Here is a 69,103-nt window from a genome sequence, read left to right as displayed (position 1 = left end):
GGACGGGGTTGTCACAAATTTCCTTAATGAAACAAACAAAACTGGACAGAAAATGGAACAGAAGAGTTAAAGAGTCAGCCAAGGTTATTATTGTATTGCATGCTTACAATATTATTTTTTTTTTTAATTAGGTTTTCAAATGTTGTTTTCCTTTCAATTTGTTTTAAGTCAATACATATATTTACATAGACAAATAATGCCTAAAATGATGTGTTTGTGTTTGTGTTTGTGGCAACATGCCCTACTCTGCTCCTGCCTTCCAAAGTCCTCATCCCTGAACATTTTCATGCCATTATGCAGCAGGAAGCTAAACAGGCTAAATGAACAAGCCAAGAACAAGCCAAGCCATTTAAATGGCATTACATGCTATTTTTAAAACAGAATAACAGTGTGAATCAAACTGCCTGTTTAAATCATCTTTTTGTGTCCTCTTTCTGTGCTGCAAATGCACAGGATTTTAGAACAGCTTACCTGTACCTCAAATGACCTCTCTCTCTCTCTCTCTCTTCCTCCCTGTTTGTTCATCTCACCAAAATAAGCACAAGAACAAGGAGAAGACACATAAATTCTGGCTTTTCTGAGGGACGACGATTGACAGTGCCTGTTAGAACCTAGTTAGACAAATATGTTATGAGAGGCAGCGTTTTTGGCATCAGAGTTTGATATGTTTTGTTTTCTTGTCTATCCCTGCCATATGGGTCTTTTTGTCTTGGCAGCGCTTGTCTCCCCCCCCCCCCCCCCCCCCCTTTTTTTATATTGCAGACACTTCTCGGAGGTATTGCTACTGATGCATTGTGTTCAAATAGTCATTCACCTGACAGTGATGTCACATGTCTTCCTCTGATATTTGTTGTTGAGTTCATATAATCGGTCATCTCACAAGAAACAGCATTCATTGTAATCACCACTTTTATTTCCACCATAAAAAGAGATATGTTTACTTTCAGTACGATTTAGTCATTCACAGGAAATTCTATCAGATTCATTTGCTAAACTGCATATACATGAACACATAAACAGGTAGATTTTGAGGTCTAAAAGATGTGTTGTCTGTAAAGTGCTATACAGTCCTTCTGAACATAGGATTAAAGGGATAATATTATGTTTTATTGAAAGAGGAAGGGCTTTTTGCAATGCCTTTTTCATTGCATGGTATTTCAGCTAAGTCATAGGGGGCATGTTGTGTGAACTGACAGAGTTCTGCAGAAATGAATGAGCCTCAACAGTTCTGTGTGAAACAAGAGGCAAGAGTCTTTGTACAGAGAGATGAATTTAGGAGCGAAAATGTCAATTTCTGTTGTGTGCTAGATTTGAAATGCACCCAAGATGTGAAGGTGAGGCTGAAGGTAATGGTTAAGCATGAAGAAGAAATAACGACCTTTCACTGCATTTTTGCAATGTTTGAGTCTTCTGGCAGTGTTTTGGAAAGAAAAACAGAGTCTTACTTGGATTTTTATTTTTGGACTTTTAATCCATCCATTTTCTTAGAGGTCTATCCAATCTAGGTTGATGGGGAGCCCTTCCCACCTGTCAGGCTGAGAGGCAACGTACACTCTGTATAGGTTGCCAGTGCATCACAAGGCTCTAAATCATCCATCCATCCATCCATTCGCTTCCGCTTATCCTTTTCAGGGTCGCGGGGGGGCGCTGGAGCCTATCCCAGCTGTCATAGGGCGAGAGGCAGGGTACACCCTGGACAGGTCAGCAGTCTGTCGCAGGGCCAACACACAGAGACAGAAAACCATTCGCACTCACATTCATTCACACATTCACACCTAGTGACAATTTGGATTATCCAATTAACCTATCCCCACAAATCAATTTAATGTAATAATTTTAAAAGCAATGTAAACAAATACCTAAAGTGTTTGGAGGATTTTTATATCTGCATAGAAATTTTTTTTAAAGATTATTGCAATTAGGCCTACAGTAAGTGCCATTTTGATGAAGTGGAAACCAAGTTATTTGTCTATACAGCTTGTTAGATAACAACAAATGAAATGCAGTGGATTTAGAAGATTATAATTCTAATCAATAAATTAATGCTGTTACTGCTAAAAAAAAAAAGGGGGGGGGGAGCTGCAAAAACATATTATGCTGAGCTTTGTACATTACTGTAAGCACTAGATAATGTTAAGCATATATTGACATGAACAGACAGATTTATTAATAGTTTGTGCGAGCCCAAAACTCTGTTTTAGTATTTAAAAAAAGACTGTCATCATTACCTAGCCGTGGGGTGTTATTTCAGTTTTGCGAATGAAATGTGTGGACACAATTTGAACTCTCTTAGGTAAGATTTCTTGAAATTTCTTTAAGTAGTCTTCAGAAATAGTTATTCATACTTCTTAAAGGCCATTCAAAGCTCTTCTTTGGATGGTGGCTGCCTTTTGTTCCATTCTCTGATGAGATTATTCCACACTGCTTCAATAATATTAAGGTCCCTGCTCCAGGGAGGCCGATCTGCAACTGATCTTTCATTGTGTGTCTATCCAGGTATGCTTTTACTTCATTGGCAGGGTGTTTGGGATCATTGCCAGGCTGAAAAATGAAGCTATTGTCAGTCAGATGCTGGATAAGTCTAGCACTTGACCTGAGCTGTCATTTTCATCCAGGGGACAGTTGTGTCAACCTATAGGACCACACAATTCACAGTGACTTCTAACAGGAGTTCACCTGTATAACAAAAACATATCGATTCTCCTTCAGCTGTCTCTAATCTATGTCAAATGCTATGTTGATTTCAAACAGAACCACAACCTTTTGGTACATACCTCTACCCCTTCATTAGGTCTGCTCATTTGTTACTCACTAATGTGCACTTCTCTTTGTGGAATGTGTTTGTGAATACACAAATAAATTGGCTGTGTCTTTGTTGATAGATTACTGCACTATAAGTAGATAGCCCGCAGAACTACTGTGCAACAGCGCAAATCTGGCCCAGAGTGTCTAAATATGCTTCTGTTCATTGTAACAGACATTCAAATGTTGCTTTTAATGTTAGAAGAAAGGAAAATTAATCTTGGGTTATTGCATCTATGCAAATTTCTCCCAGCTCTTCCACACCACTACAAGGAGCAGTAAGCTAATGAGCAAGCCTAGCATACAATTTGACAACAACAAACATGGCAAACTGCTCGAAATGACTATAAAAGATGTCAGTTAAGGTTTTTCCATGCTGATTAAAGCATGGGAAAATGGGAGGGGGGAGGGGGGGAGAACAGAAATTTATATATGTTCTGCGGGTATATAGATAGATTGGTGAATTTATTGATTTATGTGAACAAATGTTAGAATGATGATCATCTGGGACACCCCTGGTTTAATGTTTCTAAGCTTCCCCAGAATAAACATTGTCATATCTCATGTACTCCAGGCTTTCATATCATGGAAAAGTGGTTGCATAACATTAGTGATTATAAATGGTTGGTGTTCCTGAGCCTATCTGTTTGTCCATCAATGCATCCATTGAACAAGACTTCCAATATATCTCACTCTGTGCTGTGTCTGTTACATACCCAAAGGCATTCCATGTCTGCAGAGACCGATAGCAGGGAAATCGACTGAGCTTGGAAATCAGTTTTAATGAATCACTGTACACCCACACCCCTCCCTTCCACCTCCTTCATTTTTTCAGTCTCTTATACTTATAATGCTTTTCAAAAAATAAATGCAAGAGAGATGAGTTGTTTACCACCTTGTGCTGCTGCCTCCAAGTCTCCCTACCAACCATTCCTTCATCAAAACCACCTGATATGAAAGAAGAACCAGAAGCAACAACACCCACCCAGTATTCTTTTAATGATTTCAAGCGAATTGTAATAAGGCACCACACACTCTAAAACCTTTGTAAGTTTATTCTTTGATGTGCCATTGGCAGGCAGGCCCATATAAACAGATTGTGGAGAAAAAGTTTATTAAATGGATTGGTTTCTTTTGCCTCTGAGGCAGTTTGCATTATCACTCGCTGCTTTTGAGATAAAGGAAATTCAAATACCCTTTCATGTACTCTAACATGTGTTTATTACAAGTGGTGAAAGGAAAACAAATCAAGAGACAAATGAAATCCGGCAACCAAAAGAGAGCAAGGAAAATAACTCGGTGATGCTAGTGTAGATATGTGGTTTTCCCCAAGAGAATAAAAGGCTTTCAAGTCATGTTAAACTTCCATGTTGTTCATGGAAAATGTGCGTTTTGTTTATATCTTCACCATCAATTTGTAGAACCGGAAAGAGCTGCGTAATTCATCAAAAGAAAAAAAAACACTGACACAGTGCACTTCCACAGAAACCCTAAAACAGCATCAGAAAGTATTAGACAGATAAAACATATGTCCTTCCATTCAACTCACACATTACCCAGACATGCTCAGTGCACGTTTTCCCAAGGGGTGTGCTGTAGCACACTTTTTTATACATACAGGTTTGTGCTCAGAGGAACTATAAATAAATAAACGTGTCAACATTTATGCTGATACAGCAGGATAATTAGTGAAGTGTGTTTTATTAAGTTTTGTTCTTAATTTCTGGCCTGCTTTAACCAAGCATATGGAGGAAAGTTGCACTCTGTTCTCTGTCTCTAATGAGTGTGTGGTCTATTGGACGCTATGCCAATACGCCATCAAAGAGAATGATCATCAGTGGCGCACACTTCATTTACTTCCTCGTTTCTCTTTCTAATATTCTCTTTGTCTTCCTCTCCCCCTCACTTGCTCGTTTGCTGTTACCCTCAGCCTCTGGTTCACAGCTCCCTCTCCTCCTCTCTCATGAGTAACATACCTATCGTAGCTGCATTAGGACCACTCTAATCTGTGTGGTGGCGGGGTGGAATGGGATGTTCAGTGGCTTTTTCTCGTCTCCTGGCTGAGAGGACTGTGTAATGTGCTAATGGACTCTACGGCTGCTGTCTGACCTCCACGGTAGAGCATGCAGTCAGAGCTCACAGCTGTGACACCCACCATACCACTATCTCAGCCAAACAAATGCAGCCTCACTGAAATCTTTTTTAAAGTTGCATGAATGCTGGATGTCCACTTCGAAGGTCTCTGGAAAGCAGTGGTGGAAAGTGTTGTCTGACATGCTGGTCCAAAATCTCTCACAAGGGTAAAATTTAGTTGAGATCTTGGTGACTGTGGGGCTTTAGTACATGATTCAATTTTTCCTAGCTGAACCATTCAGTGAGTCTGTTTGCCCTATGGATGGTGATGCTAAGATCCAGGAAATGGCAAGATAGAAAAGTTTGATTTTAAAAAAGAGTTGTTCACTTTGCACTTCTTCCTTGTAAGAGGTAGGTCACAGTGGCACAACAGTACAGAAGACTGTTTCTTTTGGTGTCCGTGCCTTGATGAAGTAGCAGTGGAAAAGTTGTTTGACATGAGCTCAGGGTCTTCTTTTAAAGACTGTGAAAGTCCATATTAGGAGGTTGAAGGTGCAGTTAGGATTATTGATTGTTTTGTGGGGTTTTTTTGTTTTGTTTTGGGGTTTTTTTGGGTGGGGGGGGGGGATTTTCCCTTTTTACAAAGATGACCCTGTAGACCAAAAGACAATGCTTACCCATTGTTGTGGGATTCTTTCTCAAACTTCTTCAGCAACAGTTGGAAAAGACAATTACAAATATACAGAAGCCTTGAAGGTTCTCAGTCATCCAGGTCATCGTAGTCCAAGGAGCTTGGAAAGAAGCTCTCCAGTCTCCAGTCGCATGATAGGTGAGTCCTAGTAAATAATTTTCTAGTACGTGTACGTTACACATGCTATTTTTAAAAAATTATGATTATTATTTTGCTAGCTATCAAACTCGCTGGAGAAATGATTGAAATGCACTGAGTGTGATGCAGTATGGCAGCGCTATAATGGAATATGCTGTGAACTTGGCTAACATTACTTAGCAGTGATATGAGTTACTTTGCTCAAGTGAAAGCTTTAAACATTAGCCTGATACATAACTAGCTAACTTAAGTCTTTCTGGTTAACCCTCTGGGGTCGACGTCCTAGAGTCTCCATTTCAACTTGGGTCGAACGTGCGGACTTCAAACTATATACCAGTGTTTAAATTGTGTTGATAGGCCACGTAAAACCGATGTTTTTTGTTTTTAATAAAACAGTGGCGTTTACTCCGGGAAGAAACGGTAAAAATGGCGTTTTCTAAGGAGAGCGCTAGCAAATACGCTTTGCTTGTGAGTGAAAAACAACAGTCATTGGTGAAAAAAGAAAAACTCTCCTTCCCTATTGGTGGAAAAATGTACCAATCAAAAAAATGATATGGCAACATGTGGCATTTGGTTGTTTGGGAAGAGAGGGGAGTTTTAGGAGTGAGCGAAAGAGAGAGAGAGACGGTTTTGATACATGAGAAATTTGTGACGTTTACCGTGTTTGGAGTCTCAAGTTAGTGTGTTGTCTTTTGACGGGCGATCGTGGCTCAAGAGTTGGGCGTTCGCCTTGTAATCGGAAGGTTGCCGGTTCGAGCCCCGGCTTGGACAGTCTTGGTCGTTGTGTCCTTGGGCAAGACACTTCACCCGTTGCCTACTGGTGGTGGTCAGAGGGCCCGGTGGCGCCAGTGTCCGGCAGCCTCGCCTCTGTCAGTGCGCCCCAGGGTGGCTGTGGCTACAATGTAGCTTGCCATCACCAGTGTGTGAATGTGTGTGTGAATGGGTGGATGACTGGATATGTAAAGCGCTTTGGGGTCCTTAGGGACTAGTAAAGCGCTATATAAATACAGGCCATTTACCATTTTGTAGTTAGTGTGTAGTCGTTGTTTTGTTTTGTGTGTCAGTTCTACTAGTGAATGTGACAGTTGCTGCAAAAAAGCCACCTAAGGCAGATTGCAGTGTAAACGCTGAGTGACACAGCTGTTTGTGACACAACAAGTTTTGCAAAGCTGTCAGACCTGCAAATCCTGCAGGTCTGACAGCTTTGCAAAACTTGTGCATATTTTTAAAAAATGTACAATTTCTTTTTGCATTTCAAGTTATGAAAATGCCCGTGGTTTTTACAGTCAAAAATATCACTTTCTACTCATATTTTAAATTTTGTCTGAATTTAGATCAATTGTGCTGATACGGTATGTCAAAATGAGTAAATAACAGATAAACAGTTTTTAAAGGTGAAATATAGAGGCCAAATCAAAAGTAGTCAAAAACGGCCAATTATACCCTGGACCCCAGCTTTTTGGAGTATTTGAAATAATGGTAATATGAGTGATCCATATGGTCACAAAGAATAGCCACTTGTTTCTGTGCTACCAAAGTTCCCCGGCTTTCATTCAAAATGTGTTTATCTTCAGTACCTGCACATTAAACTACTTAAAACTCATAAATGTCTTCAAGCTCACACTGAGACCTGTGGGGCACAATCAGCCGCTCAGACAGTACACACATTTATATGTGTATTTGTATATGAATATTTCATACTTTAAGGCTTCCTGTTTATTTAAGGGAGATGAACAAAATACATTGGAATTGTACATAATAATATCACAGATGATAAATTAAATAGATGTGCTGGAGAAGCTTGAAAAGGGACCTTGAAAGTGCTTAAAAGGTGCTTGAATTTGACCCTGAAAAAGGCGTATGAACCCTGTTAATATATTATCATGCTGTTTACAACTACATGAATGTGATTTATTACTATTACTGAAGGTCCGCGGCTCCGAACCGTAGTAAAGGGAGGACCTTTGGCTAATACGTCGGGTTCCGTGTCGGGCTGGTAGCCGAAAAATAGCTTTACTTTGTTGTCTGGGTCAAGTTTGCTAGCGAGAGACAGAGAGAGGCGTTGAAAGGCTGCTCCAACGGAACTTATTGTTTCGGAGGAAAACACGAACACTGTGTACAGTCGAGTTTTAATAGCTTACTTACTCGTCAGGCACTCTTCTTGGCTGCAGTGGTTATTATTATATTTACATGCTTCCAGCTCCCGTTTCTGCTCGATGACAACTCGTAGTTTTCCACTCTCCTTTTTCTCCCCGAGTGTTGCCAACTCCTCAGTAAGGAAAATCGCTATTGGTTGTCCTAAAAGTCGCTAGAAGTCGCTAAATGATGTCATCGCCTAATTTGCACAATTGGTCATGCTAATCTAATTGTAACCTATGTTGTTGGAGAGAGAAATAACATCGTGGAAGAGACATAAAGTGAGTAAAAAACGTCCTAAATGCATTTAGAGTTTATTTAGAACTACAAATTAAATTTCTTTTAGCAATTATTGTTTTTTCTTAATGTCACAATTCCAACCTTGATCCTTTATCCGGGCTTGGACCAGCAAAAGTGACCCGAAATAGGCACTCTGGTGGACTTATTTTGTGTGTGTGTGTGTGTGTGTGTGTGTGTGTGTGTGTGTGTGTGTGTGTGTGTGTGTGTGTGTGTGTGTTTATAAGTAGTTTTAAACCTCGTGATCTACAAAACAGCATAACAGTGAAATAAGAATTGACTGTGTTACAGTGCGGGAGCAGCGGCTTCGTTCATGCGCGATTCATTTGCAGTTCGGACATAGGTGTGAACATCTTCTGCCCTGATAGCAGCTGGGGGAGGACTATCTTCAAAAAAACATAACATAGCTGTCAAACAAAACCCAAACAATCCTGACCCGCGACAACATGAAACAGGAAAATACAGCCGTGTAACTGTATTCTAAATACCACCTTTTTAAACGGTAACTGTTACGGAATACAGTTACTCATATTTTGTATTTTAAATGCGTAATGGCGGTACATGTATTCCGTTACTCCCCAACACTGATCATCAGGGGGTCCTTTGTCCCTCAGACTTAGTTACTTCCCTTTGTATGTTATGAAATGATGGTTTTAAGACAGAGCAGCGACAACTGACAAAGCTGGTGTGCATTCCTTTTTTGATTTATTAGACCATTACACTAAAACAAATTCTTATCTTTATCAGAGCAGCTATTTATGTGCTTTGTTTTTCTTGGCCCTTTTTTGTGAGAAATTTTTCTTATTTTGATGAATAGTCCTCACAGCTCAGTGACACAATGTCTTGAGAATGCTCTATTTCTTTATACTTATAACAGAATTATATGTCTCTGGAAAAGTTGGAAGTCAATTTAATGTTCAGGCAGTGTATAGGGACATATTTTAGACACAGCCATTTTATATCATATCTGAAACTTCTTTATTATTCATTTGCATGCTGAAAACTGTAAAAAAGGCCATAGGAAAGACTTTTATAGCAAAGCCTGTTACCTAAAATTAAATAATTCAATCAAGAAAACATTTAGGCATCAACTTTGCCAGCAGGACCCAACAACAAAAAGAAGAAAAAGAAATATAGAAATATAACATGCACAAAAAAATAAATAAATCAGATTTTCAGGAGATGGAGTGGTATTAAACTGATTTATGCAGTTCTAGTAAGAACAGATCAGATTTTTACCAACAGTAAAACACAAACTCAGTTTGAGGACAGCTGCTGTGTAAAACTGTAAAACACCAACTCTGTGTGACAGCTCATCGTGTGCAGTCTGCAATTTAAAATGTATACCCAGTCATCATAATTAAATATCAATTAGCCTAAATGTGCGCAACACTCTCACTTTGGGTGGTGCCCATATGGATTCGTGCTGATATAGGTAGCCCATATATGAAGCCATAGGTGTTTAATAGTCTCAGTGGAAAGACTCTGCTATTTTTTATATATGCAGTCTTAAAATGAATTAAAAGTCTAACTTTCCACCATAGCTGTGTCCATATGACGACTTCAGCAAACAGAAAAAAAAAAGAACTGAAAAGATTTCCTTCTCGGTCGAGATACAATTAAAACTTTTTTGTCAAGACATCACAAAAATAAGTAAGGAAAGCATTGTAAATGTAATTGCACAATAATAGCCCCCTCTAATGTCATTATCCCCTTTTAAGAGCTGGAAGAAGCTATAACCATCATTCAGAGCTGGATTTCTGGCTGGTTCTATTTACCTCGGAAAATCCTAACAGAGGCTAAAAAGCATCACTACTGATGAATGTATAACACAATTTATTAGTTCTTTGACTGACCTGAAAAACATCCACACTATTGTAGCTGTATTGTTGTCCTAAAGCCTCTCTGGCGACCACATGCAGTGCAGAGAGGGAAATATGATGTCGGCACCCAGGGGCAGTGTGACATTTTGAATCAAGATATACAAAGCAACACTCAGCAAATCAAAAGTTTTTCTTTCCCTTTGACTTGGACTTTTTCCTTTTCACAGGCGCCTCTAAATTGAGCCACTGGGGCTCTTTACTTTTATCTGGCTGATGTTGTAAGTGGCATCCAGTTGCTTTTCAGCGTGTTTCAATAACCTTGAAAGATAAATGCATGAAGAGTTTAAAACAGTGACAAAACCTCTGCAATTAAAACTGTGAATATAAGCTATTAATGTGGTTATTATCTTATAAAGAGCAAACATGACACTGTGCAAGAAATATAATTGAAAAGTAGGAAAACATTACGCCAAATTTGACAACAGTGTCTGTGCAGTGAACAAACGTTCATTAATTATCATGTACCCATGAATGAAGAAAAGTTCAATCTTTTGATGACTATTTCTATGCTGTACACATTCAGTTTATTCATCACCTCGTACCTTGATGAACACGCTGTGCCTTTGAATTTCTCAAACTACATACAGTAATGTGCAAAGGTTTTTAAAAAATTGCTATTGCTATTTTTCTTTTAAATCACCTAACTCTGACCTATTAATCATTCAAGCATAAAAAAGACACGTTACTCCAGGGATGAACCAGTGTTTTGCCTACAACTTAGCAATTTAAGAAAGAACCAATCTTGAACCGTATCATTAGTCACTTTGTTACTAGCAGCCTGTCACAGCAACACATACTTTGCTCCCATTTCTTAAGTTAAACCTATGAAAAATGCCAAAGATAACATAACTTGAAAGACATAAAACAGTGTTTTTGTATCAACAAGGCAATTACCAAAGAGCTATTAGCCATAAACTTGTCATTTCTCAGCATGGTCTGCAGTCTCTCTTTAAAAAAATCAAATGGAATTGGAAAAGTGGAGTACAAAAGAAGTAGCAGGCATAAAAAGCCATCTACAGCCGATGAAGAGTATCAGAAAGTCCTGTCCTTAAAAAAAAAAAAAAATCCAGCAAATGCCTGACACAGGACCTGAGAAATGCATCTGGCTGATTCATCTACTGTTCATTGAAGCCTCATCAGAAATGGTCTCAGAGGAAGAAGGGTGGCTGTAAAGAAATCCAATTCTTAATGAAGGGAAACAGGAAAAAAGGGATGACATATGCCAAATTGCACAAGAACTGCCCTCAAAATCAGTGCTAGTAGATCTTATGGAGTGATAAATCAAAATTTGACATAGTATGTAAGTATGTTTAGTATGTAAAGGTTGTTATGAGGAGATCAGAGTTACAACAGTGAGTGTCAGCAGTCATCTGTAAAACACAGCAGAGGAGTCATGGTTTCAGGTTGGATTTCAGACAGTAGTATTTGGTATTTTCTCAAATATTGATGGACTTATGAATGCAGAAAAGTGGTGGATCAGATTTTGATCCACCACTTAATTTAGCATGACACCATAAACGGATATCTGGATAGAAAGACACACACAATAGAGCGCTATCAATCATAGATTGGCCTCCCCATAGCCCAGACCTCAACTTAAACAGTGTGAGATCATGATGACAGATGTGTTGAATAAAGGCGGCCATACCAAATATTGACTCTCAAGCTTGTTAGAATTGTACAAACTCTGTTCTTGTCTTATATACACCAAATATATTTTTCCATTTTCCAAGCAAAATATAAAGAAATCAGGGTTAGTTGAAGACTTTTGCACAATCTTTCTTTTTTTAAATTAAGTTGGAAAAGAAAGCCTCACAAAATGTGGGGTTGCTACATCTTTCCTATCAATTAAGTATTAAAACAGTCACATAATAACTGTAATTGTCAAACTATGCTGATGTATCTTTATATATCTTTTCAAGAAACTTAAAATGTTCAGATTTCTGTCAACACGTTTCTGTCTCACTGCTTCCTCTCAGTTTAGATGAAGCCTCGTCAGCCCTATTATTTGTTTCCTCTCTGTGCTGTCTCACTGTGCAAATTTAAGCTGATGCCTCAGGGAATGAAGGAGGTCTGAGCTGGTCCTTTTAGAGGAGAAAATGGAGTTCACAAAAACCAGCTGACGTTTAAATTCTCTGAGGATCAGAGGATAGATACAATAAGACTAAACTTTAGACTAGAACTTTCATTAGCAGACAGCATTTTTATTCAGCAAGGTATTTGATGGGTTTAAAAGCCAGTTGCTTAGAAGTATTAAATTGGAGGTCAAATGGCAATTTCACTCCACTGCTGGTTTTTATATGCAATGCATACAGAATAATAGTGCAGGACTGAGTTTCCTAGACACAGTCGACATTTTCAGTTCTAAATATGATCATATTTCTGTAAAAGCTAAGTGAATACTATTGTCCACAGAACCTCAAAGTGTATTTTTCTCCACTTAATGACAATTCTCCCCATTATTAAATAAAACGGAAGATGCTGTAATTAATAACTTGAAAGCCATTGTGACTATTACAGCCCATTGATTTCCTTTATTTTATTTGACAGTTTGCTGTGTTTATAAGTTAATATTCTCTTTTTAAACCTTCCCATGTCTTCTATGCCTCGTCACATGATATTTCAAATTAAAATAGCACCACTGGCATGTTTGTATTCTTTTTCATACTGATAGTCTTCATTATTAAAGTGCTTTGAGAGTTTACAGAGTAATGTGATTGGCTCGCGATTCGGACTTTTAAAACATCACAGACTCTAACGCAACAAGGGGAAACTCGTTGCGCAGCGGTCAACAAAAACTACGGCTACCCAGCCCTCCTCTCTGTCAGAATCAAACCAGTGAATGACAGACTGACAACGCCCTCTTGATGTCACCGCTAGCACCCACGTGACTCTCATTAAACATCACCATAGCAACCAAACAAATGAAAACCCAGTGATCATCAAAATTCAATACATTTAATTATGGCTCCTACACAGACTGATCCCAATATCAATAGTATGGATAACAGCATTGGTATTGGGATTCAATTCGTACTAGTACAACATTATGAATTGATTGTTGTGGAAAGTAAAAATGAATACAGTGAATTGGTCATTAAATGTGGTCAGAACTAGCAAATTGTTGATGGTTTGTTACATAAGTCATGTCACACTGCTCTTTTCTACATAAGCTGCCTTTATAAAATCAGTATCTGATCAATACCAACATTTTTAGTATTGCACGCCATTAAAGGTGTGTGACATCACCTGTACTCAATTAAGCCACGCCCACATAAAAATAAACCTTCAAGTTTACACGAAAAACACAAAATCTCGCAGTACAAAATAATCTACAGCCTACTGCTGTGACTTTGACAATCATATTAGATGGAATCACTGAAAAGTTCATTCAATTCTGCTTTCAGGTCTTTCAAAGTCTATCATAGGAAAGTTGTGGCTCCCCGTGTACTTTGAAATGAAAGATTAAAGTCGCACAGATGTCACAGTGCCTTTACTGAGATCACCGAGTCCATTTTAGCTAATCAAATCAGCAGAGTCACAATAGACATCAGCTGTAGTCCAATCGCTCTAATTGTGGAGGCAGCTTGTGAAAGGTTTTGCTGTCTGCCGTGAAACACTTCGAGATACGACAGTCCACCGCAACTATTTTTTCACGAATAATCACAACAATTACAGAATTATTTTTCTTACTTTTTTTAATCTCTAGCAGAACATGTGTTGTAGTTATTTGCTCTTCCGTGACATAAGCGGCTGCTGTCTGAAATAACTGATTGAAATCATGGAGCGTCTAAATGATGGGCAATTGCCCACACTTCTCAGAGGTGGAGCTTTTAAAGCCTGCCTCTACCTCTTAATGATTTGCAAGAGGAAGAAAACACACACACACACATCATCATCTGTAAGACAAGATTAACCTCGCTACCGTTTTCAGTACTGTGAAAGTAAGATGCATGCAGACGGGCAGGGGTGGACGCTGCTCTGGGGGCTCTCGCTTTGCGCGCACTGCGAAGCGTGTACACTCCTCACCTCATCTCATCATCCGCGTCTCTAAACCTCCCTACACACTCTCCCGCTCTCTCTCTCTTTCTCGTTCACAGAAGCTATTTTAACTTTGCAAAGACGACAGAATTTCAGTGGCCAAATGGCTTATTGAACAAAGCGACCTTCAAATTTATAGAGGAGAGAAATTACGATACTGTGGCAGGCGGCAGTGGGTTTCTTTCCCCCCCCCCCCCTTTTTTTCCTGAGCGATTGGCCATTTCTTCAAATGAGAAAGTCTGAGAAATGTCTTTTTCTGTGGGCGACACCATCAGCATCCGAGCCATAATGTACAGGCGAAAACAAGCCAGTCTTTGCGTCCTTCAAACAATATCTGGATTGACGAGAACTCAGAGGTAAGGAAAAAATATGTATAAATCCTTAAAGCGTAAAGAACATTCTTCGGTTATTTGTTAAAAACTGCCTTTTAATAGTGTGCGTTTTGATCTGTTTTTAAGGGTTTTATTTTTATTTAATTGTCTACAGTAAACTCTGTGCACCCAGACGGTGCTTTTACGTGAATACACATGTTCATGTTTAAGTTATAAATAGAAATAAGTAATGAATATGTCGCACTGCAATGTATTCTGTGATGGAGGATGATGCTGATGAAGAACTCTCCACACAGTTTCCACCTGCGATTGCTGGACCAAAAAAAAAAATCCCTTCCTTTTCTTTGTGTGTTTTTAAGTGAGAAGTGCTTTTGGCATGAAGTCATCAAGTCATTCTGTGACCTCCTACTGTAACAGCGCCTTTTGGTTCTTTTGTCCCTCTGCAAATAGACTAGAACACTTGGCCAAAGAATGCACCAGGGTCATTTTTACCTCATAAACATAAACAAAGGGAACCAAAGTGATGATTCTGTGTGCATTCAGGATATATTTTGTTGTTGTTGTTATTATTGTTGTTGTCATGCATGTAGTTAGTTATGGTTTGAGGTACTCTAGCAGCTCTTACACAGTTATAGTTATATCAGAGATTTAGTAGTGAGGGCAAAATAAGGGGGCATACAACAGGAGTGCAAGACCATGCACTCTAACCCACACACTTACACACTTGCACACTCAACACACCCGCACACAAAAACTAACATTACTTCAGATGACTTAAGCCTAACACACACCAACATTAAATCAAGTCATTATATGTGTGGTTTTGCTTTTTGCGGCAGGTCCCCAAAATGTGCCTGTGCAAACAGATTTATGGCCCCTCTATGAGTAACACACACACACACACACACACACACACACACACACACACACACACACACACACACACACACACAGATAGAGAGACTGCCCCCTCCCTCTGATCTACCCCTGGTGCCTTTAATAATTGGGGTAGCACAAGCAAAGTCAGGCCTGATCTCTGCTTTAACTGCTTTAATAGATGGAACTGGGAAAAGTGGTACGTTTCAGCTTCCACCTTGTCTTGTTTTTATTGTTTGTTATTTTTTTGTATTTTTTAAAAGGAGATGATTCTCATTCTGTTACTGTACATTCATTCATCTGTCTATCTTCAGAATAACGAGCACGTTTAGAAATGAGTGCTACAGACTAGAAACAACCTAAATGTTGCTATCATCTGCTAATGGAGATTGTGATCAATAGGCAACAACAAAGGCAACTTAGCCAGAGCCTGCATCTCATAAACAACAAAACACTCCAGCAGAGGCATACACGGCTGCTTTTTGCAACGCCCAACCAGTGAATTATTCAAACACGTAACAGAGATGGTGGATTAACATACTGAAGAACACTTTAAATCAACCAACAAAGGTGTGGAAGACAGTAAGCCAGATGATGAGCTCAGGGGCTTCAGAGGAGCCCCGACTTCTATGTTAAAGGGAACTTGCTAAGGGTTTAATGCTTTATCAGCTCACAGATAGACATGTAGACAGAAGGGACAGCAGTGGCTGCTGTAAGAGGAATAGGCTTCAGATTAATTTCAAGTGGATTATGGCATTTTACACAGTCTCCTTTGAAGATAATAGTTCATAAAAGGATCAGTCAACATGGTGTTAAGTCAGTTACTTCACTTTGTCATTTTCTGTCTCCTAATCTGTCAGTGGACCTTCACGTGCTGAGGCCGGGAGTAAGATTCACTGACAAATGTAGCCTATGTTGGTATTTGCATTTTCAGCAATAAGATCTCGTGCATTATCCCGATTTGTGATCATCAATAACTGCCGGGCGCTACCTTATTATGCATATTATATGCCAGCCGCTGCCTCTAAATTAAATTACAGGAAGATGAAGTTGTTGTTGTCGGGTGCAGCGAGCAGATCTCTACATGCGGTGCACAGGAAAAGCTGTGAGAGACGCAGTCTGGATGGAATGGATTGGTAAACGTGGCCGACGGATGAGACACATTGGTATTCAGCTGCTCTTCGCCGCCGGCTGAAAATGCCCACGCTTGGCTTCAGGGTCAGAGGTCCAAGGTTGATTGGCAATGGGCTGACATGGGAAAATTGATTGTGCTGACTGGAGTCTAATGGGGTTGGAGCGCACAGACGTATCAGCGCGTCTGACATGTTAGCAGTGCCACAGCCTCATTCTTACCCTCACGCACCTGTATTCTTACAGGTTGTTCTCTAATCTTTTAACCCCTTGTCAGACACCTCTGAGATGTCTTACACGGCAGCACTGCAGCACACAGGCCCCCTCTTGTGCTGTCGCTCTCATGCTGAACTGTTTCCCTTGCAACAACGATTGCTCTGCCTCATTCGCTTTCAGCTATACCTCCCAGCTCCTTACGACTCCATAACCTCTGCTGCCCGCCAACATGCCCAAATGCACTCGACCAGAGAATAGCACAAAAGTGTGATCTCGCTTTCTCCCACCCATCTTCTCTCTCTGTCTCTTTGCTACTCTCCCTTCCTTTCCAAACACCTCCACCCACTCATACACACGTTTATTTACTCACAGCCGCACACGCACAATACACATCCTCCAACAAACAAATGCGCGCACATTAATAAACACACAAATCTGTGGTTATTTCTTCAGCATTTATCATCACCCATACTGAGTTGTCTTCGGCTTGCACTAAAATACTGTATTCACACTTTAATTCCTGTTTGCAGCCAAATAACCCTTGCTCTGCACCAGCATTGTGGCAGCAATGTATTTGCAAGGATGACAGTACCAAAAAGATTACTCAGAGCATCCCTAAGTAATGACACGAAAAGTAATCCGCTGTCAGCTCGTAGCTTTGTGCAGAGTGGGAGTTTTTACAGAAGCAAAAGCTGGGAAGTTTAGAGGAAATGTTTTTTTGGGCTGTGTGCATCACAGCCCATCGTATCTCGTTCCTCAGCCCACGTCAGAGTGAATTATTTAGCATTTATTTTTGCATTAGCTGATGCACTGGTGTGTTTGGACACAAAAGAAAGCAAAATGTTAATTTGTGTATTAGACTCCACCATCTGTCACAAAATCTTGTGTACCTTTTTGGAAGATGAAAATCCCATTTAGCCGTTATCGGAGCAAATTCACTTAGTGACGCAAACTTTGTGTTTTTAACAAAAGAATAGCTGTAGTTTTGAAGTTAGCTGCTAATTGTTTTTGGTAAATACGACAGATTTTTGTCTGTCCAAACTGATTTTTGGTAATGTTACTTTTAACGGGGAAAAATGATCTGATTAAATTTACATTTGCTAAAATTTTAGTTAGTTGGTTCCAAATGAATTAACAGCAAATTCAATTGACTTTTTTTATGTTACTCTAGCTTTTAATGGACTCTGTTCAATTCTATTTCATTTATAGAGCGTCAAATCACAACAACAGTCACCTCAAGCTGCTTCCTCCAGGACATATAGGAAGGAAGGGGCAACCTCCCTAACTTGCCTCCCACTCCCACATAATGATTAAATGCAGAGTGGTGTATAAACACATAGTGAGTAATGAAAGGGGAATGAAGAAGAAATACACAGTGCATCGCGGGAAGCCTAACCCTAAAAGTAAAGAGGGTGTTTGTCTCCTGAATCCCAAACTGGGAGCCTGTTCGACAGAAGAGGAGCCTGAAAGCTGAAGGCTCTGCCTCATACTCTACTTTTAAATATCCTAGAAACCACAAATAAGCCAGCAGTCTGAAAGTGAAGTGTTCTGTTGGGGTAATGTGTTCTATGAGGTAGAGTGCACTCCAATTCATCTGGCAGATTTAGTAAATGTAGCGATGACATAACCCCAATAACTACCTCCCACCACCACCATAAGTTGTATACCCAACCAGTCACTGGTTGAAGGGTACATACAATTTCACTCAGCTGAGGTTTCATTCAACTTTGCCTTCAACAGAGCCTACTCACTACTATCCCATTGAAGCTCTCAGGCTTGGTGGCTGTCCCACATGATTATGGTAATCGCAGCTGTACTTTAGTATTAATGCAGTCGTGATTTATTGATGTTAAAATGCTATTTGTGGCCCCTTTAAGTCTTGATCCTTTGATGTCCTTTGACATTTTGAAAACACTTGGACATGGGGTGTGTTATGTAACGTTTATCACTCACTCCCTGTTGGAATCAATTAATATAAAGCAGTAGAAATACTAAAATATAAATTAACTTTGTGTCCACAAAATCTGCATGGATTATTCATTAACCCCACCAGGGAGATTACAGCTGATTTTCAGCAATGCTTGTAGCTGTCAGGGCTGCTAGCTGTGGATTTTTGACACTTAAGCACACATGGGTCAGAGAGCATCCTGCTGCTTAAACAACAGCACGTAACACACACAACATCAGCATCTAAAGTATTTGGCAATCCCAGGGCCGGCTCATCTTTTTTTACAAGGTACTCACACTTATCTGACGAACTGAAGAAGTATGTGATCCCCAGGGCTATGCGCGGACCAAAAGGAGCACTGGCATGGAACAACAATGTCAGCATATTCAGACGCAGGAGGTCCAACAGGGAGGAACCATGAAAACTTTGCTGGCTGTCCAGTGCTTACAGAGCTTCAGGAAATCTGGGAGCATGGGGCTTGTGTTTTATTCATGGCGCAGAAAACATAAAAAGGATAGCTAACAAAAATCCTACATCGAGGTAATTTGAGGAAGCGAAAGAAAGAAAACTGCAACATATAAAGTAAATAAGGGAAGGGGAGTCGGGGAATCTGAGAAGGAAGTGATGAATACGCAGCAAATTAAAGAGTGTACAGAGTATAATGAGGGAGCTGTTACATACAAAGCATGGATGGAGGAATAAAGAGAAGAAATGTTAATAGAAAGAGTCTTTAGGTGATTCTAAATCAGTTTCCCCTCCAGGAACCTGAGTATGTTGGACTTTTATAGGGGCTTTTGTTCTTTTGTTCTAGAGTTTATTCCAAAAACAACTGCCTGTTTTGAGATGAATTATTTGTCAGAAAAAACAAAAACAAAGCCTAAATATTTTCACAACTTCTCCTGATCATCTCTCATCTTCCTCTAAGGGAGGAATAAATGTATGGCACAGAACACAAAAGCCTACACAGTATGAAGAATTAAACGTTATTCTAATATGATCACCAGTGCTTTACAACCACAATCAATCTACAAAGAAAGTACACGAATCTTCCGTGACATTATTAACCTATGAACTGACAGACTATTATCCTTATCCCATCACCATAATGCCAGTTTGCATTTTGTGTAATCTTGTTGTCTTCAATTGGAAATACATTACCTTCAAGCATTTAGAAATACGCCAGCAAGCCAGATATACATGATTGGGGTCAGGACCCCCCAGAAATAATCTGCTCTTGGCATTTCTATTTTAAACGTAGATTAATCAGACAAGAGTTCAGGGTGCCGACTGGGAGGCAGAAAACTCTGGACTATTTTTGCAGTATGGAAATAGCTGGGAAGGGGGGAAGTTTGTAATTTGGTTTGGATTGCTTTTTAGGACTGACTGAGGCCTATAAGTCTGGTGTTAAGTATTTGGTCCATCCTCTGAAGCTCACACTTTTCTTAGCTTTGCACTGCAATCAATATTATACCTACATGTTTATAATGCTAATAATCAATGTTGGCTTCAGTATTACAAGCCTGTAGCTATTTAAGGCTGCACATCTGCAGTATACATTCATGGCAGAATCCCAGATTTTTAAACAGATATAACAACTATATTTATATACATAGTTCCCGCTCCTAAAATATAGATATATGGAAGCCAATTACAAATGTAATTTATGTCTGGATATAAACTTATGAGAAACTGTTTATTAAAGTATAATATTTAAGAATGTTAAATTCAAAACCCACTTCTAAACTGCAGGTTTATACACAATCAAAATAAGAATTATTTTAAAATCTGCATTTACATGTATCCAACTTGGAGTCTACTCAAACACCAGGTAACTCCTGTTAACACGGGATCATTATTTGCTCCCTAACTAATGAGGCCATTTAAGTCTTTGGGAACATTCTGCATGTTCCCTTATTTCTCAAAGGGTCTCTACAGTGAATGTATCCACATGTTTGATTTGGCACAGATTTTATACCATATTTTTTCAAGGGGGGTTGTGACCCCCAGAAGCAGTAATTCGTGTGTTCGAGTGTAAGATGAATGTGTGAACCACTATTATGAATCATCACAATACAGTTACAGAATACTAGCAAGTCATTTTTAATGCTCTACCCGCTGTGTTATGTCCATCGTCAACCGATTTTATTTATCGTACATTTCATAGCCGATGTGTAACTGATTTTAGTATAATGAGTCATAAATTTATACATACATGGGAGCCTTCTGAGCTTTATATGGGTAGGAGGCCTCAGCTTATCAGGATCAGACTGTGACAGTAATGACACCCCAATGATCTCTATAAACAATGTAGTGATAAAAATCAAATTAGGTGGACAGAGAACACATGGACACTGATGGTGGAGGTTGATATTTTTAGTAGATGGAAATTTCTATGATGTACTGCTGTTAATACTCCAGTGTGTGTGTGTGTGTTCATGTTACTTTATGTGTCTAGAGCAAGGAAGCAAATTAAACTTAATTGAGTCGTCTGCAGGGTGCACCTCTCGACAAGCAGAATGTTGTAAAATTTGTTTCTGCTGAGGAAACGACAGCTAAACTTTGATCTGATGCGAGCGAGATTTGAGTAACTGCTACCTGCTGGTACATGACAAATAAAATTCTCCTTCCAAGTTTTCCACTGACTCTAAAAACGCTCCCCGTCTCTATTGCTGTTTCTTTTTCCTCTAGGTCTCAGAGTGCTTAATGCCATTAACTCCTTCACTGACATAAACCAGTCACCGAGGAGCCTCTTTCACATCACTCTTTCATCTCCCTGCTGTCACCGAGAAGCTCCTTCCACTTTTTTACCCCTGCTGATTATGGAGAATCTCAGTGAACTCCAAAATCCTTTGCTGGACAAAAACAGTAAACACATGATCAATGGTTACGGAGGAGAATTCCCCAACAATCATTATCAGGAAAACATTATAAACTACTTTGCTGGAGGAGGAGGAGGTGGAGGAGGTGAAGGTGGAGGAGGAGGAAAAGTGAGTAATGGCAATGCAGTGAGCGGAAGTTACAATACCAACGGGAAGGTGAAATCCCAGCAGTTTTTGGATGCCACCTCGCTACATCTGGCAGTAGAAGCCTTCTACAGACCCAATTTCATCCTATACAAGGAGGACAGTGGCAGCATTAAGGCTAAGGAATACAGAAATGAGTGCTGTGAGACCACCTTCACTGAGAAAAAGGCAAAGGAGGTGTCCAACACAACAGGGGCAGACACGCCCAGCACGGAAGAACCCCAGACGAAGCTGCTGGAGGACGGCGAACACATCAAGATCCAAACGGTTTCCTATGAGGTGGAGGAGGAGGAGTATGTGGAATATGAGGTAAGGGCAAAAAATGCATTCAGCATGGAAAGACAATGCATGATAGAAAGCTTGCATTATTTTAGATACTTTTTAAAATTTGCTCTGTTCTTAACAAAAAGCACGTAGAACTAAAATTAAAATAGAAGAATCCAAAAGTAATAAAAAAATGAACTTGTTTAGCGCCTTTCAAGAAACCCAAGGGTGCTTTACATGCTTTACAAAAGTATATAAGTAAACAAAAAGGCTGGAGGGTGAACGCTTTGTTGAAGAGATTATTTTTGAGAGGTTCCTTAAGAGTTCAGTGTGGGGTGTTTCAAAGTTCAGATTACAGAGAGTTCCAGAGGGTGGGGCCTGCCACACTGAAGGCTCTGTCCCCAGAGGTGTGGAGGGTGGTGCGTGGGACAAAAGCAGGCCCATTGCATTAGAGACTGTTTGTATGGGTGCAGCAGGTCAGATAGGTACCGAAGGACCAGAATGTTGAGGGATTTGTAAGTGAATTGTACCGAATAGTACCATATATATAATATTTTAATATACATATAAATTTCAGTTCAGTCATTCATAGATGCATGTGCAGTTTCGTAGGAAAAACCCAAAGCAGGCAGCTAATGTGGGTGTGCATGTGTTTCTGTTAATTGACAGCAAGCTTGCTTGTATTCCTGTGGTAGATCTGCATTTATATCATCACACCAAAGGATTGAGCTTAGCTCCTGGATCAGTCTGCCATTTTTGCTAAACACAAATCCATTTGATCCACTGACCTTGGCCTCAATTCCCAACTCTTGTAAAATTCATCGTTAGATAATAATAAATCACCCATGTCTGCCTCACACAGGAATATTAGGTACCACAGCTTTAGCCACAGTATTTTCACTCTCAACCGACATGACCAATAGCACAAAGCACTCCAAAGGATTTAGGGGATTGGACTGGTGGAATAGGGTGTTAAGAGTCGACCAGTGTCCTGCAACGCTTAATGGACTGGCTGCCACACACCTGAGTCCACTAGAATGAACCTGGACTGCAGTGATAAACATGCAGCTGCAGAAATGCTGCGTGAAATGGGTATATATAGCTCATAGAAATAGAAGCTGGGGAAGGGAGGAATGTAAATGATTAACTGAGCTCATCCTGGCAGGATGAGCTGAGGAAAAAATTTGATGTGCAAATGTCAAGAGCAAATAAAATCCAGATTTTCTGATGTGAAGGTTTATTCCATTGTAGTTGTAGATTTGCACACAAAATAAGAGCGAATACATGAGTTACAATTCTTACTGAATTCACACAAAGTCTCTATTCATAGACTTCTAGAGGTTCCTTTTAACCCACTCAAAGGTTAAGCGAACACATTACCATATAGTTCATATTTTTCCACACACTTCCTGTTTAAAAATGAACAAGTGCTTAAAAAAGCATCATCAGGCCCCACAGCCAGATTTGAGATGTAAAAGAGGCAAATACACAGTGGGACTCATTATGTAGCCTCCCAACAGGAGATCATTGACACCACAAAGTGTGTGGTGTCTCTACCACCAGGCCCACAGTCTGACACAATGTGCAGAAGGAAGACTAGAAAGCCCCTACACTGACATGCAAAAACTCGTCTGTGTCTACCATTCGAAACACTGCCATACAGGATGTATTTGCAATGTAACTAGCAAACAGCTACCAATCAATAGCATATTGATTTGTTCTCTCATGCAAAAAAAATACACATCAGTAACTTGCACAGAATGCAAGTTACTAGTTTTTGTATTCTTCACTGCCTTTGCTAGCACTCTGCTATAGTTTTTATGTACTTTTATTCCAAACAGTAACCTGAAAGTCACAGCAGGACTGTGGCTATGGACAATAAAAAACACATGGATTTAGCTTATAGGTTGTAAAAATAGATCCAATATCAAAGTGCCTTATAACTTAATGTATCAAGTTGCCAGTATCAAGTTGTTAGCTCGTGAGCATGCAGTTTTCAGTCAGACTAGGGCCTCCTCGTCATGTAATTTCTTTTCATTGTTTCCAACCAAGATGATGATGGCAGAAACTCCCATATTGAGGCTCCAAAACCGATGGGTAATATCACAGCACCTATACCCACCTTTTATACAGTCTATGATTTTGACTCCCATATAACAGCCCATATAAATCCCATATAAAAGTTTGTTCTTTAGAGATCGTAGCAGAAACTCAACAGGGTGCCTTTAATGACCCACCTGAAACTGAAAATCCTAAATCCTAAATGTGAAGAGGTACTAGATTATTTTGTGTAGCACATGTGGACTTTTAAGGCATATTGTGAAATATGAAAAATACAGTTTGCCTAATGTAACACAATTTTATTTGTTTAAAGCATAACATGGGTGCCAATTTGTGTGACACTCTGCAAGCGCTGCCATATATTACCATCCTTTGTTTTAGGCACTAGGTCTTACATGACCAATGCTCAACTGATCCAAAATCCAGCCTCGTTTCCTTTCACAATGTAATTACAAAGAAGAAGAAGTTTTCCTTTTCCTTTTTTTTTTTTTGTTTACTCCACATTGACTTTTTGAAGTTTTTAATCCTTTTATCTAGTCTGCTTCTCTTTATTTGCAGCTCCTCCTTAGTGAGTTGTATTGATTTAATAAAGGGATCAGTAAGGTGTAATGGTTTTTGCCTGACTCAGCTGAATAGAGCAATGAGAAAAGAGTTTTTCTCTATGGTTTCTTTCTTTCTTTTAGAACCATTGGTATTGCTTAACCAAAACTACTTCTTTTGCGATGTCTAATCCATAATCATCATTATTCCTGTAACCAGGAATGATACCACCAGTGTAAAAAGCATATTATCTATAAAGTTTCTGAATTACTAAAACTAATAACTAGAAAGCTAATCAACCAAACTCAGCAACAAAAAAATTTGCAGGCTTATAGAACAGCAAACATTGAAGTGCAGTGCTTCCGACTACATAATGTGATCTATGTCTGCTTGAAGCATGATTCTGGTGATTAGAGTTATGGTATTTTTGTCAGCTTGGTTAAGATTTGGACAAAAGCCTTTTTACTGGTGCGCTGGACCTTAATACTACTGTATGTGCCGGTTTTATATAAAGACAGAAATATGAATGCAAATTCTTTAGATCAAATATATAAAGCCCATTCGCTTAGAATCACTTATAAACAGACCTTTGCAGCGTTTCAGGCAGGCACAGTGTTAGCATTAGTCACAAACCCCATTCCTGGCCAGTTGGGCCCATCCAAAAACATGCTTTATAAATCAGGCAGTCTTCATTTACACAGAAAGCTGTTGGGGTCATAATTTGTGTCATTCTCTCTGCTGCCATTTTAATATCACCACCTGCCATTTCTCTTCATTTCTCTTAATTGGATGCCATTTTGAAAAGGCTGTTAACCTGATCCACCCAATCCCAAAAGAACTAGTATAGCAGCTGATATCCTCATAGATCTTCTCACCTTTTTGGCATCATTTAAATTAGTATGAACTTTATCTGGACTGCTAGTCATTTCCTTCACTTCCCATTTCAATCAAATGAGTTGAGATTTGCTCTTGTTGGACTTTTTTTATTAACCAATGTAAAATGATCCAATTTGGCAGTCCAGCTATGGGTTATTCTTAACAATTAGAAACTTACTTGTTCACTGTCATCTAATAATCATAATGGGTTTAAAAAATATATAAAGAAACTCAAAGTTCCTGATCTCAAAATTGAAGCTGATGTGAAAGTGTAATAAACCAGCTTTTTGATTCCTATTGTAACAGACTACAAAAAAGTAACCATGTGAGTTAATGGTCATTTTCAATTGTGTATGATATTTATTTTGTAAACTGTTTCCATTTTTAAAATAGACAGCAGACTACCGTGTGTATGTTCACTGTCTGCTAAGGTTCTACCTTGGAACCATAACTCACTCATGATGTGCAATTTCAAGAAATGTGATGATGTGATGTTACCTTGGCTATATCCTTTTCTTAATACACAGTGTTTATATAAATAAGGTTTGAAGTATGTAGAATCACAAAATACATTTAAAAGTCTAAATTTTGATATATAATTTTTTAATCATATAATCCGTATCTGCATTGTGAATCGATACATCACTCATGCTAAATAGATTTATCCCTTAATTGAGTGAAAAACTCATTTATAGGGTTCTCTTACGTTCCCTATAGTAAACCCCAGATTGTCATGAAAGGTATTTGCCTTACCCATTACACTACACAGCCAGCTGTCCTTGCCCGCATCGCCCTTATTAAAAGCCTGGTGCCATCACATGTTTTAAACGTCTGGCGCTGCTTATAGTATTAAACGCCTGGCACCAATTACAATGGAATTTAAAATGGCAGGTGGCATTAGTACTGTAGTTTTATTCTGCTTGTTCTCTGCTTACCACATTGCCCCTACATTGGTAGCAGTTTGGCAGCTTTGGTTAATTCACTTTGTGTTCCTGACCTCGTGTTGTTGTGACGCACAGTAATGCAGAGAGGGAGCATTCTTTTTTCAGCGTGGATATTGCTGTTTTTGATGGTTGCAAACAATTTCATGGTCTATTACCACAATCACCTGAACTGGATTTGGCGTAGAATGGGATTTTTCATAACAACTATATATCTGTATTAAATTTGGTCTTTTCCAAAATGTATATAGCCCTCCATCCCACACTCCCTCAATTTAGTTCTCTCTTCTATGTGAGTGTTGAGTGGTTAAGGATGACTTGTGTTGTGAAGTCACACAAGTCATGACGAACTGAACCTCAGGTTGTTTAAATATCTTCAGTTCAGCTTTTGTACACTTAAGTGAATATTGCTGCTGATGGATGCTTGCATGAATTCAAACAGTGCACTTTCCACTACAGCTAACTTAACTCTCATATTCCCTCTGTCAGTGTGTAGTCATGTTAGATCTGATATATTGCCTACCTTAACCCTTGTGTGGTGTTCGTATTTTTGTTACTCAGCCAGTGTTCATGGGTCTGGTGGACCCATTAGAGTTTTGGCTTTCCAAATTAACACCATCAAACAATTTTATGTTAAATTACTCAACAGATGTTTACTTCATCCCAATTACAAGACATATGAACAGCAAACATGGTTAATTTTTTCCCTTTACCTTTGTTAGATCACATTTATGAATTAATGTGCTTCTCGTTTTTCTTTTATATAAAATGTTATAAATAAATCAGTTATAATCAAGTGGAGTGAGTGGAAAGACACAACACATTTACACGTGAAAAAATAATTAATTGTTTAATTTTTCTTTTGAAAAAAACTGAACACGGGTCTCACAGACCCGAACACCATACAAGGGTTAAATGGTAGTTCAGTCACAAGATGTTAGTCACAAGCTCCTTTCTATCCAACCATTTAAGGCTCGAAGCTGTCTCACCCAATTAACACACTTTATACCTGAGGTGGCATTCATACTGCCTGAGCTGTGCTCACCAAATTGTTCTTATATTGTCCCACTTCAGATCTGTAAGTTCCCGAATTCCTTAGTCTTTTCTTGCAATAACAAAAGTTTCTTTGTTCATAATATATACATTTAACTGTATAAGTCTCTTATGGTCCCAGGGACAGTGCGTGCCATGCCTACTCAGATTGTTCCAGAGAAAAACTCCAAGTCATAGCCAAATTCAAATGTGTGCTGTAGTAAATCTGTCTCCTGCCTGACTTCTCAGTCCTTGTCGAACTGAGTGCACATGCCAGAGCTTCATTTCCACTCCATCAGTTATCCACTGGATATAGAAACGCCCTAAAACATTCAATTAATACTTGTGCCTGCTTCACCTCTCATTAAACCTGTCAATGAGAAGAAGTACAGTTTAACTAATTGTATGTCATTGCTGAGCGTCTACAACAGCAGAACGGCTGTCTTTATACACTACAGCTACACAGATGTGGTTACTTATAAGGCTTCTACCACAAATGTATCACATTACTCCAGCAGTATTTGAATCTTGATTATGAAACACAGAAGGGTAATGAAATAGTTTTTTATACCTCTCATATTGTAACAAATTCCACAGAATATAGTGCATTAAAATGAATAAAATACAAATAAATAATATTAGGGTTTAAATCGGAAGAAGTTCATTGCTCATTAAAAGCAGAATTAAGTGAGCTTTGAGTTGATGAATAATTAAAAGTCTAAATTAGTGTTTTCCCAAACCTTTGGAGCCACGGCATATATTTCACATCAGAAAAATCATGCGGCGCACCACCAAACAAAAATGTCACAAAAAGCATATTGATCATTTTTCCCCGTGCCCCAGGTATAGCGGGATTGGCTCGGTTTGTCCGTAGTATACATTTTTTGCTTTCTTCTGACCACTACTCATGCTAGGGCCTTCATCTGTGTCAGAATTTTCTCCAGGACATAATAATGGATTGGATTTATATAGCGCTTTTCAAGGCACCCAAAGCGCTTTACAATGCCACTATTCATTCACTCTCACATTCACACACTGGTGGAGGCAAGCTACGGTTGTAGCCACAGCTACCCTGGGGCAGACTGACAGAAGCGAGGCTGCCATATCGCGCCATCGGCCCCTCTGGCCATCACCAGTGCCCAAGGACACAACGACCAGGACAGAGAGCCCGGGGATTGAACCGGCGACCTTCCGATTACAGATGCAACCCCCTGAGTCACGGTCGCCCCGACATATCTTCCTTTAATTTTTAATTCCCAATATACTATATATCATGAAATCTCTCAGGGCTATGCAAACACATATATATTTTCATAAATTATAATATGCATAGGGTGGCTCCACTCAAGTTGGTTGGATTCCTTTCTTGGACATTTCAAGATCACATTACTGAGAAAATCTTTTAATCAGGTTTCAGGTTTTAATCAGGTTTACCCCCCCCCCCCCCCCCCCTTTTTTTTTAACTTAATGAATGAACAGCTTAGCCAGTACAGTATGCTCATGTTACTTTTCCTTTATTTTGCTGATTATGTGTGTATATGTGTGTGTGTTTAAATTACAAAAAAGATAGATAAAAAGAGAGAACTACTGCAGTGGAAAGAAGTATTTTATTTTTAAAAGGGTGGGCCTGAAAAGAGTTATTATATAAAGCACAAACTCTCCAATGATCAAAGTGCATGAGTAAATTGCAGATAGCCTCTGAGGAGAATCAGTAAAGTAGAATAGCAATTTCTTCAAGTACGAAATTAGAAGTAAAGCAGCTCTTAATGATATTACTGGAGAAACTGAAATCTCAGTATGATTCAAAGTACCATTTGTCTTTTTTAAACACTTTTAGAGCTCAGTAACATCTCAAGTGTAAAAAAAAACCCCAATAATTTATTCAAAACACTAAAACATCAAATGATTAACTTTTGTTTACTAACACTTACATTCCTTTTTACAAAACGCATCCTCTGTCCAAAAGCCCCTTTTAAGTCTTACATCTCCCATTAGAGTACTTTATTAGTTTTTCCCCTTTATTAGTTTTATTTTATTTTGAGTGCAATATTAAAAAGCAGAGCAGTTTGTAAGCAGAACATTTGCTGAATAGAAGCAGCATAATGGCATGCACCAGAATTATTGAATCGGTCCCAGCTGCAAGGTCACAGTTCTGCATTGTGACCTCCATGTAGAACATGAAAGGTGAGAGTTTTGCCTTCAGAAAACACTTTACGTGTTCGAGGTGTCTGTTCCAGACAACTGAGGCAACCTCACCTGCCTTCTCTTTTCAGCATCAACCACAGGAGGGCTACCAAATGAAGCCCTCTTTCTCTGCCTTGCTCCTGGTCTCACTTTTGTGAGGTGAGAACATACAGTCAGCTTGATTTGAAAGAGCTCCTGTGTTTTAGGCACTGATTTTTCCAAAATTATGCAAAAGGCATGCCTGCTCAGATCCCAGCTGTAGTCACTAATCTTGAATGCCAATAAAGTATGTCACACGAGAGGTAAACTATTTATCTATTTGTTTATTCTTTTTTAATTTATGCTGTTAGACGATGTCATTATCATGTCACGGTGACTGATACAGGCCGTCAAGATGCCAGTGCTCATATTACAACAGTTGGCAAGTTACTGCTCTGCTTTATTATTTAGTTGTGTGACAATATAATCAAGTTAAAGGTGACGGTTTTGGTGTGCAGAGTCTGAGTAGGGGGACAGTGTAACTGATGTTTTTCTAACTGAAACCAAAAAAAAGAGGGAAGAAAATGCATTTAGAGCATTTTTTTCACTGCAAGTCAGGGTTGAGAGAGAATCCTCTGCAAAAAATAAATAAATACATTTGAGTGGGAGGTGCAACCTTTGAATTTGGTGGTGAAAGATGTTTTTTCAGGTAAGCTCTACACAGGGGCAGGTAGAGACCTGGTGGATAGGTCTTGAAGAGAGTGCATCAATCAAATAAGTGCTTGCAGGAAGCATGATGTGGCAGGACAAAATACACCAAGGCCACGGTACTACCTGAAATCACTCATCCCGTGATAGTGGTGGTGGTATCAAATTGAGAAGACGGGTGGAGTTAATGAACCAGCAGAAACTGATTTGCCTTGATCATAACCCGTTCCCATTACTTACCATTTCACACATCAGTATCTGGGTTTTTAGATGGCAAATACTTCAGTATAATGAAATGACACTTAATCATAACATGATTGCTAAACATTGTAGTAGGGTGATTTAGTAGGTATTATGGCTGTGGTTTAATTTCATTTTTGACTGGGCCCCAGAGGTCTGTAAGTGTCCAACTGACTACTTATAGGCCAAATAATTGGGGCAGTTTTTAACTTATACATTAAAACTGTTCTTATACTTAAGCTGCAAACACTAATTTAGCTTTGTACAAGTCAGTTTATACTGTTGGCTGAGTTAAAACTAAAGAAGTTTAAAATTAAAAGAGAAGAATTAAAATATGTTGTCTTATTACCGTTTTGTTTCTTCAGCTGTCATCCTCCCATATCCCATCGTCTCTCTTTCACTGTCCACAAAGCATCAGCAGCTCTGCACAGAAGTACAGAGAGCTGCAATGTCAATGTTCAACTGTCCTGTTAATACCCCTCCCCCCAAGGTCCTAAATTTCACGCTAAAACCCTGATACTAGTGTAACGATTATGTGTGTACTATACATATATAGAATCAGGGATGAACAGGCTTAACGTGTTACTGGCGTTGACATACTGGAATATGGGTGTTCTTTAAATCATTTGAGTAAATGCGTCTCTGTCACAGCAGCAGCATTATGCTAGTGTATGTTGTTTGTAGTTATATCACATATTGTTAATTTGAGAAAAACCTCTGACCCTCGCTGGTAAACATACTTACATGGTGTTAATGATATGAACAGTTCCATTATAAGTGCTATATTTATGACTCCCTTAAAGCATGGAATGTGCTTTGAGAAGCTACATATTCAGAAATATAACAGGAAAAGAAAAACGCCTGGTGGGCTTTCCTAGAATGGGAGGACTTCACCAGCACAGTGTTAATGGAAGAGGAGAATAAATGACAGCAACGAATACTACCAAAACTTGAGTTTGAAAATGGCTGCACCATCTGTTGCATGTTCTTCAGCGTACAGAATTTGCATTCATCAGTGCATATCATATTCAGTGGCAACATTTCATTAAATCATTAAATCCTGTCTTTCTTCAGCTTTTCCAATTGAGATATTGTAATTTTAAAACCCTAAGCCTTGAAGAGAAATCCAGAGAAAGAAATACAATAATTGACCTCTGTTGCCTTTCTGAATTTTAAATCAGACCAGTTTGATTGAAAAGGTTATCAATTCTGTCTAAATCTGTGGGAATATTAGTGCCTATGGCTTAATTAAATCCAAAATGTAGTCATTCTTCAGTTCACTGCACGCACATTGTTCTTCCTCTGAAAGGTCTAACCATTATGACAATGTTTCATGTATTCTAGTGAAATCTTTCAGACATTTCTTTGTGGCAGAAAATGACAGACCAATCTCTTGAGTCATTCCCAATTCAGCAAAATGAAAGTGTTCTCTTTTCAAACTAAAGATATTTATTTCTCAGCTTGGAAAATCTTTCTGATCTATCGAAATCTTCTGGTTCCAAAAACTTGATTGAACATTGTAACTTTCCAGAGTCTGTGAGTCACTGCTTCCATTGGCCAAGAATAACTCAAAAATGTGGTCATGATAAGCAGAAACCTTATCCTTCATTAAAGATTGTTTTTTTTCTCCTTTGATGTTATATTCATTTGGAATGTCAGTAATTTACACTAATTCCATATTAAGTTTTTCTTCAATGTTAATTTATAAAAAGATTTAGGAATGCTCATTTATGTGTATTTATTAAGTCGCTCTGCTCTTGGCTGCCTTTTTACATCATTTAAAGAATGAATCAAATCTTGTGCCAAAACTACTTTTGAAATAGTAGCTCAGAATTTCTCCTTAAAATTGCAAAAGAGTTCTGACAGATTGCCACTTTGTGTGTGATAACATGCATGATTAGTATATTTGAAGTTGTAAAGAGTCCAGATAGGTATGAAAGGCACCACTGCAAAGGCAGCGGATTTTTCCATTCTATTTAATAGGACACTAAAGTCCTCCTCCAACCACATGGACACATTTTGTTGGAGGAGTATTAACAGCAACATCATAAGTCCTTGGGTGATTATTAAACGGAAAAGTATGGCAGTGATGTTCTGTCTAATGCAATACTAAGTCACACACAAACAAAACATGCCAACCAAACTCTGTTTGCATTCTGACAATCTTTGCTTCCTGGGATCGTGTGGTATTAAAATGGGATATCAGTTTGAGTCACTGCATTTCATTAATTGTTTGGCATGGCCTTGCTCTCTTCCACTCAGCATGCATTAATACATGGCCCTATATATTATACAAATGATCACTTGGAAAGCCACAGGGTTAGTTCCACAGGAATTATAAAATTAAGCAAACTTGGCCTTGAGGGAGTGTGAATAATGACATATTTTTAAAGTTGCAGAATTTTATATAAGGAATTATTTTTTATAGATCTTTTAGTTACATAAACCTTTGTTTTTCTATTAGTATTTTCCTACCTGATGATTATGGAAAACATTTCCACTGCACTTTGAGCTAATACAACTTAGAAACCAACTTTAATGAACTGTGTGACTACAGGTTTGTTTGTGCCTCCTCCACCTGAATTATCTCCTAATACAGTGGGGCAAAAAAGTATTTAGTCAGCCACCGATTGTGCAAGTTCCCCCACTTAAAATGATGACAGAGGTCAGTAATTTGCACCAGAGGTACACTTCAACTGTGAGAGACAGAATGTGAAAAAAAATCCATGAATTCACATGGTAGGATTTGTAAAGAATTTATTCGTAAATCAGGGTGGAAAATAAGTATTTGGTCACCTCAAACATGGAAAATCTCTGGCTCTCACAGACCTGTAACGTCTCCTGTAAGACGCTTTTCTGTCCCCCACTCGTTACCTGTATGAATGGCACCTGTTTGAACTCATCATCTGTATAAAAGACACCTGTCCACAGCCTCAAACAGTCAGACTCCAAACCCCGCCATGGCCAAGACCAAAGAGCTTTCGAAGGACACCAGGAAAAGTATTGTAGACCTGCACCAGACTGGGAAGAGTGAATCTACAATAGGCAAGCAGCTTGGTGTGAAAAAAATCAACTGTGGGAGCAATCATCAGAAAATGGAAGACATACAAGACCACTGATAATCTCCCACGATCTGGGGCTCCATGCAAGATCTCATCCCGTGGGGTCAAAATGATCATGAGAACGGTGAGCAAAGATCCCAGAACCACACGGGGGGACCTGGTGAATGACCTGCAGAGAGCTGGGACCAAAGTAACAAAGGTCACCATCAGTAACACACTACAACGGCAGGGAATCAAATCCCGCAGTGCCAGACGTGTTCCGCTGCTGAAGCCAGTGCATGTCCAGGCCCGTCTGAAGTTTGCCAGAGAGCACATGGATGATACAGCAGAGGATTGGGAGAATGTCATGTGGTCAGAGGAAACCAAAGTAGAACTTTTTGGTATAAACTCAACTCGTCGTGTTTGGAGGAAGAAGAATACTGAGTTGCATCCCAAGAACACCATACCTACTGTGAAGCATGGGGGTGGAAACATCATGCTATGGGGCTGTTTTTCTGCCAAGGGGACAGGACGACTGATCCGTGTTAAGGACAGAATGAATGGGGCCATGTATCGTGAGATTTTGAGCCAAAACCTCCTTCCATCAGTGAGAACTTTGAAGATGAAACGAGGCTGGGTCTTCCAACATGACAATGATCCAAAACACACCACCCGGGCAACAAAGGAGTGGCTCCGTAAGAAGCATTTGAAAGTCCTGGAGTGGCCTAGCCAGTCTCCAGACCTCAACCCCATAGAAAATCTGTGGCGGGAGTTGAAAGTCCGTGTTGCTCGGCGACAGCCCCAAAACATCACTGCTCTCGAGAAGATCTGCATGGAGGAATGGGCCAAAATACCAGCTACTGTGTGTGCAAACCTGGTAAAGACCTATAGTAAACGTTTGACCTCTGTTATTGCCAACAAAGGTTATGTTACAAAGTATTGAGTTGTATTTTTGTTATTGACCAAATACTTATTTTCCACCCTGATTTACGAATAAATTCTTTACAAATCCTACCATGTGGATTCATGGATTTTTTTTTTTCACATTCTGTCTCTCACAGTTGAAGTGTACCTCTGGTGCAAATTACTGACCTCTGTCATCATTTTAAGTGGGGGAACTTGCACAATCGGTGGCTGACTAAATACTTTTTTGCCCCACTGTATGACAGTGTTTTACCAAAACCCTGAGTCTGCCTTGAACCTAATCATAAATACGTCAAATGAGGTTGTTGTAGAGACACAAACAGCCTTTTTAGTTGTTTATTTAATCTTAAAGATCATTTTTCTTTTTTATTTACCCATAGCCACTGTTTAGACAAAGGAGCACACCAATTTGGGTTCTAAGAATAGGCAGAGGAAAAAGCATTAATGATGGTCATCATAGTGATTCAAGTGCATGTTTGCAGAGTCTCTACCCAGAACAGGAGTGGGAGTCAGTAAGCAGCAGCAGGCATAATTGGTCATCCTAAATGAGGATAATATGATATGTGGCTTTCACTGTTAATTACAGAATAAGGAGTAAAAGACTCTCCTTATTTTTGGTTCTGAATAAGATTCCTGAAAGAGAAACGAAGTAGCACAGATTTTCTCTCTGCCAGACGTCACTGTTGTAACTTTAATCCTTGCCTGAATAGCAACGTGAATAATGAGAAAGATGCTTTTGCAATGAGTTTCGAGTAATATCAGCCCTTCGGGAGTGATTACATGTTGCAATCCCTGAGCAGTTTTTTCCCTCTTTCTTTCTTTCTTTCTTTCTTTCTTTCTTTCTTTCTTTCTTTCTTTCTTTCTTTCTTTCTTTCTTTCTTTCTTTCTTTCTTTCTTTCTTTCATTTATTTATTTATTTATTTATTTATTTATTTATTTATTTATTTATTTATTTATTTATTTATTTATTTATTTTTATGGGCAGACATGTAATGATTAGTCTGTTAGATTTAGGGGTTTTTCTTCCTCACAAAATGAGCAATATGTAGAATTTGTGGCTAGTTATAATACCAAGAGGGTGTTCTGATTTATATCCCATCTGTCCCTCTCCATTACTGTGGCAGGTCTGACTTGACACCTTTTCAATGGATGTGAATATGTAATACAGTCATGCCAAATCACGTATTACACAGCTAAAGGCACCAGCGAATCAATTACCTGCTAAATTATAGATGCAAGCTTTTTTACTGTTAATGCAGCTACCGTCTCAGTTGGGGTGACGGTGCTCTCATCCCAACTTGCAGGAATGTGTTTTGGATGTTCTATATTCTGAAGCTACTTAGATTAGTTAAGACAGCCCTATCCTTTGAGTTTTTTCAGGAGTTTCTTTCATTTGCATAATGTAGGAACACAGTGTGCTCCTGTTTGCTGAAATATTATTAGTTGCAACTTTGTATAAACCATATAAGTTGCATTAGTATTGCAACTTATATGATTTATACAAAGTTCATGATCCATGATTCTGTATGTTTTTTTTAATTTGTTTGTTTTTTATTTTGATCATTTTACCTTGTCATAGAGTTTTTTCATTTTTCTTTATGCTATGTATGCCTTTTTTTTTTCATAGTGGAGAAGTGATGGGAATGAATGGTAGTACTATATGGGGAGCAACACACAGCAAAAGTCCTTGGATTGACCAGTCAGATTCATGATTCATGAAACCCTACAACTGCACCTTTAAAAAGTGTTTCAAAAAAGATAAAATCCAACTTGTACTGGGGTCCCACAAAACAAGAATTTGTTATTTTTGTCAGATTTAATCACCAATTTCTGTGCTCAACAGCACAGTTTTGCTTATGCATTTCAACCTGTTTACACAACCTGATGTGAATGCTAAGCATGATGTGTAGTGTTTCCCTCTTGCAGCCTCATTACACGATCCTAAATTGCACACCTGTCAACAAGAAGCAACGGGGCAACGAAAAGGAAAAATAACAAATATTTTGTTCATTAATCCAACACTGCAAGTACATCCCCTTATAACTGCAATACATGTTTGGGAGAACGACATCATGAAAAGCTCTTAATACTGAATATGCCTCTCACATACAGGAGTGTCGTCGACCCAGAGTTTGTGCACTCAGGTACTGTGTAAATCTTACTAATCATATGGTAAAGATTATATTATTTTTTACTTGGTGTTTCTTCTGTTATTCCTCTGAAACCCCTAAAACCACACATCTAGGGCATCTTTTTTTACTAGCTAAATGGGGATCTGACTGTGAGAACAAGGGATGGTGAGCACTCATGGTAGCAAATTGTATCTGCACCCTAAATCATACTTTTTTTCACTCTAAATGGAACCACAAGTTACAGAATAAACATTGTGCTGTATTGATAGACTATAAACTAACATCTGAGAAAATATGGTTATTAGGAAAAATTTTACTGAGGTCATATATCGAATGTGATGAGGCTTTTTTTTTTTTTAAATAACCAGAGCAGTGTTGCTCTGTTAGTTAGAAGAAAATGCAAATTTAGACATTACATTAAATTAAATTTGATACTTTATGCCATTTTCAGAAGCATAGGAGTGAAAAAATGATTGTGATTAGAACAGTGCAAACAATAACCCCAATGACAACACTATTTTTTTAGGTTGTCTGATGTGGTGAAAAATAAAGAAAAATACAGTTGCGAAACTGTATGGTGTTTGTATGCCAGATATTTGATTTGATAAGTAGTTGGTAATGTAGGCTAGCATTCTTTCTGTCTAGTTGCTGGGACGTTAAGAGAAACATAACTGTTTTTGGTGTTATCCTGTTAAATTAACTCTGTGGATGGACCTGCATGGTTGAACTGGCACAGATTTTATGTCTGATGCCCTTCCTAACGCATTGCATTTATCTTGATACCAGCATTAGCTGTATGCTAGCTTATGATGCGCTGAGGCTGGGTTTGTTATCCATCTGGGAATTTCTGATAGTTAAATGGTTAATGGTAATGGGTACACTGGCCAGGTTAATAGTTACATTAAATATTTAATATGCCAATGCTGCTGAAATGAGTGCTTAACTGACCTTGAAGTTCATTGTTCTATTGTTGCTGTTTGTGTTCAGCTGCTAGCGAGGTGAGGGGCTGTGTGCCTACCTGACTGTAAAGTTGAGTGTCAGCTAGCGGTGAAGACACAACAGAGTACCACCAAATGTGCATGTGGTTGTTATGGCAATACCCCATAATATCATTTCTATGTGATACCTGCTACTCAGTCTGTGGCTCTTTTGTCAAACTCCAAGACCAGAGTATTGTTTCTGTGCAGCCACTCCCCTCATAGTTTCATAAATGGTTGTTTTGATTTCTGTGAAGAAGATGCTTTCATAAATCATTGAGTGATGCTACTGACTAGCCAATCCGTGGCATGCAGTCTGCTGATGTCACATTTTTGGATCGCCTCAGATAGCTTGAAACCCCGGTCGAGTAGGTATTAAAAAAAAAAACCTGGTACCAGGTACTATGACCTAATGGAAATCCCTAAAAACCATTTTGAGCTGTGCCGAGGTGACCGGAGTAGGTACTAATGGAAAAAGGTCATTACAGTTGTTAATATAATACAATAGTGCTTTTTTGTGTCGATTAGTACTGAATCGCTAGTGGCTACAGACTTCTGCTTGTTGCTTTAACGTTCTTTGTTTTCTTGCACGATTTCTTTTCATTTCACCTGAATTCATATTCACCACCCGAAATATAAATATTCTGAATGTAATCTATTTTTTTAAGCAGGTAAATAATTCAGTGCCCTGTGGCTGTTAAGTAGTTTCTTTCTAGAGACCATCCTGTAGTACTTTACCTTTGCGTAGCCTCACACAATTAATTTCTGTTATTTAAACTGCTGGCTTTTGCTTTTAAAGTAGTTGAAGATATAACTTTCATTTTCTTTTATTGCACTGTTTTGGATATTAGTGGAAAATGATGTATTTAATTTTGTTCACAAAATAATGGCAGAAGTGCATACTAAACTATCGGGTAGACACACACACAATGGGTTATTTTATGAAATAATACATGTAATGTGTAATAAAATAAAATGCTTCGGTACCCAAATTTGTGAAAATCCTCCCCATGATTTTTGCAAAGATTAAAAATGATCTTGCTGTTGTCATCAGGAATTGTGACATTTAGATGACATCAGATCTGATGAAAATAAATCAATAAATAAAACATTTAATTAAATTCTACAGGTTGGGGGGCACATTTCCTGTAGTGCAAATTACACAAGCTTTTGTTTAAGCTGTCACAGCAGAATGGTGAAATCATCAGTTAGCTGTTCATTAACTGTCAGCCAGTTACCGCATGTTGACAGGATTTACACCTCGTAGGAGATATCTGAGCACAGATAGCATCACCTGCATACACAAGTCATTAGTCCTTTCTGCTACTGGAGAGATAAACATTTCATAACAAACCCACATGCGCATTTGCTCATTTAAAGTTTGGCAAAAAACTACAAAGCTGTTTAAACTGAAGGTATAATCTACAGCATCTTCCAGATAAATATGTCTGTAATAAATAATATAAAGGTTTTCTTACTTAAGCATCTCCTATTACAAACTAAAAACGTGTGGTGGTGTATTTATCTGGAACTCTTGTGGTCTGGGTGTCTATTTAACTTAGCTGAGCTTAACAGAGACACAGAGCAGAGAGGTTAAAGCAGCACGGTTTGCAGGGTGTGTTTTTAGAAGCAATCATTGTGAAATATCCATCCATCCATTCGCTTCCGCTTATCCTTTTCAGGGTCGTGGGGGGCGCTGGAGCCTATTCCAGCTGTCATAGGGCGAGAGGCGGGGTACACCCTGGACAGGTCGCCAGTCTGTTGCAGGGCCAACACACAGGGACAGACAACCATTCGCACTCACATTCACTCGCACATTCACACCATTCACACAATGGCAATTTGGATTTTCCAATTAACCTATCCCCTCAAGCTTTGTGAAATAAATGATGATAAATAATGAAATGTTTCTATTTCTATATATTTCTCCAGTTTTTTATTTATTGCTGCTGCCTTGCTATTAACATTTTATTCCTACACAGTTGAAGTGGATCAACCATGATTTCATTGTACATGTACAATAACAATAAAGGGCTATTCTATTCTGTGATTCACTGTGTTGTTCTAGGTAACGCGGTCCTTTGTCATCATTCACTTTCCAGTTCTAATAACCATTATATTCTAATAACAATAATAAGCTTTTGTTGGGCCAGGAAGCAGGGCTAAGTTTAAATATTGTGGTCACAAACAGTATCCAACAGTTTTTGTTGATGGGTTTTTCTGTAAACCCGGTAAAGAAGTTTGCGACCCGTAACGTCATTCAGCTCTTGATTTGATTTCATACCCATCATTAATTTTGAGAAAAATGCTGTAAAAGATAAAGTAATTTCACTGACAACTGAGACAGTCTTCCAGACGGGTTAGTGGCCTGTTTTACTTTGAAGGTTTGTGATTAATGACCTTCCTTCCTTAAACACAGACTTATCTGCAGGTCTGCACTGATTTCAGACAACCTAAATCTTCACCTGCCTGCCTCCCCTGCTTCCTGAACTTTTCTCCCCACAGTAATCTAAGCCAATAGAATCCCTGGATGATGTGTGTTTTGATTCTCCAAACAGCCAGAAGGCTGTGCAGATATTGTCAGGGAGCTCTAAGGCACAGCACACAGCAGGGCTGGCTCTGCAGAGATTGCACCATAGTGCTTGCTTAAGGCCACAACAGCAGACTGACATTATGCACTCTTTAAGCTGCATTATGTTCATGTGTTGCAACCTTCTGGTGTCCACATGTCATTATAAAGAGCATGAAAATATATTGACCACCTAGACAGGGGCCCGTTTTTGCAGCTTTTAACGGCTTTGTAGGCAAAGCTTTTCACACAGCGTGGCATTGTCTGAGTGCACAGAGAAATTAGAAATGTTCTTCTGCGGCTCAATTACTTTCTCTAATACGGTTGCATTCAAAGGGTCTATTTTTGGAGACGATTAAACCAGTATTTCCCCCTCCATCGGTGGGCAGGGCCCCCATACATCTCAGCCACCCACCCGCTAATCCTCATCATCAATCAGGCAACATTGTTACAAGGAGGGTGTGTTATTGAAATTAATTAAAAACTGTTTTGCCCTCAAACCAAATGTATTTCCAATACTCTAACATGTTTACAGAAGCGTAACTTTCAATATAATGCTAATGTCACTGTTCTGCACTCTTGTTCACCGATATGAAACACAAAAATAAACATCAGAAATGCATTTTTAAGTAAAAACTGTACACTCTTCTATCAAGCCAGCCATGGTCTAGGATTGGTTCTTGATACAATATCTGGAATCAACGTGTGAGCGATAGGAAAGGTGGTAACTTCTAAAAGTACTTTTATTGCACCATGTTCATTCACTCATGAGCTTCTGTAACATGAATCAAATGGCTGAACTGCCACCTCAGCATACAGTCAAGTTCTGTAGTCTTCTTAATGACCTACTAATTTTATTCAGGTGTGCTGCAGCAAAGTTTCAGGACACTGGCCCTCCGGGACTGGAGTTTGACACCCCTGCCTTAACCAGAACTTGTATAAAAAAGAATAAAATTGTCACTATAGCTATCTTAAAAAATAATAATTATTATTATCTGGTCAGATCATATATCATAACGATTCTCACGTACTCTGCCTTCCTTCCCTGACCTTTTGCCTGACATCCAACATCTGTGCAGACATCATCTCTCTTATTGAAATGTTGAGCAAAATTGACGTCTATTTATTTGACACAATAGTCACCCACAATTTGTTAGCCTTGATTGTATTTTTCATTTATTTTCCATGTTCCACCCTCATGCTGGATCATCCTTCAAACAGGATAATGTGGGAAGGATGCAGCTTAATGTCTCATATAGAAACTGTGGCCTCAATCTGAGACTTCTTTTCATCCCTGGAAAATAAATCTCTGTACTTGGTCTCGGCTTCGTCGAAGAATCCAACAACAAAGCCGCAAGAGGAACGTGTTTGTATACGTGCATGCTAGAGAATGACGTAGTCAGAACGTCCTGTACCGACTTGTGAATTGTAACACATACTGATCTTTTCAGCTCTGGATCAGGACTCTGAATTTGCATCATCCTAAACTGTATGCAGATGTATGAGCATCTATTCTCTTTTGCTGCAGTTTCTTGTGAGAAATGTTGCATGGAGCGTGAAATAGTTTCATAAAGCTTTAGGGAGGAGGTGTGTTTGATTCATAACTATTTCACATCTGAAATGGGGTGTACTTTCAACCGTAGTTATTTTTTTCATGCCATCTGTTGTTTAGATGCCAAAATGTAGGAATCTGCATATCTCAGAACTAATGAGAAACTAATGGGCCATCACCAAAAGTCTATAAATGTGAGCTGTGACATTATGTGGAAGCAAATGATCCTGCATACGCTGGTATGTTTTGTTTCCCATTACACAAATGCCTTTTTCTTTCTCAATAAGTGGAGATTCTTTTCCCACCCACTCAACTTGAAAACCAACTCTACCTGTACAAAGACTGCTGTACCATATAAATGAAGTCTTACTCATATGTATTTTAAAGTAAATCCTGTTTTTATCTGTATGTTTGTTGGCAAATTTCATCATCCAGTGACAGAAAATTTACAGAAGTTCCACATGGTTGGACTTAGGCGCCCAAAAATATACAGGATGAGGTGTCTTGGTGATATTACTTGTATTACCTGTATTGCTATGAGTTTGCAATGAGAAATTTCTATCTCAGTAGTTAGAAACTGTTCAACGGTTAATAATGCTTGTGCTTTCACTGAGGATTAGAGGATATTGAATCTGTTTTAAGAGTGATACCAATATCTAAAACTGAGATATTTCAATATAATGGCTGATTATTTTTTTCTTTCTCACAAACCTTTTGGTTATTTATTTTGGTTTGGATCAGCTGGTTGCTATCTTTTTAAATGTTCATTTTTGGGCTATTATATATGCCGATACCAAAAGACGAATGGCTAATATCTAACCTAAGTTGGTCAGGTTTTAACTTTAGTCTTCAACCAAAAACTGGTTAGCACATAAAACAGAGTTCTGTCAAATAGAATCAAAGTTTGCCTACTTACCATGGAAGCTTTATTCTGGCACTAAAAAAGCAAACAAACATTTTTTTCTCATTCACAAGTCAACACAAATTCCAACTTGGTAGCTTGAAATTTCAGGTTATTTTCTCCATTTGTAGTGGGTTTTTTTGTTTTTAGCTTTTTAAATTTTTTCTTTGCATTTCAAAATTTTGAGATCTTAACTCAAAAATTTCAGATGCAGCAAAAACTTTTAGCAACAAAAAATTTTGTCTTGTGGGTTGAAAAAAATGACCTAAGAAAATTAAGTAACAAAAAGATCCACTCCACTTTCAACAACAGAAAAATGCTTATCTCAATCATCCATGCCACAACTGATACCTCTGACCCCACATACTTCATGTTTATTATTTTTACTTTTGTTTTTACTATTGTAAACAAAGTCACAATTGGCATAACAACCCATCTTGTCATTGGCTATGAGTTGTGACAAAAATATAGCTTTTCAGTTAATGAAGTGCTTGTGGCCTTTTGTGCAGGGGTAGATTAGCTGTTAGTCTCTACAATTCTCCAGGCTGTATACTAACTGATTGTTGTCAATAGCCTTAAATTTTGCAAAGCATAAGAGTGGCATCAGTCTTTGTCTGCATTTTGATGCAGCTGTCTGCATCAAAAATCAAAAGGAATCAATTCCAGTGTTTTCTCAAACCACCTGTTTACTGCTACATCGCCACTGAAACTACACAGTCTGCCCATATACATCATGAAATTTTAAATGGCTATATGTTTTAACATTAACTGCTGTTTTCTGTGCAGACAGACTGTTCTACCGACAGCGAGAGTGAAGACAACTTCATAGTTGTCCCTCCACGAGATCATCTCGGCCTGGCCATATTCTCCATGCTCTGCTGTTTCTGGCCTTTGGGGATTGCAGCATTTTACTTCTCACAAGGGGTGAGGCCACACATGCACATATTAACACAGGCATGCAATGCATACCCTTTCAAAGTTGTGGTCTGTCACACATGAATGATGCAGCATCTGGTTGTCAAGGTCTAGCATGCCCCCACCCCCTCCCCCCCAATCACCCATACACATGCTTCTATAAATTCGTAGAGATGGGAACACACAAACATGTAAACACACACATCTATCCGTCTTTATGTATGACTCATTACCAAAAGATTAAGAGCCTTCACTCTTAAAAAAGGACTGACAGCTGACTCGCTTACTGCAAGGCCAATTTTTACTGAGCTATGCATCAATAACTCAAGGCCAATCTGTAATGGCTGCTTGATGCTCTGTAAACAGGCTGAGAGCCTCCTTTAGGAAGAGTCTATAAATCACTTTCAAGGTTCTATCTGTAAATGCCAAGAAAGGTTGTATTCAAAATAATAAGATGAGAGAGGATCTCTGAACGTGTAGACTTTTCAAGAGGACTGAAGATGAACCCAATTAAAGGCGGGCTGATGTATTAAAGATGGTGAGCCCTTGGGAAAGATGAGCCGTAATTATTTTGCAGACACACTGGCATTCTTTTGACTGATGCACTAAAAACGAATGTTTTATTGCAGTCCAGCATAAAAAAATACTAAAAATGACCCTAAACAACGTAATCTGAAGCGAGAAGCTTTACCAATATTTTCTTTTCAGTAACGTCTGCAATCACAACATAATAGGTATCTAATAGATTCCAGCCAGACTTCCTCCCTCTTTTCAGTTCTCTTTGAAATGACTCTGATGATGTTATGTCAACCAAAGAGCACAGGGAGTGCCTCTTGTCTTGCCGCTAATCAAGTCTGTCCTGTGAATCATCAGCATAATAAAGACAACACATTAAAAGGCTATCAGCACAAGCGTAAACACACAGTATGTCCGAAAATGCATGTAAACACACGCACTGCTCATACAAACACACAAACGTGCTAGAGACAGACAAGCTTTTCATTAAATTGCCCTGCGTCTGACCACAAATTCTTATCAAAAGCTCAAGCATTTAGCTGCCTTATCTTGGGCGCAAGTAGTCTAAGCCCGTCAGTGAATTATCTTGTCAGGAGCTAATTTGATTCTTCCTGGGTAATTATGGGGAAGTGATGGCTGTGTTTAGGGATGGATGATTTTTCTGCCAATCTCCCCCCTTTAGAAGGTGCTTTCCTGAAGAGCTGTCAGGATTTCAAAGATATGGAGGAAGTTTGGGATCGCTTAATTTTATAGTTCAATAACCCACTTCACTGGTCTTCGTTTCATGCCGTTATTCAGAAGGACCAACCTGAAAGTGGTGATTCTATAGGAGCTAGCAGAGCACATGTCTGAGTATGCTTACCGGTGCATTTGCACTGCACTGGTGGCCAATAATGGCAATATCAACTCAACATGTAGGTAAAATCAGAATCTTTATCAGCTTTTACTTCATAAAAATATAATGGCTGAGGAATATATGACTCATTAAAAGAAGCCAACACAAACCATAACTAGTTGTAGCTGAGTCAGATTTCCTTTTTGGATTGGATGTTATCTAATATAATTAAAGGATAATTTTGATTTTCTGTGTTTTTGTTTTAGACATGGGTTCAAATAGCAAGATTAGCAACTGGTCCTCCTAAACTGTGCAATCATCACACAATCAATAGTATCATTCTGACTTTGTTAATCTTAGAATCCTATCCTTAGTGATACCAACATCCCAATCCTGCGAGCATTCAAGCGAACCCTGTTTCAATTTCCAAACCTAACCAAATAGCGGTGCAAGCGAAGCAAAGAGCAAAACAAAGTCCCTAAATTCAAAGCCATGTTCTTCTGGCTGATTATTCCACTGCCACTCCAAATGAGTACTTTGTAGATCTCAAAAATAAGACAGCTATTTTTCCAAATCTAATATTTCCATGGCACGCACCCTGTGTGCATCTCTGCCTGCGTCATTTGCCGGAACAGCAGTAAGTGATGCCCTGGGATGAGAATGTGCTGTCCAGAACTGATGAGAGAAAACAATAAACAGATGTTGCATTGTTGCCTAAGGTAATCTGTCTGTCACAATGATGTTTGGGGGTAAAAATCAGACAAATGGAGCTTTCAGATACAACAAAGCATGCGTTTCGCTCGCTGCTGGGTTGAGGGCACTGTTTTGGAAGAGCTGTGGACCACATAGCAAAATCAGTTACGTTTTTGAAATTTCCAATCAGTGCATCAAGAAAATTCCGTATATGAAAACTATATTGATTTACCCTTTACTTCAATCAGAAAGCTTCAATAGATCTACTGAGAGAGAATGCTTAAGCAACCCTAAGCCATGCTTATAAATATTGCCTACCTACAACAAGCTACCTGACCGAGGCTGGGCAATTAATTGTCTCAAGGGGCCGCTTGAGAAACTGGGACTGTTGTAGAAGGCTGTACCTTCCACAACAGTCCCAGGTTCTCATGTGGCCCTCTGGGAAAATGAATTATCCACTCCTGTACCTGACTGTTAAAACACACCTAACATGCAAACTGGGATGGAAATCAGTTTTCTAAGATAGGGATTTACCTCTGTCGCAGGTTCCTTTCACATATACACACCCTGCTCATTTCATTGCTTTGGCAGAGCTTTCTGTCTTTGTAGAACACTGTAGATGTGACAAGGGCAAAGAAATTTATTTATTTATATTTTAGAAATGATAGCACATCAGCTTCACCACTTACTCTAAGGACATTTAAAAACAAACACGTTAGCGACTGTAATAGACTCTGTGGATGGCAGATCAATAGTGTTTTTGTTCCACTGGAAGGTCAGGCCTAGTCAAATACAGCGCCGCTGCTTTGCCAAGGAGACGAGTGAGTGAAGGCGTCAGCAAACACCTTAACACAAAAACAGACATGCATTCATATGCTGCTGTAACGCTGTTCGCCAAAGACAACGGCTTTTATTGTGCATAATGTCTTTATGGTAACTTGTGGTACACAATTTTGAGATTCAGTGTTAACCTCCCCCCACAAACGCACGCATCAGCTGATAATAACTGGAATACCATAAATATCTGAGGGAAATTAGCTTTGAGCATTTGATTGGGAAGCGGAATTGAGTTTCAATTATTGCCGCTAATTGGGTGAGTGTTTTGTTTTGGAGATGCTGATAAATTCGTCACTTAGCTCTGAGACATCTGCACTGGAAAGTGCAGGGCTGAGGAGCAGCAACAATCTATTTCATGATCTTGCAAATAAGACTCCCCTGAAGTTATCGTATGGCGTACGAGCCATAATAAAGAATGAAAATGAATGAGCTCGTTATAGTGAAACTGTTTCTCTATTTGTGCCTGTCTGTGCGAGGGAGGCGGAGACACAGACACAGAGAAGGGGGCGTCGAGTGTTGTTTGTTTGGAAGAAAAACCTGTTAAGGGTGCCGAGTCTCCATGCAGCCGAGTCTCAGATGTTATCTTTTTTCTATGACACCACATTTCAATCATTTTGTCAAGGTGGTGGAGATAAAGCCTTAAATGCTTCTAACCATTTTGCTCTCAAGGGTATTCAAGGAAAAATACAATGATTGACAGTGTTAAAAGTTAAGCTGCGATATTTTCATCACTCTCAGTCCACATTACAGCATTATTTCAGTTTGTCACAAAATGCCTTGATTTCATTTTAACTGACAAACATTGCGTATCATATTTGACAAATGCACCAGAGAAACTGACCCTCGAGTGAGTGCCCTTTGAATAGCCTCTGTAGAAAAAAACCCCTCTTCAGTCTGAATCTCAAAACAAGTCAGAACTATTTTAGTGTCCCCAAAGACCTCTGTGGGGTTGTGCTAATATATTGTCAGAGGGAGAATGTGCTTTGTGTCATTTTGAAAGCAAATTAAAGCCTAATTTCCCATAAACCCCTCATAATGGTGCTTCTGTTCCAGTGATTACTGTATTGATGTGGAAGCTGAAGGCTGCCTCGAATGCACATATTTCGTCTGGATTTTCTTCCTGACCTTTCGAGGCATTTGTCTAAAGAGCCTCTCTCGTTGGCTCTAATCTAGCTGTCTTTGTCTTGGACTATTAACTTTGTCTTCAAAAATCTGCTCAACCTTAGAGAAACAGAGCAAAGTGGCAATACCTTGTGCTGTTTTTTTTATTAAGTTCAAACAATCAAAGTGATACAAGACCCTTCCTAATGGCCACTCTGCGTGCATTCTGCAAAACTACAGAAGGTTCTGACAGATGCGTTGTGTCTGAGCCAGGGCTACATCCACAAAAGTCAGGAATTCAAACAAGTGATTGGTTTTTCAGTAATCTGCAGTGAAACATCTTCTTCACTTGCTGTGGGCACTCGCAGAAACATACAGAAAGTTTTAGGCATCTGATTTTGTTTAAATGCTTCGTAATTGTCTCCGTACCCTAAAAAACAACCCCAACACAAAGTTTTCCGTCCAGTAAGCATCAAAAAATCCTCTTGAGCTCTGAGCTCATGGCAATTAACAATGCTTCCTTAAAAGCAGAAAACAACTGATTATTAATCCTGTCTGCATTTATGTTCTTAACATAATATTGAAATGACTACATAAACAATGCCTGTCGTTCTGTTCTAATATAATTGGCTAAAGCCAGACTAAATATGCAAAATTCATTTATATCTGCTTCACTGGAGTTATTTTACCCTGGTGAGAAACTGCAGAGAATGAGATCCAGAATTTCGAGCTAAATGGAGGAAGGCATGAGTAACTAGAGGTCATATTCTGGTACAGCTGCTTTGTCGCTGTTTGCATGACTGTAGTGCAAATTGGCAGAGACTATGAATAATACAATATTTTTGTCAGGAGAGAGCGATAAAGCAAGACACTTAAAGAGTAATTAAAATAATGTATTCGACTTAATATGCACAAAAGGGAAAAGAAATATGCCATTAGCCTTTTGTGAGTAGACCCCATTGTGATGTCATTATTTTAACGGGTTAGTCATTTTATGGAGTCTAGACCCTGGTGGTGGACGAGGAGTGATGACATGAGAACTGGAGGGATGTGAAGAACCCACCAGTAAGGTTGAAGAGAATTGCATTAATTCCACACTAAAATAACACCTGGCAGTGGGAGAGAAAGCACAATCTGATTGGTTTGGCAGAGAATAAATGACCTCAGGAAAAAGTGATGAGTTTGAAGTGGGGAAACGGGAGAGAGGGATGTGCAGTAATCTAAACAGAGCTAGCATCAAGACAATCTTCCTAATAGAAATTTCAATATATATTTTACATTAGATTTATCGCACACTGCACTCATTCTTTGTTATCACTGTATTTCTGTAAACTGTACTGTAATGTGCGAAAGAGTTGAGCCTTCCAATATTTCCTTATATTTTGCTGGTAGAACAGGAAGTAGGTGCGGCGATTTATTAAAACGTGCAAACATAATACAGTTTCTAAGGCAAACACAGAGTTTGCACAATTCTAATAAGTTTGAATGTCAATAATTGGTATGAGCACCTTCATTATTGAAGAAAGACTGAACTAAGCTGTTTGCATGTATTAGAGCCAATTTCTTAAATTTGTCACTTTGTAATATATTGTATTATTTAATTTAGTTCAGTCTGTTACTGTTCTTATTGTCTTGGAGCAACTGTGACCAAATAATTTTCTTAGGGATTAATAAAGTATTCTGAGTCTGATTGATGAATAGTTCTCCAGGTTTCTTGAAGGACATTTAAAGCTCTTTTTAGATGTGTGCTGCCTTTTGTTCTGTTCTGTCAAGATGTTCCCACACTGCTTCAAAAATGTTGCGGTCCGAACTCTGGGGAGGCCAATCTATGGCTGATACTGTTCCACTGTATGTTTCACATGGTCTCCCAGTAAGACCATTTCTAATGACGCAAGTAGATGGATCAACTGAAGAGCCAGATGCATCTCTCGGGTCCTGTCAAACGTCATTGCTGGATTTTCTTCTTTGTAAATAGTAAAAAATGTCAGCATCACCTTCAAATATAGTTTAGGAAATAGTCTTGCCACTTTTTATTGCATCTTCCACTCTCTATTTTCTCTACTATCCTCATTTTCCTGAAGGAAAATGTCCTCATTTTGTTTAAGGACATGTTGCACTCGATGCCAAGATACGTTTTCAGCTAACAGCTATTTGGGAATCACCTTATTGCTACAAAAATACTGTGTTATGTCATCTTTGGCTTTTTTTTTTTTGTAGATTCAACTAAAGAAATTAGAATAAATTATGTGTTTTTGTTACAGGCGGCTAAAAACAGTATTAGCATTATACAGTACTGTATAAAATATTAAATTTTAAGTGCAATACTTAAACATTATACTGGCTTAATGTTACAAAGACAGATTTTGTTTTACTATTTATATGACTAGCACAAGAAAAAACCAAACAGCCAATCTTCAAGGAAAAGCAACTTTGAAAGGCCTTCAGAAAGCCTCGAGAACTATCTCAGATTATACTATGTTAAAAAAGTAAACTTCAAGTAATCCTTACTCCAGTCAGTATTTCTTCTCTCCCCTCAGATATCCAACAAGACCACACTTAAATAAAGAAAGATGCTATTAGACTACATACCTGAACCAGCTCGCTCTTCTCAATGAGAAGAAGATTTCAGAATTCTTCTCAGTTTTCCCTTATGTTGAGCAAAGCAATTCTACAAAAGCAACTCATATGCAAGACTTTCAAAGTCAAAGGTCAAACCAAGTATAGCTCTTTTTTTTTTTAATGGAGACTTTGTGTTTAGGGTTCCACTCCCTGCCTCTGCCAGATGCAAACTCTCTGACTACTGAGAGAGCTGCACCTGAGTAGCAGTGCAATCCCTGTTAACCTTGATTTTTAGTAAGAAATGTTACCTCATGTACTTGGTGCTGTGGCTCACCTCCAAAATGAAAGTGGCAGAGTGAGCTAGTGTGACCCTAAGGCCAACTTCATCATACTCACATGCCACACATCATTATTAAATTGGATACAAGAATAATGAAGGCCATTTCATGCATCCACACAGTGCATTTCAAAATTCTGTTAGCACAGGTTCACACCCATCTGACTGTGTTGTGTTGTTGGCACATTGAATTATGGTTGTAATTTATAAACATGTTGAACACTGGAGACTGCTGAATCTTTGACTGCTGTGAAGAAAAAAAAAGTAGTAAATACAGTAAGGCATTGTAATAAAAAAACTGAATTTATTTTAATTTAGTGGAAGAAAAATGAAACAAGAAACTTAAAAAGCCAATACAAAGGCCAAAAAACGCCAATATAACAGTTTATGCTCTGTAATTTCTGCTTCAGGGATAACCTCCACTCAGTGAACTAAATGAAAAAGAGAAATCAAAATAGTCTATTTTCCCTTCCTTTCCCTTCTGGCGAGGAAATCCATTTGAACAAGAAGATAGCTAAAGGTTACATAGCACAGCAACCACAAGTCTTTATACCTGCTCCTGCTTTAGAGAGGAGATTCTCTATTTACCATTATTAACTAGCAAATCCCCCGCCCTATGTGTGGGAGATAGGAAACATACATGCATGCATATATTACAATAATTATAGTGTGATGATAAATGCTAAAAAAATGTATGTTTTGATGTAGATTCCAAATACTACATCCAAACACTGCACAACTCTGCAGCTCCCTGCTTTATAATCATTTTCAGCTCAGTGTTTTGGAGCCCAGACTTCACATTACAATCACCACAAAATTAGGATGAATTTTTCGCCTACATGATTACATTTAGATGTGTTTAAATACAACCAACATGTTTAATATACATCTACAGTGACTAATGAGGCAGGAAACGGACCACTTCAAAACATAACCAAGTTTCAGTCTGTTTATTTCTGAAGTTATTACGTATCAAATAATTGTTATTTCTGAGAATGTAAGTACTGCCCATTGTTAATCTCACAGTGTTCATTTAGTTTCTTCTTTTACCATAGACTCTTCTAATACACTTCTAAAAATACACTATATTAATGCTCAAGCTTATATTCATTACGCTGAATCATGCAACATAATCGCTTCAGTGTTTGCACTGTAAAACACAAAGTCAGTAGTTTCCTGGAAACGCAAATCAGACAGATTAAATATACAAATCAAATTTAGTCAAATTGCAAATCATATATACGTGATTATATTGTAAATGTATACATACATATATATATTTTTCTTTTTGTCAATTGGTTTTCCAGTTGGCATATGTACTTAGAAAAAAAGGCTGCAGTACCTGCATGCGTGTCATCATTCATGTCTGTAAACACAGAAAAGCTCAAATAGTTTTGAATCACTTCTGATAAAACTTTGTATGTGTGTAGAGTTGGGTAATGTTAACAATTCATTAAAACTTGGCTTTCATCCTACAAGGTCTTAAAGGTCAGCTTAATGATTAATGGATTTAAAAACTGACAAAAGCCTTATAACTTCACCTATAAACTATGATTCTTAGTATTGAAAGTACAGTACAGTATAACGATATAAAATATCATTCCCCATTTGACCTTTGACCTTTCCTTTAATGTTAATAGGTTGATCTGAAAGTCAAAGTGATAGTAAAGCTGTAGGTATTTAAAAATATGTTTATCACTGCCATTGTTTGTATTGACAATGTATGGGAAAACAGTGAATAAATATTATATTTATTATAATATTATTAATATTTTATTTTGATGTTGTTATATACATTACAGTAAAAGGCTAAGTGTTTAAATACATAACAATTTGAATACATGCTCATGAACAAGTATGATTTTACTTGGAAAACAAAACTATCAAACAAAAAATCAATAGAAACGTTTTCGCTTGACATTTATCACTAAACATTTAAAATTAAGTTTAGTAAGTAAAGTAAAACATAATTGTACTGAAAAACATGTCAAGTATATTAAAATGGGTTTCAACAGAGAAAAAAGAAAAGCCTGAAATTACTTTTTATTGTACAACACACTTCTTAAAGAATGAATAAAAAGAACAAAGAAAGCAAAATGAATGCATAAAGATCTCAATGCCATTTCCCATTTCCTTGAAACCAAATACTGCCCAGACAACGAGAAGCCTTGGCAGAGGTTTGTGCTCTCAGAGTGGTTTTTGTTATAAAAGCAGATTGCTTGAAAAATAAATGTATGTCAGAGGACAAAATATAACACCAATTTTAGGATTCTTATTTGATTGAAAACAAAAACTAGTATTTACTGCGGTTTAACGGCTGCTTTTTCTAGCTACACTAACAGGGGCTCGTGAAGAGGATCTATATGTGCCTGTTGTAAATGGGTCATGTCAGTGGGAGTCACTCTTTGGAGGGGGAAAAAAGCAGTGTGGGCACACAAAGAACCAGCTTTACACTCTGTGACTTGAAAGCATGGATTAACTGTGTGATATATAAATATGAAAATAATTATTATTTTTTTAGTTCAATGATAAATTATCTATCTTGTTTCTCCCCATACGATTTTTGTCATTCAGTGATAGCAGCTGAGGTGACCATAACCTCCTGTCCTTCACATTTTCACACTGATTGCGATTTCTTAGTCCTGCAATGCATTTTTTATTCAGTTCATGTATTTATTTGCACAGGTCAGTCAGTTGGTCTCTCCATTTCCATGACTTTAGGTTTTACATTGCAATAGAAACGATAAACAACATATTTTTCAGTGGCTCACCATTTCTCTTGAAGTCGTTGCAAATGATATCAGCCTCTGACTTTCTTCTTCTTCTTCTTTGTTTTCTCTTTTACAGACCACTAAGGCAGTGAACAAAGGTGACTTCCCGCTGGCCAACATCGCCTCCCGAAGGGCTTTGTTCTTAGCTGCCCTCTCCATCACTATAGGCACCGGTGTGTATGTAGGGGTAGTGGTAGCGCTCATTGCCTACCTTTCTAAACCAGGGCACATATAGCAGTCACACCTTCTTTCCAAACACCTCCAGGGAGCCCAGGAAGAGAACACCGTCCTCTGGGGAATGTCACTGCGCCTGCAGACTTTGAGGAAAGTTTTTCCAGGATGTACAATTTTTCCCCCCCTCCACCTTCCTTTTGTTCCAGACTTCTCTCCCTGCAGGCCCTCTGTCAGCCAAGATTTGCCACAGTGACTGGAGAGAGGTCAAGCAAGAGGGCAAGAAGAGGGAGGCCTGTGGATTGAGAGAGACTGCTGAGACAGAGGGTTTGAGTAAAGGAAGCATTCCATGTTGGAGCCCAGTTTGCATTGCAATGGCTTAAATCCATGTTTGCTTCATCCTCTCCTGACGGATTTTTAGGTTCCACAAGCCCTAAAGAAACTTTGAAGAGAGAAGCTCATACAGTAACCTATTGAACTTAACCAATTATTAACAAGCAGAGGTTTAGGAAGGTTCAGATCAACACAGTGTAACTTATTCACCTAAACCAATACTATACTGTTGTTGTTTGAGCTGCTGTTAAAATTGGAGCTGCCCTGTGGAGTCTTGCCCTGTATCATCTCAGTTTGCCACCTAGGATTGTCTTTAATATACTATAATCTGCCCCCATCAGCTCAAAAATGCATTTGTCTCTGGGCTGACTGCCTCACACCCCAAGATTTAAATAAAATAAAAAAAGAAGATGTGAGAATATTTACACTTTCTTAAACCATGACAAAGGACTTATTTCCAGAGGGACATAAGAAAAAAAATATAGAGCGTTCATCAATAAAGGATCAAACTCTTGAAAATCAAAATAATAATAATTATAATAGGGAACACGGTTCCCTTCTCATTAAAACAAATGCACTGGCATGAATCAGAAAAATCTCAATGGAGCCACAGGCCTGCATTTTTCCTCAGTAAAGCTAGCCATCTGTCAAATCCCTAGTACTCCTAAAATCTGCTCATGCAGATATGTTTGCCTACATACATACAAATTTGCTTTATTTTGTTTGTTTTTTTAATGTTTGTCCTTTTGTGTTCTCTACTGTTTAAAAAGTGTCTTCATTAATACTGCTTAAACTAATTTTCATTTATGGCCTTTGAAGTAAAGCACAGATGTGAGATGGCCAGATATTCAGGGCAAATGGTGTCCAGTGTTTCTACAAGTGATACATCTGATAACACAGCATGAAATATGAAATGAAGCATGAGCCATTTAAGGATGCCATATACATAAAGTACATAATGTCAGTTCAAAGCAGGACTTACATACAGTTAGGTTCTTGGTTTTTGGACAAAGACTTAATTGTGTAAATTCTGGTTTGTTGGAAATCAAACGATCAAGATGTGCAGACTTTCCGATTTCATTCAAGTGGTTTAACAGAAGTATTTAATTAGTATTTAATTTCAAGAGGCTCAAAAAATACTTATAATTGGACAATGGACTAACAAGCAGTTACACAGCCAGGTGAGGCCTGGTTTTCTGCACCGTTGTATTATAAATTAAGCAAATAAAAGATCTGGAGTAGATTCAAATGGTCAAATGTGGCATTTGGTAGTGGAACTGAGTCACTGGTGTTTATTGATGATAATGACACGACTACACTCTGCTCAGATTCAGCTGTAGCTGTAAAACTGATCACACTGAACTTCACAGTGGAAATGGAAAGCATACTGCAAAAGCAACCCAAGGCAAAACAGTTACATATCCTTCAATGGTGAAGTAATTCGTGCGTATCTGTCTGAACCGAGCATGTCGTTAAATACAAACCCAATAATAAGCAATTAAATGTGACCACAGTAAAGGCCTAGCAGTGAATCTGAAGCAAGGAAATGCAACATTTGGTGACGTATATAGATTCCAGACTTCTAACTGTGTGTATATATATATATATATATATTAGGGGTGCAACGATACACAAAATTCACGGTTCGGTTCGATACTTTGGTGTCACGGGTCGATATTTTTTCGATACAAAAAAATGTTCATGCCTTTTTAATTTGTCATTTATTAAAATTATGAATATATATTTTAACTCAAAAGTACAGTTTTAAATTTAATGTTGCTGAAACAACAAAAGCAAAATAATAAAACAAATAAATCTATCTGATCGAGGAATCACTCATCTTTGGAAAAGAGAGTTCAATACAGAGAATGAGGGTGGGGGAGGTTCAATTTCGGGTACCGTTGAGGCAGTTGCCATGTTGCAACGAGCTTAGCTTCTGTCTTGCTAGCTTGTGCTGCGCTCAGTGGATCTGCACTCGACAGTGCAGCCTAGGCGGAGTAGTCGAACGCAGATCCACTGAGCTCTTAACACAGACAGCATCGTCAGAAGAAAAGTTGATAAAATAAATAAAAAATTTGGTATTGTTCAAACCGAAAGCACTGTATCGAACGGTTCAATATCGATACGAGTATTGTTGCACTCCTAATATATGTATATATATATATATATGTAGACTTTTCCAAGTGTGGTAGTCCTGATTTTAGCTCTGATCATTTATTTGATTTAGAGCTTTCCTTAATCATAAATTCAACTGAGTTAAATTAAAAAACAAACCAAAAGGCTCATATTTTGCACAATGCCTTTTCCCACTTTCCCTTATTCCAGCTAATAAAACAGGGGAGATTTCGCTTTGTTCCTTCACACTTTGAAGGTGAAGACGTTCAACAGACAAGTTCACAGATTGTCTGCAAGAAGGGCTTATTAATTACTGATATTTTAGCTTGTGTTTTTACACAAGTCTGGCAGATACTATTTCAAGCAGTGAAGCCTCAAGAGGGGATGATATACACTTTGCTACCCTGCACAGGTCCTGCATTAGTCATACCTGACAGTTATGGTGCACAATTAGCTCCCATTAATGGCTTTTTCTGAAGGAATGCATATTCTCTGGAGCATAGCCCTAAAATAGCACAACCACATTAATTTCACTAATAAGCCACTTTTGATGTCACTGCTTGCTGTCAAACCAGGCAAGTAAACAATCCATTTACACACATCCTTGGTTCTGTGAAATTTTTAGGCTAAAATGTAACTCTGTTCTCATGTGCTAATGACGAGTGAATATCTTTACATATTCTCTACAAGAGGAAGCTTGAAGTTTGGGGTCCGAGCTGCAGTTTAATTCAAAAACCCCAAAGTTTCTTTTGAATGTTGTCTTTTACTGCCTTTATGGGTAAACAATCATCTTCTGACTAAAATAAGTCAGAAATGGACCACAGTGCACTCTTAAGGGGTTCTGAAGACAGGATAATGTATCTGTATATGTTTAGTCTGATAACCTTTGACACCTTTTTGACCACTTGTCCCAAACTTAACTCACAAGCTACTGATTGCAGTGTATGCACACATCACCATCACTGTACCTATAGCGAAAGTTTGTTTTCATCTCACGGAGAAAGTTTTATTGCTGATAGCGATGAAGATACTTTGTGTTTTGTAGCGTGTCATTCAAATGATGTGTTTTTAGCTGGCTTCTTTGGCAACATGGTATTGTGCAAAGTGTTACAACAATACGTAAGTTTTAATGCTGTTATTCTTTTTTTTCCTCATTGTGATGAGCTACACATCCATGCAACAAAGAAGTTTGCTGAATGCCAGGTTGATAGTGATCTCTTCGTGTCGTGCTTTAAGCCGCGTTAAAGAAAAACAATGTTGTTACATTATCTTTGGGATTTCTTTCCTATCTTGTGTGACGGCAACATGTACATATTGCAAATAAAGACATGTTCAAATGTAATGACAAATAAATCAGGAAGGATGGCCTTTCTTGGAAGCAAAAATTCTTTCTCTGATTTTTGTAATGTGAAGTTCTATAGTTGGATTCATATCTGAAAAGCCCTTCACAATCTGAAGGAACTGGCTGAGTAATTGAGATGCTTGAGTTGTTCTTAAAGCAAAAGCAAACACAGACTGAGTCATGGGGTGTAGGTGGTTTTGCCAGAAAGAGACAGAGGAGCAGCTTTGAAATCTGTATAACTGCACCATTCTCTTTGCTGCATGCAGGAAAGTACATTTCCCTTTGTGTTGTCAACCATTATGATTATTGAACAGCAGAGCTGTAGCCTACCCAGCTCAAAATTTCACACAGTGAACAAAATGCCAACAGAACAAGCTAACATTTCCCACACGGTGTCCTATTATTGCGGCAGTCACTTTGACAAAGAAGAGCAATGATGTTATATTCTGTTGTGATTGTTGGTTGTGGTGCACATTATCAATGGCTCTCAACTTTTTTTTCTGTTGTTGTTGTTGTACATACCCCCACAGTGTATCAGATGAGCACAACGGGTGTGGTGCAGCCCGCAAACACCACTTTACTTGTTTGTTTCCTAAAATATTAATACTGCTGGCTTAAAAAAGCAGATTTTTTTAATCTATCTCCATGACTTTTAACTTGTCAAACTGTGTCCCTTCTTTAATTTATGGTGATTTAGTAAAAAGGCAAAAAGCGATTGTCTGCACTTTTCTTCTTTGGTATTGTCACAAAGAAGAAAAGGTCACCAGCATCACTAGGGAGGAAAATTTGAAAGTCTGACTGGCCAGATCATACCTTCGGCTGAGTGTGGCCTCATCAAGTATGAGTTTTCCTATTATAGTCAATAGGTTTACAGGGTGAGGATTTTGGGAAGTGCTGCATTATCTGCAATTTATGCATCACAAACTGCTCCGCAGACTACATTTATCACACATAGTTTTGAAAATGTTTGCAAATGGTGAAATCAAAATATTAGAACTCTGCATCGCATCATTGCTTGGCTGTATTTACCAAGATTCTCAAGCTCAATCTTTGGCCGGCTTTTCCTGTGCTGTATCACATGACTTTTGTAAAAGGATTATTCCCTGAATTAAGCTCAGCTATTTCAGTTATTCATTACATTTTTGATATTTTACTTGCATTTTCTTCCAAAGTCACCATCAGCTGCAACTTTTTCCTACTCTTAGTAACTGATTAATTCCCCTTTAGTATTTACAGTTTCAAGCCACTGCCTTTCAATTTTTACACTAGCTAACAGTTAATTCTGTTGTCTATTAACCGCTATAATAAAGGTTAGTATGTAGCTTAATCTCTATCATTTCATTTTTTTTTTCTTTATTGAATAGGACAGTAGACAGAAGATAAGGAAGCTGAGAAACAGCAGGGGAATGACAGCCAGTAAACCTGGGGTGAATTCAAACTGGGGCCTTAATAGCCATACAATACACCATATGTTAGCTATTACATTAGCTAACATGCACATTAATTACAATAATTTTAGCTGGCTTCAACAGCTTGTTTTATTTAAAATGTCAAACATTTCACCCAGCTATTTGAATTACTTATTTCTTAAAGCTGCTAATTTGTTACTTGCTGTGTGCTCTGTGCATGTTCCAGTTTGTAAGCATTGTTGGTGTCACTATGCTGCAGCTGAATCAGGTTGATGAATGTGCTTTTTTTTTTTAGTTATGCTGACAAAAACTGAAGTACGCCTTACTCCTTAAGAATGAAGAAACTAAATTTGCATAGCCGAATCCCCTCTGTGAGAGGGTTAAACGCGGCTCTGCCGTGCCAGCATACATGCAACAGCAGCGACTGCAGCACCAGCTGGGGAAGAGCTCTCATTACAGTAGGAGAGTGAGGAGTGAGTCACATGCTGATGTCTTTGTCAGTGAACATGCTGCAGCACAATAACCAATGATGAGATGCTTGCCTAGTCATCCAGGGTGAAAAGTGCTCATATAAAACAAAACAAAGAGCTTGCTTCACTTTTTTTCCACCAGGATATGCTGAACAGGCAGACAAACAAGCAGATTGAATTAATAAGCAGTATAGATCAAAAGAAGGCTGTTGTGTTTGCCAATGCTCCGTGCTTTTGCCTGAGAAAACAAGACAGTGAGTGGGAAAATATTTTGTGTCTGATTTGTGCACGAGGGATTTCTTGTGTACATTTAAATTAAATAAAATCATTTGTGAAGGTGCAGGAAAGGGGGCCTGTTGTTATGAAGTCACTAATAAAATCTTCACAGACTGTCAATTATTGAGAGTTTACAAAGAAGAAAAAGCAAAGCAACTTCCTCGGTTGCTCTCATCTGTGGATGAGTCACTTTTCATCATTTCAATGAGCGTTTCTTGGCAATGCCAAAGATTCCTGCAGGAGAGAAACAGGCTGGCTGTATTTGCTCACCTCATGTTTCTGACTGGAAGCTACAGCACTGGACTGCAGTCTACATGTGGATTTCTCAGATGCGTTTTTGTGTTTCACTCAAGGATGGTGCGGTTCTTTGGAAACCCCACTTTATGAACCCTTATGCATAACAAAATCTGTGAGCAAGTGGAGTTGTTCCAGTAATCATGTTTAGCGGTGGATTAAGCCAAAAAAAAGACATGTGGAGCAGCTTCCAAACTACAGAAACAATTTGGGTATTAATTACAGTGTCAACACTACATGTCCCTCATGGTTTTAAGTGTGATTTCCTTCTCAGCTGCCGTGCACTGCAGTTACCATTTCTCATTTTTTCCATTTTCCTGCAACAGAAGGAGACAAAGATGAAAATGAAGCTGGTCGGAAAAATAAACTTTTTGCAGAAATGTTCTGCACATAGATTTAGGGATGTAATGCATCGCAACCCAGATATTTCCAGCACCCCCACCCCATCAACAATTGTCTTTTTCTTTTTCTTTTTGAGGAGATAACTTGCTCCAAGACACCCATGAGAATTCCATATCGGTAGAGGAGACTGATGGAAATGAAAATTGAAGAGCAAGCACCCCCTCGTCTCCTCCCACTTAGGTCACACTATATGATATTTCCCTACAGCTGTAAAATAAGAAGTACGTTTAACATAATTGATTTGGGCTGGATTGTTATTGTGTTGTCTCGTTTTAAAAACAATAACAACATGCTAATTTTGGATTCTAATGAAATTGCTTGGGGTATTAAGGAGGGCTTTGGACAGACTGCAAACTCTAAAAAGAGGCTCATTTAGCTTATGTGACTCAGGCGCTGTCTATAAAAATAGCACGAAGAGCAGGTGCTGGTTTTGAGCATACCTTGTGAATTTGTAATGCTAGATTATTCAGGGGAAAGAGCTTAGAGGAGTGTGTGCTGCCTTTCTTTCTACTGAGATCTCCAAAACAGTTTAAGAAAAAAACAAAAACGCCTCACAGATGTTATGTTTTCTAAATGTTCCCATCTCAGATGACAGTATTAGTCAAGCTGGGGGCTACTTCAGCTTTATTTCCAGAGCAGACCCCAAGGATACAGTTTACATCACATCACCCACACACACCCTCAAAAAACCCACAGAAGTATTTGCATTTTCAAACTGAACTGAGCTTTATCTATCTTTCCTTTTCCTGCCAATATATTTAGACTGGATATTCTTTGTGGGTATATTTGCTTTCACTTATCTCTTTCAATAAAGAAACCTCAGCAGAGAGAATAAAATTATGTCCCCGCTGAATAACTGAATTTGTCAGTTATTCATGAGAAATAGTTAAAAATGTCTTTAGAGTGAGGGCCAGAGAGCCATTCATTTTGTTACCTGAGTTTTAATTGGCTGCAGTTAAATGAATATTGTCAAAACTGTTGAATGTGTATGACTCCGTGCACTCGTAAGACTGAGGAGCTTATTGTGAAATACATTTATTTTTACATGCCTGCAGAAAGCTATGGCGCTTTGAGTCGAGCTGGCATGAGGAGGATGTGCATTAACACATATTCAGTCAGTTTCTCAGTAAAGCATGTGGATAGTAAGGCTACAGAGCAGGTGAATAACACAGAGCTGCCTGAGAACATCTCATACAGACAAAAATCTCTGTTTTTAGTAAAGCCTGAAACCATACTACTGCTGTGCTGCTGAGCTCTATCCATGACTCTACACCTCTCCTTGACTAAAGGGAGTGGTTTTTTAGGAAGATCCTTTCAAATGAAATGAAAGTGAGTGATTTCGTGTTTTCACATAACACTGGCTTTTATCTTGCTGCTGCACTCGTCGGTTTGTCTGTAAGCATGGGAAAGAACAGAGGCGAGAGAGAGCTAATTTTATGGATTTTCAATCCCCCGGGAAAGACCCAGATACATCTGTAAAGATTTATCTATCAATTCAAAAGCAAGCAAAGAGGAAACGAAGTCAAGAAGGAAGTGTGAGATTAGAGGAGGAATTTGTGCACAGTTATTCAAAGCTGGTCAAAGGCAGCAACTGGGTGGTTGAGGTGATCAGAAGATAAAATAAAATGACAGCTAAGAATCATGGGAGTAAAAAGCAGATTGCCACTGCAAGCTAGATCAAGAGCATAGACGGAATAAAAGATGGATGTAGCTTCTGGGTCTGAAAAGTGAAGTCGACATGGAGGTTCCTCTAACCTGCATTCTTTTTAAACACCACCAGGGGACGATACCTGAAACTGCAAAAAGACTAATGATCCCAGTGAAATATGTGGAAAAATGTTCTCAGACTATGGTGGACCTGAGAGATCGAACAGACTGCAACTCAAGAAAATGCCAGCAAATAGAAAAATGCAGCAACAGCACACAAAGCACAACAGAACTGAACAAAACACAAAAGAAACATTTCTGCGTTTGTGCACCGGCTGCTGAAGTGAAAGAAATCCAAATAAGCGAAGCAATGCGCTGAGACACACTTAGAAGAAGTGGTGGATTCATTAGTGTAGGGCATTAGTGAAAGATGCAGGTAATATGTGTTTTAATCACATGATTCATATAATACTGTAGATACATGTTTGCCATTAGCCTTTTACTGCTAGCTTGTCACTTCCACAGCTGCTCTGTCAGGTTATTGTCTCCCCAGAAACACTTCTGTTTCGTTTCAGTGTTACATTTTTTTGTTTTCTTGTGTTTTCTTGAGTTGCAGTGCATTTGACCACTTGGGTACACTGGATCAGGCACACATTTTGGGTAATATTAAATTTTAATAAATTTGTGCATTTGCTATTTTTCAGGAATGAGGATGATCAACACACAAATAACACAAAATATATATATACAACAATAAGGTTAAAGGTCATCCTGGTTCCTGCCCAGGCTCTCCTTAAAAATCGATACCTATAACATGTTGTGCATCCACATATTCACAGAATGTCAATGACTACCGAAAACCACTCACCTATTCTCTCCCTCTTCTGCTCCTGTTCCCCAATCACTCACAGCTTAGGATCTAATCATGCAAACCCGACTTCGCCACTACTGATTAACTGCAGATTCCACAGGAAACACAAATAAATCACAGAGGATCAAAACACTGAATCAAAACACCCAACTCAGTCGAATTAACAGATTCAAGCCATAAACCAAAATAAACTACTTTTGGCTGCTCCTTTATTCGCAAGTCGCCACAGCGGGTAGCGCCGCATGTTTTATTTGGCAGATTTTTACGCAGGATGCCCTTCCTGACACAACCCCCGGGGGATTTGAGTCTCCTCCCGGCATCAAAATAAACGGCGGAAATTGTGATCAATAAACACACTGATAATCTTTGGGGACTGGGCATGCTGAAAACCTCAGAGGATACAAATATTTTTGTTGATTTCTTGCAGACTTCCATTTTACAATATAATAGTGGTCTGTGGGGAAAGAGACTTTTTGCCAACAGGTAATATATTTATAGGTTCCAGCTGGGGGAAATAGCAGCAAGTCCAAACATGCAACTTTCACGCACATCCCTGGGCAACCCAGAGAGAAAGCCTTTACATTTACCCTCATGTGACCTTAACTCCCATTGGTTAAAAGGGTTTCAGGAATGTGCTTCATGCTACAGTCCATTCATTTCCTTTGTAACAGTAACAATAGGTCTAACAATAAGATGCCACAGGGAATGTGTACAGGCTGAAACAGTGTCAGATTATTCATGTCTCAAATACAACTGATTAACATACCAACACACTCGAGAAGGGACACACACACACACACACACACACACACACACACACACACACACACACACACACACACAAACACAGAGTCATTTAAATTCCTCCCTTTTGGCAAAAACACGTTTTAGGAGAAGTGAAAACTAATCTCTTTTTGCTTCTATATTGGCTTTTGTGTGTGTCTTTCCAATAAACATTTAAGCTCCAAGCACAGTCATGACTGCCTATGAAATTCAAAAGCTATCTTCCTCAGGACTAAAGGGGATGGGGTAAAACGTGAATACAACAAAATAAATGGATAACTCAAAGCAACGAGGTCAAAGTAGTGTCTGCCCACAGTCCTTGGGAGCTGCCTTCTAAAGCCCCGTTTTCTCCCTCAACGCTCAAATAAAAAGGCATACTTTAGTCTTCTTGTTGACAGAATTAGAGATTTTGCAGGGAAAGCAATAGAACTACGCAGATAGATGTTTCATAAGTTGGATTAAGATACTGTTTTATTAAGTGAAACATTAAAGTGGGCTCAGCTCTGCCATCAAACAGACTTAGGCCTGATACAGCGGCAGAGGAGTAGCAGAGCAGCAGTTCATCAGAACTAGCAGTTTGCCTCAAGCAGTGATGCACTGCAGAGGAAATGTGGACATTCATACCTTTTATTTCTGTATAGTGCCAATTTAAACATGTTAACAAGGCCAACCTGACTTTCTGAATGTCACCGAAGCGAGAATATGATTCTCGACTGAGTAAGACAAGTACGTCCTTTTGTTTCTGTCCCTCTTCTTACAAGAATTTTGCAGATTTACATATGCAGGTACAATATCATTAGTGGAGTTGGGGCCATTTTTATGAGAGACAGACATTCTCATTTTAATGAGAAGGTAGTCATAAAATCCTCATTAAATTTTAAGAACGATACCATGCGAAGCTGTCAAGTGATAAATCTGTCCACTTTTTGTAACTCCAGCCAGACAACTGTCACATTAATGATTCTTAAAAGATTACAGCATTACAGTCAAATGGCATCTGGAACTCCTTGTCCTCGGTGTGCTCATGCTTGATTGAGTTGACAGTATCTCAGCGGGAGTTTTATTACAGTTTCTCTGCTCACCAGACTAGACGAGGCCTCAAGTATCGTGCAGTGAAAGGCAACGTGAAATGGAAACAGCAACACTTTGAATAATGCACCAGCCGCCCACACACGCTTGTTTCTTTCATTATCTTACACGGCACACCTGGTTCTGTAGGAACACCCCCTGCAGCTGCCATTCTTCTGTTCACGTGCATTCAAGTCATAGGTTCCTTCTTTTTACTACTGTGTTGTTGGAGGGTTTCAGATGGCCAGCTGCATTGTCTCAGCTTCAGTCAGTGAACCAGAATCTAGAGATTTGTATTATTGGATTCAGGTCACTCATTTCTTTCATTTATTAATTTTGAGCTCATAACTAGAAGAGTTTGTTTGTTGTTTGCTACACTTATTACTAGTTCTTAGGGATGACTGTGGCTCAGGAGGTAGAGCAGGTCATCTGCTAATTGGAAGGTTTGTTGGTTCACTCCAAAGTATCTTTGGGTAAGATACTGAACCCTCAGTTGCTCCCAGTGCATTCACTGGAGTGGGAATGTGTGTGAATGTTCAATAGAAAGCACTTGGACATAGAAGAAAAGTTCTTATGTGAATGAGATATGTATGAGAATGTATAAAGCACTTTGTGTGCTCAAGTTGGGTAGAATAGTGTTATATAAGACACAGTCCATCTAGCCAATAGTCTGATCAAGAACCTGTGTAAAGACTTCAGCACTAGCTTCTTTGATTAGCGACAGCGCTCTCCTTCCAAAGTAACTAAAGCTTAAGAACACACAAAATTAAACAGTTTGCTGCATTGTTTGAAAAAAATAACCAAGACTTTCATTTCTAGTTACACATACACCAGGTTTGTGAGGGGTTTGTCACATCTGTAGGGCATACACTGGTCTATTTAAATGGCTCTTACAGTTATTGACTGCTTCACAGCCTTGTGTTTGTGCTTGTAAGCACAGAGACAAGCCAGCAGCTCAATAGAGCTTCCGTGCCACGAGCTTAGATCTCACAATGACGAGATGAAAGGGGGGTTAGCTGCCTGCACGAGTCAATCTGTGTAACCTGGGGAATGGTGCTGAGACAGTCTGGCCTTTAAGCAAAGCAAGATGTGAGTGGCAACAATCAGCCGGTGGCAGGGGGAAACCTTTAAAATGAGGCCATTCACTCAGGTGTCCTGACACAGTTTAATGTGATCATTCCTCGGAAGGTTTTGGGTAAAAACCGAACAGAGCTTTTTTGTTTTGTTAATAAAATCGAGGAGAGTGCCAGGAGACAAAAGAAGAGGTATCAAAGAGCAGGATGCTTCAGAGGTTACCATAAATAGGAGAGACATAAAGGTAGAGTGTGAAGGGAATGAAGACAAGAGCGGGACAACCAAGGCCGCCTGACAACAGGTAGTGATTTACTGCCTTCACGCTGACTCTCATGTTGTTGTCTCTGTGGCTAATTGACTGTCAATTATCTCCCGATGACAGCCCCACCCACTGGCAAGCCAGTGTATGTGGAGGCTTTGTTGACATCCCCAGGGCACGGCCAAGTTTACAAGGCAGCACTGCGATCACGAAACAATTGTGTTTGCCTGCATCTTTCCTTTCTCCCTTGAGAATCGGAAAAAGAAGAAACAATTTCTAAGTGACGTGTGGGGGAATATAGGCTCTCTTAGGAGAAGCAAATAGGCTTCATAAACAAGAGAAATTGCTGATAACAGGGTGTGAGATTGGGCTTGATTATTGGTTTACAAAAATAGGTAATGACAAGAATGAGGAGAAAGAGTAAATGTGCTCTTTACAAACATGTCAGGTCATTCTGTGTTCGAAGGTGAGCTGTGTTTGTGAGACACCAGATTGGACATAATAGATATTACGAAGCTGTGGTGTTTCTTAAATGCAGTGTATACTTGTGTATACTTATTCTTAGATTCTGTAGGCTTTGAGAGTTTTCAAATGGACATAAAACATAGATGTAGGGATGCTGAAAGCTCCTGGGTCTGTAGTTTTGAGTATGATGCATTAGTAGACCAGTCCAGTAGTAACTGGTTCTTAATTTTGCTTCTGTTAGGCTTGTAGAAAACCTCTTATTCTGTGTCAAAGGGAGCCTGTGAAGCATGGTGGGAGCAGAATCCTGGCAATACAACACACCTGGAGACTTGAAAAAAGTGGTGGCACCGTGAGATCGTGTTTGTGGGAGTGTGAATGAGTGTGTGTATGTGTGTGTATTTTGTGTGTACTAAGGACAGGTCCCAAGGTTTCCTTCAATCTGTTGTTGTAGATGGCTTTTTCATGCAAGGTCTCATCTCCCATCATCGATGAAAACAGCGTGAATAAGGGTGTGCTTGGCTCAGTAATGAAAAGATGTGCTGTGTGCTGCCAGGCAGAGAGAGCAGTTGCAAACCCCCTCCAACACCTGTCCAATCAGCCCACAAGACCAAGCCATAAATGCTTTCCATCAGTGCTGCTGGTGTTCGGGAGCTCTGAGCTCACAGGGAAACTCTAGTAATTGGCTTCTGTTTGTCCTGGCCTTATCAGTGTATTGCTTTCATGGATAACTTGGAACTAATTAATCAGGGTATGGAGGGTGGGATGGGATTTGCCTTTCTCTCTCACTCTCTTTCATTTTCTTTTCATTTTCTGTCAAACACCAGCTATTTTACCCGTGTTCAGTAAAACCTTTTAGAACTGTTGCAATATAGATATGGACTTGGGAAAAGTGGCAGAGATAAACACAGTTTAAGATGCTTTGCTTCTACATGCCTAATCCTATGTTTTGTCTCACACGGCCACTTCTATTTTGTTTTAATGTTTACAATATGAGTTTGCAACCTGCCCCACTGCGTCTCACGCTCATTTGAATAGAAAACAGCTAGATTTTATTTTAAAGAATTCATGCTGTTTTCAAATAATTGCTTTTATACCATCAAAGAATGGCATCTATTAACGCCCCAGGAAGTTGCTGAACAATGATGCTGAGTATTTCCTTACAGAATCCAATTTTATCTACTAAAGAGCAGCGGTAGATCATAAAATTCCACATAAGCTTGAAACGAGTGATGTGATCATCCTTGGTGCTTCATTATAGTTATTCATATCTCCATAGGCACAAGTGAGTCATTACTCTTCAGTTATTTCTTGTGATTGAATTTAATCAAAGGCATGTTATTTACAGCAGTATGCAATAAACATGTTGGCTCAGTGCTTACTGATAATGTATTCTGCCTTTTCACAGGCTACAATACTGCAGAAACATTTCCTGCAGCTTAAACTCTGCTGTACCACAACGGAGTACGTAGCTGTAAAAATTCAAACAGATTGGAGGGTAAAGCACAAATCAAGAGTTTATTTGCATTGCACTCTAGGAGCAAAAGGTGATTTCCATAGGAAGCCCCAAAATATATAAACCGTACAGGAAACGGCACAGTGCAAGCACATTATTAAGGATTGTTGAAGACATTTTCTGAAAACTAAGCAGCAAAAAGCAATCAAAATTATACACTTCATTCATTAAAAGATTTACATGAAAACACCAACAATATGAGATGATCCCATTGAATACTACCTGGGCGATTGCTGGTTGTCTAGCAGGGTTGGCCAACTCCAGGCCTCAAGAGCCGGTCTCCTGCAGGTTTTAGATAACACCCTGGGCCAGCACATCTGAATCAAATGATGAGTTCATTGCCAGGCCTCTGGAAAACATCAAGAAATGTTGAGGAGGTAATTTAGCCAGTAATTTAGTCAGCTGTGATGGATCAAGGACACATCTAAAACCTGCAGGACACCGGCTCTCGAGGCCTGGATTTGGCCACCCTGGACACTGGAGCAGCTGCAAGGCCCAACCAATCAGATGAAAGAACCCTCTGTGAATAGTAAGAAATTACAAGTGCATTGGTGTACTGAGGTGTCTAGCAATGTAAACCCCTGTATGCTGTGAGCAGAAATAAAATATATTCTAAAAGAAAATGGTAAATAGTAGAAAGAAGCTAAAATTGAGGTATTTTCTTGTTCTAAGTCTGTCATCCCTGTGTGACGGTTTTTGCCAGATAAAAAAAAAAGGATTTAAGAAAATAAAGCTTGTATATTTTTTGTTGACAATTGCTGTGATAAAACTGCAAGGAATATGATTGCACTAATTTCTCTAAAACATAGATAATTATCAAAAATAACCCTCAGGTTTGCTAATAGGGCCCTTAGGGGACTTAGCAGAGGCTGGAATTGATTATCGAGGGTCTCAGAGCCAATGTGATCAAATCTTTTTTGGCAAAATTTAATTGTAGAAAGTTCTGTGATTACAGGTACTTACATCATCTCTGTTATTTGACCAAATTATTGCATTCTCAGTGTTTAATAGAGAGATATGACCGCGTATCGTCAGCATAACAGTGAAATGAGCAGTCATCTAATGTCAGCATATACAAACAGAATTTATTCTTGAGGCATGAAGGAATCAAGTGAAACACCACATTCTGTGTTGGAAATAAGGACTTTCAGACGGTTCAGATCTATAAGCAGTGTAATGCAATAAGTACTGTCAGCTTAGCTGTCAAGCAGCACCACTACACAGCAATGTAGCCAATAAAAAGTCATTCATCATTTTTTAGGATTTGGTGTAGCACCTTTTTTGTTAAAAATTTATATCAAAATATATTATTAATAAAATCTATGAAACTGAAAACATGTGGATAAATGACAAAAATGTGAAAATTGTGCCATAAAATCATATTTTAAGACTGGATAATATTTCAAATAACAGCAGACTTTTGCCTGGCATAAACCACAAGATGCTCCAAATCATGTCTTTTATCACTGGACTAAACAGAAGCCCTGAAGTTGCCATTCTCTTGGAAGTATGCTTCCCCCCCTCCAGGATATATAAAGC

General features: G+C 38.7%; 1 protein-coding gene across 1 annotated transcript; it reads left to right on the top strand.

Annotated features, from left to right (window-relative positions):
- The first annotated feature begins 13,719 nt into the window (after positions 1-13,719).
- On the top strand, positions 13,720-57,076 carry syndig1l (synapse differentiation inducing 1-like). The gene is made up of 4 exons (XM_026142757.2): positions 13,720-14,417; positions 21,253-21,896; positions 43,295-43,432; positions 53,149-57,076. The coding sequence occupies exons 2-4, from the start codon at positions 21,384-21,386 to the stop codon at positions 53,305-53,307; spliced, it is 810 nt and encodes a 269-aa protein (XP_025998542.1). The 5' UTR covers positions 13,720-14,417; positions 21,253-21,383; the 3' UTR covers positions 53,308-57,076.
- Positions 57,077-69,103: the final 12,027 nt, after the last annotated feature.

Source organism: Astatotilapia calliptera, chromosome 15 (assembly GCF_964374335.1).
Source record: "Astatotilapia calliptera chromosome 15, fAstCal68.1, whole genome shotgun sequence".
NCBI classification, from domain to species: domain Eukaryota; kingdom Metazoa; phylum Chordata; class Actinopteri; order Cichliformes; family Cichlidae; genus Astatotilapia; species Astatotilapia calliptera.
Note: the sequence above shows the minus strand (reverse complement) of the source record. Positions and strands in the feature narration are given on the sequence as shown.

Bases quoted from the DNA above. Each gene is read 5' to 3' on its own strand.
- syndig1l (XM_026142757.2), top strand. From the start codon at position 21,384: ATGGAGAATCTCAGTGAACTCCAAAATCCTTTGCTGGACAAAAACAGT. The intron at 21,897-43,294 runs GTAAGGGCAAAA...TTTTCTGTGCAG, and splicing joins AGGAGTATGTGGAATATGAG to ACAGACTGTTCTACCGACAG. The intron at 43,433-53,148 runs GTGAGGCCACAC...TCTCTTTTACAG, and splicing joins CATTTTACTTCTCACAAGGG to ACCACTAAGGCAGTGAACAA.